Here is a 72,089-nt window from a genome sequence, read left to right on the forward strand (position 1 = left end):
AAAATGGCGGATTTCGTCCGTTGCCGCTGAGATTTACCGAAATTGACCGCTTTTCCGAAAATTTCACAATTTCCCACCCTCCTGAGGAAAGAGTGAGGAAAATGTATGTGTGTATTTGGGATTCGGCAAGCAATTTTTGATGAAAATCAAAACCTTAAATTCATAACAGCGAGTCAACTGTGGTTGTCAGTTATCGGCTCCTACGAGGATGCATTTATAACTATCGACGAAAGAGCTATATGTCGGCTACACATGTATGAATGCAGATGTGCGTCGTTTTCTACCAGCGTCAAACTTGTTTGATCGATTAAACTCTTTAGTCTATACAAAAGTATATCATAGTTCATCTCCACGGTTCACGAGAGAGAAGTTAGCTTATTTGTTATCATTGCTATTTTGCTTCTTTTCATGCAATGGGCAATGGCTTTTTTTCACAATTGTAGGATTTTTACTTGTTTCAAAAAGTAAATATTAAATCTTGGATATTTACGGATTTTCTGTAATTGAGTTTCATATTAAATTTCAAAAGACCAAGTCTCATAGGTTTGGTAAATGAAAACAAACAATATTGTATAGAAATTACTTTAAGTAACCTTTTGTGATGTTCTGAAGTGCAACTGCATCAAATACTTGTAAAGTTGTAGCACATTTTGATTTTGTTGTATTGATATATGAATTGGGCAAAATGCAAATAATCATCAAAACACTTATGCTTCCAATGGTGTTTATAATTCATTTGTAGTTTTAATACTTACCCTTCTTTTTCACTTTGTTTTGTTTTTCCTATATTTGCAATATAAGTGCACAATTTGAATGATTAACACAGTTTTCACCTCAATAATAAATTTCATAAGCAGTTGGTAGTGCATTTTGTTCTCTGAGTATCCACATCTGGTGTTTTGTTCATACAAGAATGATGAAGTGTGTAGATATGTCATAGCAAGGCAATATAACCAAATGAATAATACCTATAGTGTACTTTTATGCTAGAAGCTTAAAAGCTTTTAGAAATTATAAAGTTATTGGATTATATTACCTATATATCATCAATCTCATGAAAAGAAATAAGCAAAAAATTTGTAAAAAGCTTTGAAAAGTGAAAACTTTTCTTTAAAAAGCAGCAATAATGCATATGATAAATCTCCATTCTGTACTCTAATAGGTAAATAAGCTCAAACTGTTTCTAAAGAAAACTGTGATAATGAAGAAATATACAGTACAGTAACTTTAAAGGTTTCATCACTGAATCTTTAATGCTCCAGTATAGTGCATTAGATATTAGTAACATTGATACAACACTCAACTAAAATATTTTGATAAAGATATGACATGATTTAAACATTAAGTTATATAAAACCCAATGGCTTATACAGTTTGATGCTTCACATCTGCATCAAGTCATCATCAATCTCAGTACAAATGTTTACATAGACACATACTTTATGGCCTTCCCATTTTATATGTTTGTGAATTGACATTTCATTAAGCATTAAAACACACACAACCTTCTTGCCATCTTTCTTTGGTTCATGAACTTTAACTTCAAAGCATTCAAGGCATCCATAGTGAATCCATTGTCTCCATCCATAGAATTTGACCATGATCAAATTAAATAACTCTGGATTGGTCAGACAATAAATCAATTATCTTTACAGCATTATCATTTTTAAGACTCTGCCTGGTCAATAACATCTTCAGTCATCTTTACTCCTTGATCTTCCTGCATGTTGTCAGCAATAGAACATAACAAGCTCTGCTCCAAATCATGGGTACTGTTGGGCTGATCATTTCGATATTTACTACAGAGCAAAATGTGTGCAGGGTCTGCTTTAGGGAAACTATTTTGCAAATAGATGGGTAAATTTACGATTTCATGCATTAACAAATGACAGAAAAGTATGCAGAATTTTATAAACAAACAGGGAAACATCAGTATATTTATGTTCAAGTCAATTAAAAATACGATCTTTAATATGTATTTTATGGTTTTCAAGTGCATGTATAATTGCTTTTCAATCGTTGACGGACTAACAAAACAAGCAACTATCTCACCTGTAAGAAGCGATATGTCCTTTTGTGGAAACTACGACATCCAACATTGAATGATTGAAGTGTTGGCATTATAAAAGAAATGCCAAAAGATATCGTCACAGAATATGGAACAAACGATATCCATTCCTGTGATATCGTGTTTGTTTTGAAAAATTCTTTATAATTTACTATAGACACCAGGGGGAGGTCGAGAATATTATTTTTCTGCAAAGCGATCATTTCAGCGGAAATACGTCCGTTGGCCGCCATTTTTTTGGCGACCTCGCCCCAGTAAAGATAGCCGCTCCAGTTATTATAGAACTCAATGATTTTGGTGGTCAAAACTTCCACTTTAAAAGTTTTTTTCAATATTCACTCCCTCCTGATTTCCAATACTGTTTATATGAACGATAACAAGTGGAAAAAAAACAATTAGATACCGACAGCATCATGTGAAAATGCTTCAGCATTGCGTGAAAACACAGTACACACACATCAAAATAAAGAAAATCGACGGTAGAGAAACGCATATTTTGGCTGTAACATTTAAGTTATTTTATGACATTTTAACCTATTAAAAGTGAAAATCAAACGGCATTAGTAGATTCCTGTAATCTCTGTCAACTTATACATTATTTCATGCTTCTGTGTGTTTGACTGTTTGTAAACAGTTTGCAACTATTTTTCTTGCTCAAATGGATAAATCTGGTAAAATGCTTCTAAGGAAGCGATGTTTGCTTCAGTCCTACGATATAAGTCAACTGAAAATTTACCATGGATAAATATCATGTGTATTGTCATTAATTGATAAATCTACAGAAAACTCATAAAGAAAATATGTTGAACATGAAGATACACAAAAGAAAAAACAATTGAAAAACACCATGATACTGTTGCTTGGTAATTTGTATTTTGTAAACAGCTTGAGAATCTTGATCTATTACTGAACAGAACTACATTAATTTTCCATTGAAATTACAAACTTAACTAAAGTGCATTGGTTTCTCTGACAAAAATACTTGTCTATTGCTGTATGAAGGCAAAAATAGTTATTTGACAGTGCAGGTGAAGAAATTTATCAAGTTCTATAGATATTATTGTGCATTACTTGGTTTTTTGAATTGGTATATATGTCCATGCTACTCAATAGAGCAGATATGTCAAGAACAAGATATACTCAAATGCTAACCCTTCAAAATACCTTTATTTTGCTTAAACAACTTACAGCCACCAATACTAATTATTTATTTACAAACAAACATTTGGGAATCGATGATAAAACAACTTGTTACCTTTTACACAAGCCTTGAATTAGTTCCTTTTATCTCTTGGTAAAAATACATGAAAGATTCTATAAAATCAAGTTTCTTCGAAAATAGATTTGTATAAAGAAACCAAACATAATTGAAAGGTCACATGTTGAAGACAGACTTTGCTTCTTTGACTAGGTTGCTTGACCATGAGCAAATTTAAATTCGTTTACAATTTGTTTAAAGAATTCTTTTTATTGATTTCTACTAATTCTTCATAAGACAAAAAGAATTTCTTTGCCATCTATTTTTGCTTCTTCTACATCCAACTTCATTGTAACCAATGCATCCTGATGAATTTGGATCACCTGGAATCATAGTATGGATTTGATGAGATGAGACAATAATATGTTTATTTTTCATGCATATTAATGATGTAATCATATGTAAATAAATCTTAGCACATTGCTCAACACACTACTTTTATCTTGGTTTTGAAGTAGTAACCGGTTTACTATAAACAATAAATACTTCATTTACAGAAACTAAGTAGTACTTTAAAACTGTTTGCATAAATCCAACTTTCCAAACCCATTATAATTGTCACACTATACAGTCAGTCAAATTGAGCAGGCAAACAGTTTAATAGTTATTTTTATTATACAACATATACCATAGTTCTCATTAATTTTGCATGGCACTGCATTCAATTTCAACACAACTCTGTTGTAAACTTTCCCTTCATCTTTTCAAAAAAAACATGAACAAATTATGCCCCATTTTTGGGAGGTAAACTCAATTCAAATCAGGAGTTTAGCTTGATGCCTTGAACATGATACAAGATGGATGCAAAACTCAATGGGAAAGACGCGGGCTCATAAAATAAAATTTTTTTCGCCCACCCGGATTTGACAACCACAATTGCGATTATATAAAATATCAATGCCAAGCACAAAAACTTTTAGAAATTTTATCTTTAAAACATGCTGCAAACTTGTTTGGTATACGGATGCTGAAGTAGTGTCAGAAAAGGAAACATTTCATGACAATGGTAAGCAACGTACGATTGTTTACTATTTAAAGTGTTCAGTGTTTTGTTTTAAGTCAATACTTGAAGTGTGATGGTATATATTTTGTGAATGTTTTTACTCCTAAGTTATAATTTAAGTTATGTTTATCAAGTCTTATTTGTTCTTTACTTAATCGCTTGCTAGACGAGGCAAAGCAACCAATTCTTATCGAGATATGCATATCTTAAAACTCCTTGTTTCAACTGAGTTTACCTTCAAGAAATGGAGGGTTTCTTCATGATATTTTTCTGAAAATATGAAGCAAATATTATGAACAGAGCTGTATTAAAATCAAAGGCAGTGCAGGATTAATTAATGAACTCTTTGGTACATGTCATACAATAAAAAATACCTGTCTTAAACAGCTATCCTGACAATTTGATTATGGACAATCATGATGATGGTGTGTAAAGGTTTGCTTTATGCTAAAAGTTTTATAAATGCCATCTGGTGTTTCTGTAAATGAATTGTTTGTTACACAGTGTAGTAAACAGGTTAGTACATCAAAACCAAGATAAAAACTACTTTGTTCAATAATGTGCCAAATTATGCTCCTACCTTGAAATATTTGCTCAAGAAAAGCTTATGATGATATGCATGAAACATTAAATATAGTACTGCATCATCTGACAAAATCCATGTGTTTTTCAATTCCAGGTGATTAAAAATTCACATAAGATGCATTGGTTGCAATAAAGTTGAAATGTGGAAGAAGCAAAAATTGATGGCAAAGAACTTTTTATGTCTTTTGAAGAATTACGATATCATTTAAAAGAATAAGAGTAGCAATCTAGTAAAAGAAGTGACATCTGTCTTCAACATGAGACTTTTCCAATTATGTATAGTTTCTTTGCACAAAATACTATTTTAGATAAACTTGATTTTTAAGTCATTCACTGATATTTTTACCAAAAGATGAAAAGAAAAATTCAAAGGCATAATGTAAAATTCAAAAGTTTGTCAAGTTGTTTGAACCTAGAAAAAATTAGTATAGGTAATAGTAATTTGTAAGGACACAAGAGAAAAGTAGTGCAAGAAGGTTAGCATTTTTGAGAATTAATAAGTTCTTCTTGACAAACATTACACAAGGCCATAATATTATAAATAATGGCTGTACAATAACAATTATACAACATGCTAAATATCTTCACCTACATTTTAATTATTTAAACAGATTTGCCTTCATGCAGCAATAAGAAAAGTGTTAGGTCAGAGAAACCAATGCACTTTAATTTAAGAAATAGTATTTTCAATGGGAAATTAATGTAGTTCTGTTCAGTAGTAGATCCATGGCTGTCAATGACAATCCAGTTTCTAATATCTTGGCTCAAAACAGAACCAGCAACATGATTATAGAATTTCTGAATTTCGTTCCTTTGCTCTCCTAGTTCAAGATGTTTTATTTATAAGTTCTCAGCAGATTTATCAGAATATCATAATACCTTATAAGACACCCAGAATCAATCCTACAAAAAAAACTCAAAAAAATACATACCTACTTATAATATATTTCCAGTCGACTTAAGTCGTAGGGGTAAGCTAACTTTTCCAACTCCTTTTGGAGATTTAAACTAAGATTTACCCATCTATTTAAGAAAGACAGTTGCACCAAGCTGTTAACAAACAGTCAAAAACACAAGTAATTTATGGGATTATGCATTAAAACTTAACAACACATTGACAGTGTAAAGAATGCCGTTTCATATTTATTTCTAATATAGCTAAAGCATTACTTGACAAAATATATGTTATTTTACAGTAGATTTACCTCATTTAAATGTGTGTGTCTATTTCACAAAAGCCTGAAGCATTATTTTCAATATTTTATGCTTAAGGTATCGTGGTTGTTTTGCTGGTTGTCATTAATATAAGCAGTAAAGAGATCCGATTCGGGATGGAGCGAATGTTAAAAATTTTTCTCAAAGAGGAAGTTTTGACAACCAAAATCCGCCATTACCGCCATGTTTTGACCACGGGGTCCAGGCCCCTTTTCCTCCAGGTCTTATAGAACTCAATGATTCGTATCCGTGTTTTATCCCAACCTTCCACATGCATGAAAATGATATGATCACACTCAATAATGAAGTGTGTTCGTCTAATAAAAATGTTCAAATTGTTCTAGACCAGATATGACCAAATTGAACATTTTTCAAATGACAGTACAATTTGACAATGACAGAAAATACATGCATGATCGATCGATTCAACGAATTTCGTGTCTTATTACAATATCTAAAAACAACTAAGACAATCAATTAACTTACCTTTAAAATTTTTGAAATGTAATCATTAATCAGCACATTTGCAGATAAAAATTAACTCATACACTATGGAATGGGGTGAAAATCCCAATAAGCTCCAAAAACAGTGTATTGTATTATTTGTATGCGTGTCCTTCGTGCTCGTGCTTCCTATAGACCCATTGCACTGACGTCACATTTTTTCTACGTCACCGCCGGAAGTTATGTTCTGGGGTCAATGGCATTGTAATGTATTCTATTCTGATTCCAATGATTTATTCAATCAATACTGTGTTCAATTGAGTATGCCTCTCATATTCTATGTATTCATGTATATCAAAAATTTCATTGATACTTCTATGATACCAAAAACGACTGGGAAGATTGTGTGGAATTATGGCCGAATGTTTCTTACATAAACGTGGGCATGTATTTATTGTTTTCTGTAAGCTCATACACACAGGACGAGCTTATGAACTACAAAGTCTTTCGTGCTACCAGAACTTCGCAAATGAAGTTTTGGTAAAAGAATTGATAATCGGCTGATGATTGCGAATGTATGTGTGTTCATTAATTATCTTCACTTTTATTAAGCGATATCTGCTTCTATTTCTAATAGATAAATGTGAAACGCTAAATTTATTACATTTAAAAATTAGCAATGATTTGTTCAAACACCCTCCATATTTCCAGGGGCGTAACTGTTGGTGTGGGGTGTGACACCCCAATTGCTAAAAAAAGTGTTTTTGCAGGTCATATTGCCGTAAAGTGGCAGGGCAGTGTTCAGGAAGTAGAAAAATTACCATACCATTGAAAACAACTAAATGATTACTAAGTGGAAATAACAAACCTTCATTTTTGACAATTTTGGCTTAATTCTATAGAGCAATGTGTCTGTGAGATGTGTAAGATGTGACACATTCCGCTGGATACAATGATGAACCATTGCAAAATGGTGATAGCAGGGAGGGCACATTGTATATACACTTTGTGTATACACACTTGTTTATAAATGATTTATAAAACATGTGGATACAGAAGAAAACAAACAAACTACAATGACAACAACTCATTAACCAGAACCAAAGCAACCTCGCTCCGTAAGAAAATGGTCAAATTTAAGTTTGTTTTTGCAGTTATGTTTACAAGTTTATTATGAGAAAGACCAAGATCCTGACAGTACAGATGCAGAAGCCAGAGCTCAATATCCTTGATGGTCTTCAACTGATTGATGAAACTGTTAGATCACTGGAAAGAATACGGAACACTGAATCCTAATTAAATGATCAAATGGATGTGAGTGTTAAGTTTCCGAAGACTCTAGGCTCCAATCCCGAGGAAGAGTTTGCTAGAAAAGTAACAAAAGATCAAGCAGACGTTTGGATGACAACCCTGAGACTTTGGCAATTATGTTACTAAAAACTAACTATCGAAAATGCATGATTGAGGTCCTCAATTCCCAATGCAGAGAATATAGAGATAACATAAAAAGTTGTTTGCAAAAGATAAAACCCTTAGCTGTTATCCTTCAGCCTCCACTGACTAAACCAAATTTTGAACAAGTTGAAAAGGTCACCGAACTTTTCCTCCATCAATTAGCGTAGATTGTATGTCACTGTATGCAGAACTTAAGATTTTTGTTAACTTTGTAAATGAGACAGAAGAAGAATGTAAACAGTCCACGACGCCAGAGACACTGCTTTCAAAAATAAAGAAATTTTCCCAAACGTTTATAAATGCTACAAACTTCTGTTTACTGCTCCAGTAAGTGTGGCTGATATTGAAAGATCATTCAGCAAAATGAAAATTGTCAAGAACTACTTGCGCTCAACAATGAAAGGTGAAAGGCTGGAAGAACTCATTGTCTTCTCAACCGAGAAGGATTTAACAGATAAAATTCATCTGGATGTAGTACTAAAATCTTGGGCAGCCAGAAAAAAACCGTAAATTCAGAATAAAATTTAAGTAAAAAGCAACACCTCAAGAGTACGATGAGATGATTCTCTTTTAAGACTTTTGATATGAGAACAAATATACATTGCTTTACTGTTATGTCCGAAACGGTTAAGGTTTATATTTCAAAAACAGTTTTTGTAATAATGTATGTGTTAGAAACCTAGTCTTCAATAAGGTATACTAATAAACCACGCATGCAACAATAGAAATGATTATAATTTGCCAGCCATAATGATTTAAGGGGTTTTTGTGGGCAACGCCCTTTTGCAGGGCAAATTTTCTCCACACCCCCCCATTACTTCAAGTCTAGTTACGCCCCTGGTCATCACTGGTTTTCTCAAGTTAGTGACAAGAAAGTTTTGAAGCGAGGGAAAGATGTTTTCTGTTATCACTCGACGACAGAAATTTTGAGGCACTAAGGCTTGTATAACGCAAGTTTGTCGATTTTGAACAATATGGCGAAAGATTTACTCGTCCCTGAATCTGAAGAATTAACGATGTGACAACAGTCGAGCAAGAGGACATTCGACTTGATAAACTTGCCCTCGAAGTAATGTGGTTTTAAAGGACTTTCCAAAGACATCATGCTATTAGCTTTTTTATTCAGCACCATTGAAAATGATTCAGCCCTGGCAAAGTGAAGATGCAAGCTTAAAAAATTTCTACACGAGGAAAATTAAATGTGATAACAAGGCATATTGTTTAATCATTGATGGAGGATATTTAGTCTAACTATCCCAATGAACATATTGATGAGGGAAATACGTCTGTAAACGTCCTGTGATAGGAGAAGATCCCAATGTAACCATGTGATTATCTAACTAAAAGAGAATAGTGTCGTTATTTTGTTTTTATAATTGTTTCAAACTGTTGTTTCCAATTTGCCTATAACATTTTGCTCAGCTTTAATTGATAAATTATAAAACTTTGTTTTACAATCCTTTACATTCGCAGTCAAAGCCGTAGCTCTTTGCTAAAGCTGCAGAATTTGGAGGAATTCACAAACTTGTTTTCAATTCAACCATGAAAGCGCGTCATATATGCAGTTTGGCAAAATTTAATCACTCATGACGGCGAACTTCCCACTGCATTCACTGAGGAAGAAAGCCCTACTTAACTCGTGTTTGCTTGCCTACAAGACTGCTGATGTTAAAGTTTAACACACCCAACCCACCATACAACAAGTTTACTAAAAGCCCTAACTATATAGAAAAAAGTCTTTTTTACTTCAAATTAATTATATCTATGTTGCAGCATTATCGAAGGATTTCATCCAAACATAACTGAACTAAATTCTTGTGTAACAAGAAGCTTTACAAAAGTACTTATCTACAATCTGCAATATGCAGTTAGCAAATTGGATGATGTGAAAATTAGCACTGATTTTAAGCAGAATGCTTCACAGCTGCTTCGTCATCATGCACGACAATCGTTTGTTTATAGGGGTCACAAATATGACACCTTAATATAGCGTATGACAGTTTTCGAAAAATGCAAATGAAGCTTGATTAGTTTCAAAATTTAGTAGGAACTAAATAGTCAATACGGTTTTTATAATACATCTTTCAGTATAAGTTTATATTGCCGTCTATTACTTCCATCAAAATTCAATTAAAAGAATTCATTGGCACGAAGTTTTATCAACGTACATTTTTCTACGAAAACAATCTAGACTAGCTTTAGTTCCTGCATTAAGATTTTCTCAGCTGCAACGTTCTATGCAACTTTCTTAATCTGTTATGATGTAAACATAGTTACATCAGGTGTACTTGTCATGATCAATGTTGACTTTGTGTGTTTTCAAAGTATGGATAGGAGTAAAATCTCCAACTTTGTTGAATATTCTTCGTACATAGTTCTAAAATCAGCTTCTTTCCAAACTGTTGCAAGCAAAGGTTGTGACCAGATAATCTAATAAACTCATCCTAAAGAGAATATAAAAAAGTCATTTTCCAAAAATCGGCTCCTATTTATATTTTGTTTTACTCTGCCGTGGAAGATAAAGTCGGAAGGCTCATGCAGTGAGAATGTCACTTTTCTAATTCGTAAATGTCTTATGATTCTACCGTAAATGCTTTGAATTTTTTTTGTTTCAAACAATTTATACAATAAAATAGCAAATGTATCCAATTTTATTGAGCATATTTAGCATCACAGCAAAAATATTTATTTATTTTAAAAATATATTAATATGAATACGAATTTTTTTGGTAGAGTTATAAGAAAAAAGAAAATTCTTATGGGAGAGTAATAAGTAAACTTTCTTACAAACTTTCGTAATGAATACTCTGAAAATGCGAAACTAGTTAGTTAGGACACAAGAAGCGAAAGTCCAATAAGCATTGAGAAAATTTTACTTTTAGTTTGTTGTACTCTCTTGTACAAAGCAAATGTTTTAATCTTTAAACTCACATACATTTTTAAGAAAAATATTAGTGGGATAAAAATTATTTGGATAGCATTTTCTCCCATTTTCAGTGAATTCTTCACTCACTTGACTGTAAGAAAACTTTTTCCTGGTTCTCATAGCTATGTTTTCTGTTTAAAATGTTTACAACCCTCATTCTGTTGCCATGTTTTGGTGGCAAATTATTTCACGTCATATGCTTCCATTTGTTTTTTTGATAACGCTAGAAACGTTTTTTAAAAATTAAAGCTATGATGAATTCACATGGACACCAGGTTGATAGCCAAGTAACGACTACCAAAAAAGCTCCTTTCATATTTGGATGCTATAATGTTGCTGCCTCTCCACCATTTAGTTCTCGTATAAATTATAAGATTTCTCTACATTTCACTGTTTCATTTTTCTTGTTAGAGCTACACATCAATACATTCAACATACCCTGGTATGCTCCCACTTTATGTGTCCATGAATTGTTTTACAATGCTGCATTTTAACGTCAACTCCTTCCAACCGCTGAAACACCCATGCAATGACCGTTTTTCCAAATTTCCATTTCTTTGTGTAAATAAAGAACTATATAATGCAAAAAGCAGAAAAATTGTTAACCGTCCACCCTTAGGAGTTTTCGAATCCAATATTAATTAGCCTCTTGATTGTGACACATTTGTCATCCTGGGAACAAAAATTTTATCACGACCAGCAAAGTATTCCAGCAGGTAGACAAAAGTGAAAAGAACAAACAATGAAAATACTATTTTGGCTCTGTTACCTGATTGCCTCCCAGTCCATGACATGGATACATGCCAAGTTGATGTCCAGCATTTTGTTTCCGAATGTGTCAATGCACATTCCGCTGTAGGCGTTTATCACCTGAATATTGGATAAAAGAAAAAACGAAAGTTCTCTTTAAAGTCACTGTCTTTAGAACTATACTTTTTGTGAAAATCCCTTTACAATGTTCAAATAAACAAAAATGTTCCATGATAAATTCTTTGTTCAATTAGAATTATCAACTTTGGAAGTCATTTAACATTCATACAAAATTGACTGCAAACTTATAAGAAATAACGTATCCTCTCAACTAAAAAAAGTGTACCTTACCTCCTGGGCCTTTCTTAACTATATAAGTGGGGGCGTTCGCCCCACCCCAACTCTCATTCCGCCCTCCTCACTTATGGATTTTGCCCCCATCGAGGGGCAATTCCACTATGCCTTCAATTTGTGCTTCATAACGTAGTAATGATGTTTTAACATGTCGGCAGTGCAAAAATATCTTGTATGTTGTTCCCGACACCATTTTGTTTAGCATTTTGATAATCTATAAATTTTGTGCAAAATGGCGTCGAAAAATGAAGAGCTCGTGTATAAAAAACACCACTGCAATATCAAAAATACAAATACTAATTGTTATCCTTTGCTTTTGAGAAGGAATAAAACAAATACAAAATTACAACAAACGTCATAAAACTCTTTTATTTATTAAATCTTATTTTGAGTTTGCGGCGAAGGAACGTCACCAGGTGAGCAATGGCCGACGAACCTTGTGCAATACCGCCAACACAGGGGGGGCGCTACAAGCGAAGCAGATCGGCATAGGTTGTGAACCTCTTCCCCAAGGAAACGATGGACGTGATGAGATCGTCAGAAGCGGTTGTAAAAAAATTGTTAAACACAAAGAACCATTTAAGACAGAATCTTCATAATTTTGTAACTCATCGAGCAGATTGGCGTGATGTCGGCTAAGGTTTTCTAAGAGTTGCTTTGTTGGAGAGGAAAGGAATTTTTCTAACTCACCTGAGTTGACTCATCTTTCATAAAGCTCATTCGTCTGCTCTGTTTGGTCGTTTTTCGAATTTTTAAAACTATCAATCACGAGTCTTTTGAAAGCGTCGTACAGGTATTTTAGGAATCGCATTGCGTTGTTATAATGCTTTCTTTTAAGCATTTGGTCAACGGAAGATTCACCAAGAAGATTTGCTTCGATTACGATGTCGCGAAGACCAGCATCAGCAAACCTCTTTCCGATAACAGCAAGGAATATACACATTGTATGAAACCCTCCAAGCCCCAAAACGACGAACTGCTTAAGATCTATGTATCTTGGATTCATCATAACTTCCACAACCTTAGCGTTTATCGCAATATCAAGCACCACATCTGTTTCGATTAAACCAAGTTTTTCTGCCTTCACCTTTAATTGACTGAGGAGTTCCAGAACAGTATCATGGGACGTTGGAGATTTGTTAGTCGACGGCAGGTATCCAATTTCATGGTAGCTGTTGTTGTCGTTGTCGCACAACAAATAATTAAAGCCTGTCCAACTAGGTATCTGCTGCTCGAAATTTGTCTTATTGACTTGAGCTCTGGCGATGATCCAAAGCGTATCAAAAATGTATGAGAGTTTTACTTCGTCTGTGTGCATGCGTAGCTGAATGCTAGTCGTGGCTTCTGTGTTTTTGCGCTTCACCTGAACGTACGAAGGTATCTCTGTTAAAAGAGGTTCAAACTTTTTCGTTTTTTGTTTCATACATGAATGTGGAGACACTAAGGCGTCTACAGAAGATGGCTGGGGTTCATTTATTACAACATATGATGGCTCGATGACAATGCCATTCGTACAGTGCAAACTAGGCCCTTTGAGACTTTCAGGATTGATGTTGTTGTTATCCCAAACAAAAGTGACGAATTTAGATGGCTGAATAATAGCTCGAGAAAAGGACCTGTGAACTTGGTCTTTTAAATGTTGAATTGCCAGAGTAGTTTCAAGAATAAACACATCATCATAAGACATCCCGTGGCCGAACTTTTGTATCCAGTTGATAACTATTTTGGAGCCCGTCTTTCTTTTGATGCAAAAAGGAAAGGTTGTATGCTTTGAAGTTTTTTTCCGACCATTGTTGGCGTGGTAGATCAGATCTGGTCCAATTAAGGACGCTAAACGCATCACCTTTGCGGATTTCGTTGATTTATGAATGAGGACTCCTTCCAAAAAACAGGTTTGTTAGTATTGGAATTTCTTTTTCTTCGGACAGAAGCTCTGGTGGTGGCGAACTTCTAAAAGTACTGGCAGTTTCCAATAATTCTTTACGTATTTCATGGCTAACTGCCCCTTTTCAACATTGTTATTACTCACTGCCGTACTTTGGACACCAAAACCCAACTTTTGAACCAAAAGATTTCTGAATCTTATCTTTAAGCTTTTGTACTTTAAGTGAGCTAAACTGATGTTCAGCACCAAATAAACGTTCTGCAATTTCTAAGTATTTCTTAGTTAAATCAACCATCCGCCAAACTTCACACCCAAGGATTACCTTCTCTTCGATGACTGCAGATAGCTCCTGAAAAACGGTTTCACCATTGCTTGAAGCCACTGGTTTTGTCTTGCGCTTTTTGCAGATTTCCATATAACACGATCTGTGATAAAAATACTCCTTTGCTAAAGTTGTCTGCCATTCTGAGTTCCAAACCTCTGTTTACAAATGTGGAAAATCGAATGATAGAGCAGCATCGTGCGAAGATCGTGCACCATTCTCAGTCTTGCATTTTTCCAATTGCTCATAACCACTTCCACCTTCTGCTGTTTTTCCTTCCACACACACAACACTCGTGATCTGCCAATAACGTACCTACATATATTTACATAAGTAACTTAATCAACTGTAAGTTTTAATTATAATTAGGGTCTTACTGATAAAGAGACATCAGCGAATTATACCTCTTCGATCTGTTTTTCTTGTTGAATCTCGCTGTCGCTCACGTATAGGCTTTTTGACTTTTAACTTGCCGTGAGTATATTTTTTATAACATTTTCGATGATACCCGTACTCTGGCGAGGGAAGATCTTTCCCAAAAGAATCGATTATTGCAATAACTTTCTTATCCTCACGTTTCTTTGCAGCTTTGTAGATAGATTTTTTGGACGTGTCACTGAATCTAATCATCGATTCACACGGACTCTTTTCGCTGCACTGAAGAATGCACCCGATAAATGTTTTATTTGATGTAGAGTTTTTTTGTGCTTTTGACAGTGAAATACTCACATCAACTTCAAACGGTATATTTTTTCGTTTTCCAGACATAATTTGTCAGACATTACATGCAACCAATACAACATGCCAGGCGAACATATAATTTTTATGTAGTTTATATGAAGTATGGCAATGCCGCTGATCAAAGTAGCCAAGTCTCACTTCTACCTGCAAAATTATTCAAAAATCATGGCGCTCCTCAAAACAAACCAAACGCTGTCAATAAAAGTTAATCGTCGGCCTTCTAAAGAACATTTTTTCTCGCCGACTTATTCAGATGGTTTTTAAAGGTGTTTAACTACAATTCTAGCATAAAATGAAATTGCCCCTAGGTATGGTAAGTTTTTACTCAATTTTCTTCACATATCTGCCTGACTATCAGAGGTAGCAAGCCTCCAGTTACAGAATTCTAGTCAGCTTTTTGTGTCCTATTGCATCACAACATGATTGTTGAAAGGTCTGTCTCAACATACAACATGCTGTTTTCTAACCTACGAACAGCCACTTCAGAGATGACATTAGTTGACTGATTATTAATTCACTGGAACGGTGTTACGAGCGCTCATTACGATCCACGGCTTGCTGTTTAGAAATTCATGCTCGATAAAGACAGAAGAATGAATTTTCCAACTGTCAGCACGTAAATGGAAAGGGATTTTATCAAGAAGTTTTTCAAGCAACCCTCACAACAATAAAACTTTTATTGTAAAATATTGTAAACTCGTTAGGTCTATAGAGCTTTTACAATCAAGGTTGCTTGTTTGTTTGTCTTATATGGAACAAGACAACCATGGGAATATTTAATATATTCAAAATGTTTAGTATGAATATTTCTATACATCTTATATTACTTGTATTACACTAGACCCTTTTGTCACCCAACCCCCACTGAGAAATTCTGAGAAAGGCCCTGCTTACCTCTCCTCTTCCCAATGGATTCAGATCAGGAATTTGCATTTCTGGCATGAGCATTTCAAGATACCAAGAGAAAGTCTTGCATTGTAATCTTTTTCTCAATTTTTGTCTTTCTGATAAATCGCCAGCATCCAGTTTCGCAAATGAAGGATGCTTCATGGTATATACAAATGGCTTAAATTCGTCTAGCCAGACATCTACAAAGCGCTTTATATTCTTGTCTGTTGAGTGCATGTCAGTTTTGTAAGGCATTCTATCACGAAAGACATGGCCAACTTTTGAGCAAGGTAAAATTTCTATTGTTCCACCACACATCCAAATCTATCAAAGAATTGTAATTAGCATTTATACGTTTTATGTCCTCAAAATGTGTAAACCGACTCATTACAGTTTTTTAAAGAAGTACTGTCACAAAGCAAGCCCTTTTAAAACGATACGTTTTAGCATGACAAAGAATGACTATAGCACTATACAAGAATACAACGATGACTTGTATTCTTTTAATTATAGAGAACTAGTTTGATTTCATTTTTTTGCAATTTTTCGTGCTGCAGAGTTTCAAATACTGATCAATAAAGGGAATAAAACACTTTGGATCGAATATCAATACTGGTGTTAATGATAACAGCCAATGGGATGAATTTATTTCATACTAGCCTACCCTAAACGACATCTCGAGGTTTTCACCACCCCAGTAAGTCATATTGGTGTCATATGCTCCAAGACGATAAAAGAATTTTTTTGATATTGCAAACAAGCCACCAGCCATTGTCGGAGATCTAAATGAAAGTCATGCAATTTAATTATGAGAAGTTTGGCCTTATTGTTTCAATGAGTGCATATGCGATTATAGTCCAGCGGATAGGCGTTTCATCAATATGTCATTGACTTACATAATACACACATTTTAGAGAAGGAAAGCGTTATTTCTTGCAAAGTATCACAATTTCTTCATCATTGAATCAACTCAAACTCAAGCTTACGCATTGTATATAATCTATATTTGGAGAATTTGTAGCTTTTTTATCAAACAATGAAACATAGTTAACAAAAGAAACCTCAATGGTAGTCCCCTGATCTCCCTTGATTTCTCTTCTGCATTCATCTTTCGCCATTTGAAACGCATTTCCCAATTAAATATTCCAATACTAGGTTCGTGTCTCTGTGCGTAGTGAAATGTTTTATGATCAATAACTTCAATGTCAGGTGTAACAACGTGTGTTTGATCCTCGCTAATTCTTGCTAAAAGTGGCTCAAGCCAACCTTTGTTTGCTTCGCAATGCGAATCAAGAAAAACTAAAACTTCTCCCATGGCTTGACTTGCTCCGAGCATTCTAGCTCCCACAATTCCATGGCGCTTTGGCATTCTCAACAAGCTTACTTTTTCAACAATCTTAACTTTTCATGAAGTTTTGATCCCAAATGTTCTAGTATATGAAAAATTCCATAATATTATTGGCTATTGCTTTAATAGCAAAAAATAGCTCATCTTTGGGCCCATTCACACTTAATTCGTTAGCTCATCGAATTATTTGATTCGAAATCGATTCGTTTTAAAATGAAAAAACACGGGTGTTCACAATTAAAGTTTTATCCGTATTATTTTTCGCTTGATAACATAGTATCATAAGAAACTCAAAAAGATAGATATAGAGAAGCAGGTCTTTTAGTCTACGTCTAGGGTATTGTGGGTACATACCTTAGAATGTATACTTTATGTAAAATGTATGTTTACATTTACTTCACGTGATTGACATTAAATTTTGGCGTCTTTTCTAAACCTTCATTGAATCTTTGAGAATAAAAATATTTAATAATAACGAATACAAATGGCGGAGATTACTGGAATGGGCATACTTTTGCGGGAATACCAAAAGAACGGAAAAAAGCCACAAGATCGAAGGTAATGCGAAAAAAATACTGCAATACTTCTCCGATTCGAGACGACCATTTCAAGTGGCCCGAGTTAGTTCGGATTGAATTCTTTTTTGCATCACTTACAAGTGTTCACATTAGCCCTCATACAGACTCGAATCGATTTCGAATCGATTTAAAGCGTTAGTGTGAATGGGCACTTAAATTAAATGTTCGTAAATGTAGATCGTCCAGGTTGGTATAGTCCTGAGGACTGTTCTTGTTGTTGACTGACGTTTCGACAACCTTAGCGGTAGTCATCTTCATAGTCAAATGCAAAACAGTCCTTCTCAGGACTATACCAACCTGGACGATCTACATTTACAAACATGTAAAGATACTCCCGGGTTCAAACCATTTACTTTAGCACTTAAATTAAGTTATTTAAAATTACTAAAGTTACATTAAACAATGACATTGTGATGGTAGTGTCTACAAAAAACTTTAATACTACTCTAAACAACGTTTTGATATAAAAAAGAACTGTTTTAAGTAAAAATTGAGACAAATTATATCAAATTATAGTAGTTACACGATGCATTTTGGCAGACTTCTATTGAGTGCGCGCTTCTTAGTAATGACCACCAAAAATTTACTGACATTTGTAAGAATACGAAAAATTACGTCGCATTCTAAAACAATGGTAATTTTAAACCAACGTGGTTTATGAATTTTCTTGTGGTGGATGTATTTCCAGTTACATTGGGGAGACCACCCGCCACCTTTCCACACGGATTAAAGAACACACAACCACGGATGAAAACTCACACATATTCAGACACTTACTCTCCTCACCACACTGCAAAAACAGTTACACACAATCCTGTTTCCGTATCTTGGACACCGCTCACATGCCTTTCGCCCTTAAACTCAAAGCCCTTTATATCAAGAAGCGTAAACCTAACCTCAACAAACAAATACAACATCTTAACACTATCTTTGACCTCATTCCAAAGCCATCATCAGAGAATACATATAATATATTAATCCTAACACGGTTTTTTAATATGCACATGAAAAACATGTGACTTGGACGAATTTGTCGCACTTTCGGGATACTAGTCCGCCGCTCTTTGTTGACCCACAGGATTGGAGACGAGTCAAATCTCTTAAAACTGCGTATGGACGAGAGAATCTCGCCACTATAGTAGTTTACTGAAGTGACGAGAATCTCTCGTCCATACGCAGTTTTAACAGATTTGACTAGTCTCCAATCCCTGTGGGCTTGGTAGCTCAAAAGGTAGAGCGGCGGGCTAGTATCCCGAAGGTGCGAGTACAAATCTCGTCGAAGTCACACGTTTTTCAAGTGCATATTAAAAAACCGTGTTAGGATTAATATAACTATCTTTGACCTGTTAATAGCAAATACTACTTTATCAAGTATTCATTTTCTTTGCAATTTTTTCTTTTCTTTGATAAAACCTAACACGATAATTATTCATAACTATTCGATACTTTCGCTTTATCACTATATACATATTATCATGTAAACTTCCTATATTTATTCACTTCGCACTGAAGATGGCATAAAGTATGCCGAAACATGTTTGCTATAAAGAAATTTGTCGTCTATTTTAAATGTTCAGTGTATATATTAAGAAATTTCAGCTTTTTACCCAACATTATATATGCGATCGACAAAGAAACTAAAAAAGTTATTGATGTTCAATAAGCATGTGATTTGCCAAGAAATGTAACTGCTATGAAGTTTGAGATTATTTCCTGATGAAACAAAATGAGAATGTCTCTTGCTAACTTTACTATAACATTTTTGTGTTAATCTAGTTATTACTGGCCTGTTTAATTTTGAGCACAAATAATTTTAAGGTAGGTGACCCTTGCCGACCAGACTGTAAGTTTAAAGAGAGTTAGTTAAAAAGTTTGTACAAATGTGTGTCATTTCGATTCAACTCTTCTGATTCTTAAAATCTTAAAAACTTGAAAAAAAGCTAGCAGCAATGAATACACATTAGCACGTTCAAAATTTCTAAAATGGTAAGAGAATGAATCGTTTAACTTACCGAAGCCATTAAATATTTCAGATCCATCATCAATTAGGATGATTTCTAGTAGAAGCTCATGAGGTGAGCGAGAGAGAACGCTGTATATTGTTCGAAGCAATGTCGACCATGCTTCGTTATGAAAGATAATTATCACACTCGCTAAAGGTAAAATTACTGGGTATTTTATGGTAAAACATCTGTAAAAATATAAAGTAAAAAACGATATTTTTGAGAGTCAATTAAAGTAAATACTCATAACATTTTACGCACAAGACTCCCTTACATAAATGTTGGTTGTATTGTATGTATTTTTGTCAGATTGGGGACAGATTAAAGGAAATAAACGCAGATTGAGTATAATATAGAACAAGAGAAATATGAAAGCTGTGAAAAATATGAAATTCTTACTTACTTATGTAATCTATTGTCTGGTATATTTCTGAGAAGTCCAATTTTCTCACTTTCCAACTCATTGAAACTGTATTTACTAAAAATTCTCTTCTGAACTGATGATAAGTTTTTTTCTGTAGACATTGCATTTAATAGATCATCCTTTGCTGTTACTGGCGCATAATCAACGTAACGACTTTCAAATGCTTGAATATTCTGATGAATTGCTTCATTTCTATGAGCATGGTGCTTTAACGATCCTGTGATAATTTGATCGTCTACGCTATTTGAAAAGATCTTTAGCAACAATGTTAATTCACCAATGTATATGGTTGATGCGATAATAACAGCTATTGTCAAATAAAAAGCCTTTCTTCTTTTGAGCAGCATAGCTCGCGTGTTGACTATTTTTTATTTTGCATTCTCAGTTGCTTAATACTTTACAATCTTGTTTAAAAGGAAAATTTCATCATTCATTACCTTTCAGCAAAGTAAGATTCTATTGATGTGTAAGTTGTAATAAAAGGACAAAATAAGAATATAAATAAAAAACGAAAAGGATATTATTCACCGCCACACGTTGAGACCACAGGTACCATTGTCAATAATTGACAATATTGATAATAGAATTGCTTCTCGTAAGTCATTGCCGTGACAAACATGATTGCTACTGATACATTATGTTTGACGGTCTTGTAATTTTTATAGATATAGTCATATAATTTAGTTCGTTTAACCTGTTTTTATCTTATTTGAACTCAGTTCTCTAAAGACAACCAGTTTAAGTTCTCCTGCAATTAAGGGAGATTCTTTCACGTTGGTCGGTGAAAAAGGCTAAAATTTTATCTTCCCAGATAATGGTTGTCACTTAATTTGAAGAATTTTACCAGGACGCATTAAATTTGTTCTTTAAGAGGGTTGCCACAAGAATGCATGCACTTCTTTAAACTTACGAGTTCAACAATAATAGTGTAAACTTTTGTAACGTTTGATAAATTTTTAGTTCATCGCGTGACCGAGGTGTGATGATCAAAAAGGCAAAAACATGACAAGATTTAACATGAATTCGCTGTTTTTTGCTGAGGTAGTGATAGTAAAAACATATACTTTATACATAGTTCATTTACACTATATGGCTTTAATAATTTAAGAGACTTTGCACATTATAATACGTTATAATGTGCAAAGTCTCTTAAATTATTAAAGCCATTTTTGCCAACTATATTCAGACAACATGTTAGTTTTACAATCTTTATTGCATACATCTTCAGCTGGTATTCTACTTCTTTCATGCTAGAGAATCTTTCATTTTCTGAACATTGTTGGTTCTCCGTAAGTTTTTGTAGTAGCCATGAGCCTTCTGGTTTTTGTCATGTTCTGCCAATTTCAGAGTATTATCATTATTCATTTCTCTAGGATCGATTGGTTACTGGTTAGAATACGATACGATAGAACGGAAAAACTTTACCTGTACTTTAACTATAAGAATTTAGTTAACAATAAGATTAGATGGTAACAACAAAATACACTTACAAATACATATGCACAACGCTGAAATTTTGCTATGGCTTGAAATCAGTTTATGTTATTACTCCATTAATATGTTATAATTTCCACATTCTGGCCATCACACAACTAAAATTCCAAAACAAATCTTTTCACAAATTTGTACATGAACGATTATACGAAGGGAGCCCATCTCAACTTGGTGCACTTGTGAACTCCACGCGAGACATTACACGCGAGAGAAGGGAAATATGAAGAATTAGCAAAAAAGTACCCCCAAATGTGTTTTGTCTCTTGTGTGTTTGATTACTGCCCAAAGTTTGGTAAGTTGTTTTATAATATTTTATCATAGTACTTTTCATGGCTCGTTACATTTATAAAATTCATCTTGCTTTCAAGATATTTCAACGGAATAATTAACGGTTTGGACTTAGTCATGTTGCCAAAATGCTCCCTTTGTGGTAAAGTTGTATACCCGGTAGAACAATTGAAATGTCTTGATCAGGTTCGTATGGGATACTTTCATGTTCGCTGTTACATCTGCTGCAAAATTAATCTATTTACGACGTATCTCTTTCGAGGTTATTTTTTCATTGCAAATTTAACGGTTAGGTCTGGCACAAGAAATGCTTTAAATGTGTCGTGTGTGGAATGACTTTGACAATGAAAAACTATAAAGGATATAATAAGAAGCCATACTGTGGAGCGTAAGTATAATATTTAATTACTTTACATTTAAATCAGTTTATGACATATTTTCAGTCAAGAATGTCTTTCCAATTCAAAGCATTGTTTGTCATTGATTTAAACTAATGATATCAACAAGTTGGAGCTGTGCTTATGTGTCCTATAAAATTTTGTTTTATGTCTGTCTGTTGTCTTGTCATTTTTGATTTGCAAATGATTTCATGGAATCGATCGAACAATAAAATTTAGCCGCGCAGGCTCTGGAGTCAACAATAGCAATAATGAAATATGCTTTTGTATCAGACTTCCTTCATGGCTGACATAAAAATCGACAATAGGTAACCATGGTCGATTTAAAAGTTACCTATCAATAACTGGAAATTACTACGATAAAAAAATTATTATCTATGGTATCATTTAAAGTAGTTTAGCATTCCTTATCCCTTGGTTTCAAGGGAAAAACCAAATTGTAGTTGACAAAGAAACTATGTTTGTGAACTGCGAAGTATAATATTTGCTCATACTTACGTCTGTTGTAATATCAAATTACTTTTAATTTATCGCGTGACTCTTACTGATATGACAAACAAGCTCGCTGATGAATAACTAATGAGGAAATATTTATATAGTAAAGTTAGGTTTTGAGTTTGTATTCATCATTTGCATCTTCTCCTTTTTAAATGCCATTTTTCAGAACCATTGTCAATTATTCATACTTGGATTAATTTAAGCTCAAGTATATGCATAATTGATAAGGATTATAACAAGATGACATTTAATCAAACGCGAAAAGTTCAAAATAATTCGCACTTTGAAAGCTTAGTGCTCGCGTACCCATAGGCCAAATTTCCTAAAACTTTGTTAGCCTGAGCAATATGTACCATATTTTATTCCAATGTGTTTAATTACTTTTTAGCTGTATCATTATTGTGCGCAAGCTATTTCAAAAGTGCTATTTAGCAACACAATTCTCACTCTAAAAATGGTTATTATTTTCGAAACTTTTAATGTTAGATGAGCCGTTGGAAGTCTTACTGCCTGTTTCCACAAAAGGTTCTTGCAGATCTTGCGCACTTATGACTTTTGCAATGATTTCCTAGTTGTTCAGGTTTTTTTTTGATACACCCCGTAGATAAATTATGTGCAAAACGAATGAAATGAAATAAAACGAGCATTATTGAAGAATGGTGAACGCTTGCAGCTTGTCTGCCAATATACTAAACTTTTTTTCCATGTTGGCATGTGTTTGTTACGTACACTTTTTTCAAAATTTATTGCTTAGTGAAGCCATGGAGCTTTCTGCCTCTCTAATTCTCCCCAACTCCTCGGTACTTTGAACAATAGAACAGTCGAAAGACTAGAAACTTGAAAGTACTGTGGCAGTTATTTGCATGCAGCTTTGCGCCCAAACGAGTCGAGAGTCACGAGACCTCAGAGTTTGTATGTAATACAAAGTATGCAGAAATCACTAACGAAAATCCAAAGGAAATCTAAACGATTGCAAATTGGTATTTCGCCAGACATGTTGGGACTTGGTGTTAGTGAACAATAACATTTGAATAGACTGCTCTCTCTCTCCTCTATATATATTGTAGAAAAGTGAAAGTATCTCCGGATTTTTTAAAAATTATTTTATTGAGCTTTCGACTCGGTGCTTCGAGCCTTCTTCAGAATAATATTGGAAGTTATTAACAATTGTTTTTAATTTGCAGACGTTTAGAACGTCTAATTGTATTAATTCATGGATTGAGATGATTGAATGATTTGGAATGCGTTGTTATGGGAATTTATATTCGCAACTTGGTTCAGTAAAGCCAACGACAAAACAGACATATTGACATACCCATCATATATTTACAACTAAAGAAAAGGGACAGAAGAACTACAAACAACACCAAGACTACAAAAACACACTAATAATACCAACACCAATCCTAATCATAATACACCCGAACCAAAACAACGCATTCCACACTATCCAATCATCTTAATCCTTCCCTTAATCTAATTAGACGCTCTAAACGTGTACAAATGAAAAGCAATTGTAAATAGATGATAACTTCCTATATTCTGAAGAGGGCTCGAAAAACAGAATCGAAAGCTTAATAAATCATTTATAAACAGTCCTGAGAAACTCTTATTATTGATCATAGATATGCCTGGATTACATATCTCCAAGCTTATATATTATATATACATATATATTGCAAATAATGCAAAATGTTCAAGTATAAGTATTTGTTTTTGTACAGACATTATCCTTCTACGAAGTTCACAGTTGTTTCTGATACACCCGAAAACTTACGTTTGGCTAAACAGTCAAAGCATCAAAGTCAAGTACGTACGCGTTGAAAAAATTAGCTACAAATAGCTGTATGGTCATTTTACTCAACTAACAATTCACCCACTTGGTTATTCTCATTTTCTACAACATTCCATCCAACATTTATGGCACCGAACAAAGATGATTATTACTAACATAGAGAGAACGTATATCATTAAAAGCTCTGTTTCTTTCAGTGCTTTCCTAAGTTCATTTTTTGCGGAAAGGGACCAGATGCAAGAATAAGTTTGCAGAAAATGATAAAAGAAGTGAAGTGATTGATCATGTTATGCCCTTAACGTGTCATGTATGTTAAAACAAAGGCAATGTCAGACTCCATTGACTTCAAAAACGGGAAATGGACGTTTATATTTTAACTTTTGTTGATTCAAAAAATATAATCAAAATATGAATAAGTACCTTAATTGTGCCACACTTTAAAAGTTATTGATTCTACATGTATCTAGTGTAATCACTATCAAATTGTTAGGTTGAGTATCACAAGAAGTTTACAGAAGAAAAAGGACATCACACAGCAGTTGCCGATGATCCTGAAACAGAGAGATTAAAGAAGGTTACAAAACAGGCCAGCCAGGTTCAATATACGGCAGAAACAAGGCAAACCGCAAAGGCAAAGCACATTGAAGAAGAAGGTTTGTTGTTTTGAGATTTTGAACCAAGTGTTTTGAAGAATGGATTGGATGTTGTGCAACGTGCCATGTAAACTGTCGCGAATTTTAGCATAGTGCGGCTGAAAAGTTATTTACAAAATTTAAACTCATTTTATGGTTCCAGTATTTTCCAACATGTAAGTCTTACCTAACACATATTCAAATGGTTTACTTTTAACAATGTTTATCTTCACCATTTACTTTGAGAGGATGAAATATTGAGACAAAAGAAGAGAAGAATTCTTTTCAAATGGCTAAGACCTTGAATATTTTATTTTGATTGCAGATTTCCAATCAACCACTCTGTTTTTAAGAAAGACGACTTATATTTGACATTATGTTCTTTATTGTTAGAACCATACCGAACCGAGATTTTACAAGGGAACCACTTCACATCCGATGATAATTTTGCACCAGTTAATGTTATAATACCAGTTTCGGTAGAATCCATTCCTCTACCCAAACAGGTGAGTTGTCATTTTTTTCGTAGAAGCACTATCGCTAATGCACATTTAATGTAGAACACAAATTTTTATAAAAATAGACATGTTTGGACATCTCATGATGCCATCCTCAGTTTGAGTAAATAATTACATAAATAATAATAAAAAACATTAACAAAACTAACCCTGACCTCAATGTTCAAGTTTTTAAATTCAACACAATATTTAGTTTGTAACACGCTCCCCATTTATTTGTCTCAATTCCTTATTATTGTTACAATTTTCCGTATTTATATATTTATGTTACTGTATCATATTATACTTTTATATAAACTTTGTATTATTTATGTAACTATCACTAATACTGAAGATGGCATTATGAGATGTCGAAACATGTCTATTTTTAAGAAATTTGTGGTCTACATTAAATAAGTTGTCATTATAATATTCCTAATAATAACGTTGATATCACGTGATTTACGTTTGTTTTTATTTTCTTAACTGAAGTTCATCTGTTATAAGCTGGTTTCTTGGAAATTTCTGGAACGTTTTTACCAGTTATTATATTATATTCAACATATTTATATATTATATTCGACATATCAAATCTGTGAAAACAATAAAGATCATAACAAAAATGAAAAAAAATCCATTTTTTTAAAAGTACATAATACATAAAATCATTCAGGTGAGAGTATCTGCAATCAAGATTTATAGACTAGTTTTGGTGTAGCAAATTTTTATAATGTATTTTTGAAAATATTCGGTGTTCATAAACTTTCTGCATTCTTCTTAAAGGAAATAAGATACATGGCAATTTACGACTATGATAAAGCCGAAGACGATGAGATAACTCTGTGTGAAGGTGACATGATCACAAATGGAGAAATTGTTGCGGAAGGATGGATGCTTGGTACAAACATGCGAACAGGCGAATATGGGATGTTGCCTTCAAACTACGTCGAACAAATATAACATAAAAGATGAAACAAATGATTTTATGTAGAAGTAGTTTAATAAATGGATATGCAGCTTCAATTAATTATTCAAAACAGTCTTTTTATTGTCATGGTTAATAATTTTAATCGACAGTAAATTCGTTAGACAATAAAACTCCCCGTCAAAGCAATCAATTGCCCCAATGGGATTCATGCTTGTGAAAACTATTATTAAAACATTTAAATATTTGATTTCTATCAGTTTGTTTTTTTTTTGTGCACACGAAGATAATTGCTTCTTTAACATATCACTGATGTAACAAACAAATGTCATAACCCGGGTTACGCAAATCACGTGAACCGTGTTTTGGTATCCGCGTGATATTTTCCGCCGACCACCCGTTTCTTTTTTAGATGGTCACATGACTTATATGAAAAGTTCGTATTCATTTTATATAGATCGTTATGCAAGGCATCTCCAACAACTTTTAAAATTCGGTAAAAATGAGGTTAGAAAGCGGAAAAAAGAGTGTATCTCTTTTTCGATCAGAAGAAATGACATTAGCACAGTTATTTCTACAATCTGAGGCGGCATACGCGTGTGTTAGCGCTTTGGGAGAGCTAGTAAGTCTTGGACATTGTGTTTATCTTGTGTTTCCCGGTATATAAGAATTTGTTATTTCTATCTTACTTTTAACCACTTTGTTGTATTTCCCAAATAGGGTTTGGTTCAATTTAAGGATGTAAGTAAGAAAGATGTAATTTTCTTTAGCTTTGCTTTAAATTAATATGAGTAACATTGTCAGATTTGAATACAAATGCTTAAATGTGAGTGTTATTCTATTTCAAGTATTTCTACATCTATGATCTATCTGTGTTAAACAGAATATTTGTGTTCTTAGGAAAAAACGGTTTGCCATTTCTTAAATTTTTGATTATTCTTTTGCCATTCCTGGCAATATGTAGTCCATCTATTAGAAAATATTTGCATTGACAAATTGGAAATTGAGAACAAGTATATTTATTATTCAAGTTGAATCCTGATGTGAATGCTTTTCAAAGGAAGTTTGTCAATGAAGTGCGAAGATGTGATGAAATGGAACGTAAACTAAGTCAGTGTAGCTATTATTTTGTTTATTTTGCTCAAAGAGTTACATGTTTACTGTATTTTTATTTGTACTGTATCAGTAGTTGGAAATCTTTACACTGAGCAGAGACTTTATTGACATCAGTATGTTTTTGTCACTATTAAACTTAGCTTTAAGCCCCTTACAGGCAATTAAATTTTTATGTGGAAAATTTTTTTGTTCCTCCCACATCACCTTGATACATTTGTTTGACTTCTCATGTTATCTTAAACCATACTGATAAAAAATTAGTCTTGTGGTAAATATTTCTAGGACAGTTGCATTTGCTCAGAAGCTGACATGCTAGCTTTTGAACAAATGCATTCGTTGTAAAGTTTGCCCAAGTTTCTCATACAGACGAGCAAAAAACATTAGTTACATAAAAATTAGTCATAGAAAAATTATGTTGTCTGTAAGGGGCGTTAGTTGTGGCATATTTCCCACAAATTATGCATATAAGTCTGATACACTGAACATTGGAAGTTAGTTGATGTTTATTTTGAATATAAGTGATGTCGAATGCAATCCTATTTAGTTATTTTCATATATTTCTCATAAAACTATAAAATGGCTTGTTAATTACATTTGTTGTTAATATGGACAACATGTTGTTAAGATGGAAAACATTTTCATGTTTTTAATTTTGATCAAGAATTGGATGATTTTGTTTCCATCTTTATAGGATTTCTGCAAAAGGAAATACTTAAGGCTGGCATTGACATTGGAACATCTCATGGAAGTCCTTCTGCCCCTCATCCTCGGGAAATGATTGACCTTGAGGTATTTAAATTACTACCGTACTGAGGATAAGGTTTCAAAATTTTTATTTTCAACCAGTGGTGGATCTGGGCATGTTTTAAATTTGATATATGTCACAATTGGAATCCTGTAGCATATTTTTTAGCAAAATTTTGCATGTAGAAATGATTGTGAAGTCTTTCAAATTTCAAAATTATCCATTGAAGTGTATTCTGACTTCAAAATCATTTAAAATTCTGTGTAAATTTGTAACTGTTGAGATGTCTTGATTGTTCTGTGTTTTTGTTTTTATATGACATGATTTGCTACCCAATCTTGCTCTTAGTTATTTTGTCAAAATGGCCTCCTTAACTGATTTGAAAAATTAAAACCAGTTACAGTCTTAATTATTTTTTAAGAAAGTGAAGATGTTTACAAAGGTTTTCCTCTGATAACTATGATACATTAATCATCTTTCTTTGGGAAATTCTTTTTTTTACTAATTCATCTTTTTCCTTTTTCCATTTTTATTAATGTTGTGTTTGTATCTTTAATTGAAGGCACAATTTGAACAGCTTGAAAATGAAATGAAAGATAGCAATGTGAATTTTGAAGCTATGAAGAAAGGCTTATTGGAACTTACTGAGCTCAAACATATTTTAAAAAAGACGCAAGTGTTCTTTGAAGAGGTCAGTTCATCAAGGGTATCTTTAAGATGGTCTTTCATAGTTTGCGCTTGTTGTCAAGTTATTTACACAATTTAAAACAAATCACACGTTTCAATGGATGTCTTGTATGGAGAAGAAGACACCATTTTTACATATCTCTGAGGGTTTTTGTAAATTTCTCGTGGGCAATTAGTGATTGATTACATATTCTATTGTGTGTGTGCCGCCATGTTGGCATGTAGGCTGAGCATCATCTCTATGAACCACAGCATGAAGGAAGAACTGATGACTTAGCCAACTTGCTGGATGAACATCAAGAACAGCCTGGATCTCAACTTGGGTTGGTATTGACATGTTAACCTGTCTTTATAGGGTTTAATTATGGTACATGTTGTTTAAGCCACACATACGTAGCAAGGTTTTAAGAAATTTTGATGATGCGTAAGTAAACGCTTAGCTTTCAAAATATGGATTTTGAATTTTTGTTTTTAGTGCTATCTTGGTATAATCTTGATCAATTACGTATGCGTAAATTTGAGCTTAAATTAATCCAAAGTGGATTATTGATAAACTTGTTAAGAAAATGGCAATGAAAAAAGGAAATACGCAAAATAATCCCCAATTTGGTTGCCTAGCGTTCGTGCACGGTTTGGACACGTTCAATTTCCCTGAAGTTTGTACGCTTGACAACATGTACCATATTTTAGCCGTATGTATGTTCAAATTGCTTTATACGTAGCATTGTCATTTTCGTCCGCAATCTACTTCAAAAGTGCTTCTTGTTAACACAATTCTCACTCAAAAAGAGGTTATTATTTGCAAAAATTACACTGTCAAAGGTTTTTGTAGATTTTGCGCGCTGATAATTTTAACGACGTTTTATACACCCAGGACGTATGTATAGCTATGTAGCTAATTCAACAACATACGTTACGTAAGTAAATTGCAGATACGTGTGGTGAATTTAAAATCGTAATGTTATGGCTCCTAAGCAATCGGTTTGCTAAATTTTGCTGCATACGTACGTATTTAACAAGCTTTGAGCATCAAACTTTTGCGTGTTCCCTGTCACAAACAATTCATACTAAAATGACATGAATTTCGTCCATTGTGCGTGTTTTTACGGTGCAAATTTTTTTTGGAAAATTTAGGTACTGCTTAGTATGTTTACATCGTTTCTGCTAGATACGGCTCATAACAAAAAAAGTCAGATTAAATGAAGACATTTACTGCGATAGGAGTATAATGTCACTGGTTTCAAAAGGGTTTCTAAAAGCCTAGAATTCTCATTTGAACATTTTTTTGATAAGTCATGATCAACGATAATACATACAATAACCTAAACGAACATATACACTAAATCATTGTTATAACTGTCGTTTGACACCTCAAACATTCGTTATTTTAGGAATTCATATTTATTTGTGTTAAGCTCTTTTTTCATTTTAGCTTTGTGTGTGGCGTAATTGATCGGGAACGAGTGCCTGCATTTGAACGACTGTTGTGGAGAGCCTGTCGTGGAAACGTCTTCTTTAAACAAGCTGAAATGGAGGATCCAATGGAGGATCCCGTCACTGGTTTTTTCATCCATAAATGTGTATTCATCGTTTTTTTCCAAGGAGAACAGCTAAAAAGTAGAGTGAAAAAGATCTGCGATGGGTAATAGCAATTTACGTAGTTATTAAAACCTTTGCAGTCAAAGCTACATATACATACGTAGATATATTGCTACCAAAAGTTTACTACCATGCAAGCATTACTAGTTTCTTATAAAGCTCTAAAAGATCACATCATCTCCAAAAATACCTACGTAAACACCAAAAACGTCATACTTACAACAAGTTCTTGATATGTATGAAGTGGAATATATGAAGTAATTATGAAAATACGCAGTATACTGCTAAATTTGTTGCAAAATCGAACTGCGATTTTCGGAAAAATAATTGTAGGAACCAACTATTTTCAATTAGCTAACTAATAATTTAAGAGCTAACACTATACGTTAAAACCTCTTTAACGATAATTTCAAAAGACTAAATATTTGTGAAGCTCAGATGCTAGTACGTATCAACCATTACTAACTACTGCGCTTTGTAGGGATTTTTCAGATGAGAAAAAAGGATCATTTTGACAAAATGCGCGAGCGATGAAGCATTTGTCTATTACGTTTTTCGTCTGTTAGGGAAAAATGTGTATCTTTTTTGTGGTCAAAATACATTAACACCTACATTCGTCTATCTGTTGTGTAGGTTTCGTGCAACAATGTACCCATGTCCTGATACAACTCAAGAGAGACGTGAGATGGCGCTGGGAGTAATAACGAGAATTGAGGATCTTCAAACGGTAGTTGGTGTTTTTTAGTATGATTGCGTACTTAAGATGTTGGTAATGTTCGATTTGTTATTCGACAATAGTCTTTCATCTTTTCTATATGTAAATCATGATATACATACTTATATAGCAATTAGTCAAAATGAATTTATGTCTTTAACTTTTTGTTACAGGTTCTGAATGAGACTGAAGAGCATCGTTGTCGGTTGCTCAGTACTGTTGCAAAAAGCATTAATAACTGGTTTATTAAAGTAAGTACGTGCTGACTGACCATTGATGTGTCGTTAATAACAACGCCACGCCAGCAATACCGGAAACAGAGGCAACCTTGCCCTTGCATGTATTTGAATAGGTGACCAAGTTTCTTAGAAAATCTGCTTTCAAAAATCAATGTAGATACCTTTATGTATGTCAGTAATCGGTGCTAATCATGTTCATAAATTCAGTTATATCTTCCCAGATTTCTTTACATTGGCTGATTACTTGTCATGCTGGATTAATATACTCACTGATTAAGGGAACTCACACTACACTGTTTCAACCACTTGGTTCCTACTAAAAGAAATTAACAAAACAATATGTTGTATTTTATACTTTAATTTTGAATTTACTTTCCAATGCAGTTAATTGAAATCTTATTTTATACACACAATACATACATACATACATACATACATACATACACATAGACATGTATTTGAAATGTTTTTGATTATTGACAGGTGCGCAAGATTAAAGCCATTTACCACACAATGAATATGTTTAATCTTGATGTCACTCACAAGTGTCTTATTGCTGAATGCTGGTGTCCAGTATCGGACCTCGATCAAATACAAGATGCTCTCAGACGTGGAACGGTTTGTATAGCTAACGCTTTTATATCTGTGCCATGTTGTTTTTACAATACTAAATGGTACGTTTGTAATTGTGATTAGATAAATTCTTGCTAATACGTACATCTGTTTGATGTAGATAGTCGGACTTACTTCACTAAGTTACATCATTTGATCTTAATATATTCTGATATAAATATGAAATAATTATATCTTTAGGAAGAAAGTGGTGCTTCCGTTCCTTCGATTCTTAACCGTATGACAACGAAAGAAGATCCCCCAACTTTTAATCGTAACAACAAGTTTACTGAAGGCTTTCAAAATTTGGTCGATGCTTACGGTATTGCCAACTACCAGGAAGTAAACCCAGGTATATGATGTTTGATGATTATTTATTGAAATAAAGATACCCACATTCATTGCTATGTGATGGTAGAAAATTTTACAAAGATTTTTACATCGTCATTGTCTCATTGCTGTAAATTACTTTGTCACCATGGATTTTTCCTTAGTGATTTGAACTTATGTAAAAGTACACTATTTTCTCCTCAGTGACTTGAACTTTTGTAAAAGTACACTATTTTCTCCTCAGTGATTTGCACTTATGTAAAAGTACACTATTTTCTCCTCAGTGATTTGCACTTATGTAAAAGTACACTATTTTCTCCTCAGTGATTTGCACTTATGTAAAAGTACACTATTTTCTCCTCAGTGATTTGAACTTATGTAAAAGTACACTATTTTCCAACAAAAGCACGTAGATTTTTCTATGCATCAATGAGGCTTTCTTCTTTCGAATCAAACCGGACGAATTTCACATGAACAAACTCATTCACGTCTGTTGCAACACATTTGAATGAACAAAAAGTTCGTCGAGAACGAAGAAACAACAAAAAAATCCAAGTTAGACACGTTGCGCGGTGAACTCAATGTTTATGAATTCTTCTAAAGTTTTACCACTACGCACAACAAAGTTCAAACGTTCATCTCTTTGAATTATTTTAGATTTTGAACCCATTATTGACTTTGCTCAAGCGGTCAAAAATGAGATTTTTACAATCTGGTCTCTCACGTTTCGAGATTAATTTTTCTGATTATTTTTATGTTACATGAACAAGACTATGCCAACATTCTTATACATGAAAACATTTTGGAGGAATTTTAATAAAATGAAGTTTTCCGATCATTTTAAAACTATCTAACTTTTTTGATACGTCTTTTATATTTATGTACAATGTGAATTGTGTTGTCAACGGTGGAAATAAACATTAGACGATAATTTTCGTCTCATGTTCTATTTCATTTGTTCATCCATGAAGAGATTAACGTCCTAGCTTTAGCACATATAGATATAGCCCCCAGGCCTTTTCTATTCCCCTTTGCTTATTTACATTAACTGCTAGCGGTGATGTCTTTGATTTTACAGCTCTTTTTACCATCATCACATTTCCATTTCTCTTCGCTGTCATGTTTGGTGACTGTGGTCATGGCCTGATATTATTTGTCTTCGCTTTATGGATGGTATTGAATGAAAAGAAGCTGGCTATCACTAAACCTGGCGGTGAGGTATGTAGCTATTTAGTATGTCATACATAATGTACGTATGTACCTTTTCATTAGAATTGAATACATCTAGCATTGATTCTGAATATGACTGTAGTTACGTAGGGGTGTGAGATGCATATGTCATAAGATATTGGCGTTCGAATATGTCTTACGTATCAATGACAGGAGTGTGTGTGTAGTTGGGTTGTGTATGTATGTCACGTGTGTGTGCTATTTTTCGGTGGTGAGGTATGTCTTACGTATGTATGTCACGTGTGTGTATTGCTACGTAGGTGATGAGTTATTTCTCACTTATGCATGTCCCGTGTGTGTTGTTGGAGCGTGAGGTATGTCTTACTTATGCATGTCACGTGTGTATGTTGTTGGGTGGTGAGCTATGAACTCTATTAAAGGACTGAAACGATAACCCCAATACAAAAGCCATATCATAAAATAAAGCCATTGTGGCGGCTTTAGAGTGATTTTCTGTCGGTATAAAAAACGCGTGTTATATGCGTGGATTGTCACGAATATAGAAAGCACATCCTACATGTTTTCAATGTTGTATGAGTTTTACATTTTAAAAACTTTGAATATGTCGTGTTTTTAAGCATTACGATTATTATATAAAGGAATTTTAATGATACTGCTTAAAAATAAGCCGTGACAAATGGTATACAGCAATGAGCAGTCAGTTGAAGTTGTTGACGATTATTGCTTTTAGTTGATAAAATGTTCACATGACTCGAGAACTTTAGTTTTTTGTCAAAAGGCATATATTTTCTGACATATAACATACTAAATAGATCAAAATTATTCTACAAGTCAGATATACGTAAAAAGGACATTTCATTGTTTGTTTTTTCATCAAGTTCGTCGTGGACAATGAGAAAAACAATGATTTGAAAATATTTTTCTACGGCTTTGCTTTTTCTCCGAATTTGTCTTGTTTGATTCGGAACTTTCCCATTCATCAAACAATGTCAAAAAATTACATGTTCTTAAAAAGCTGTCAGCAATATTTTCCTTCTGTTGAAACGAACAAAAGAACATAAGTTCTGTTAAAATGTTTCATTGTTTTTCATACGAAAAATTAACCAGGCCGAGCGTTTGTGTTGTATCCAGGAGCCTGGATCATACCCACAAAATCGCGTAAAGGCCTGGATCATACCTACCCAGTGAAGTATAATATCAACTGGAACGATAACTTCGCCAGCATGATGGCAGCTTCCATTAGTCAAATTTGCAGAATGTCAAAAAAATCGGCCAAAACTTATAGTATTTCTGAAAAACGTTCCAGCCAAGACAAAAATTACGAAAAGTCTGCGCGTTTTTTGTTGCTTTTTCTGCGTTTTTGAAAGTTTCAGGCATATCTAAACGCTCAAAGCACCAAAATATTGTAGTTCCATGTCAAATACACAATCCTGCCAAGTTTCGTAAAAATGGAGTAATTTAATTTGCCAAATAGAAAAATGTGTTTTTGACAGTTTTTCTCATGCCACGAAAATACACACCTGCATATATATATAGAGCTCAGTATCATAAAGAAAAGTGAAAGACCCTCGCAAAAAGATTTCAAAAAAACAACATTTTATCCATTTAAATGTGTAAAAATCAAGTTTAATATTCAAACACCTAACACCCTATTCTTGTGCTGTCCGTGTAAAGCATTTAAAGAAAGTAAAGAAATTACACACATTGCATATAACAACCGATAAGCTTGGCATAGTGTAAAATAATTGTCCACGATTCTTGCCGATCTCTCGAAATATCTTCTTGAGTCGTATTAACAAATATTTTTTCACTATTTTCGACCGCCAACAAGCTAAAACAACCGTCGGTCGCCAAGAAAACATGCATTATTATAAGGTGGCTTCAAACAATCATGGGAAAAACTATAGGATTTATCGTTCCAGTTGTTATTACAATTCACTGTACCTACAAAACCGCGTAAGGGCCTGGATCATACAGTACCGCTCGCGTATTTGTTAACATAATTTTGCGTATGATACGCGTATCATACGCGTATCGTTCTCGTATCATACGCGTATCTTTCTCGTATCATACGCGTATCATTCTCGTATCATACGCGTATCATTCTCGTATCTTACGCGTATCCTTCTCGTATCATACGCGTATCCTTCTCGTATCATACGCGTATCATTCTCGTATCATACGCGTATCGTTCTCGTATCATACGCATGTCTTTCTCGTGTCATACCCGTATTACTTTCTTAATATTCTCGTATATGGTTTTAATATAGTTTGATTTCATCTATGTACACAAATATAAGTATAAAGTTTTCGAAAACTTTGCATATCTACTTAATTATGAATGCAATGCTATGTTGTTTATGTCTTTTCGTTTGATGTTCATATCTATAACGCGGACTCCCGCTATGATGAAGAAAAACTTCAGCATCTAAAGGATTAAGTTTAGGACATGAAAGCAACAACACTATCACAAATCGAGAGACAAGTTTATATTATAGAAGAATTTATTGAAAACTTATTGGTGTGGAAAAGACCCAATTACAAAAATTATAAGTGCATTATACTAAAATAGTTTACTTACAATATTTTTTATTGAAATGTTTGTTTCTAATATAAGAATCAATCGTTTGAACACACCGAGCCCAAATTTTCGTTACTTTAACCTGAGTATCAGGATAATATTTAAATACACACTCTTTTGAGATTCATTCGAAGTTGCGTGTGCTAGAAACATAACAAACGACACACTAACAATTGCTTTGTAGCGCAAGATGACATAAAAAAGTGTCAGTATACACTTAAGATATTTTATTCACGAAATAGTTTAAAAGCACGATATAGCAAAAGAATTTTTTAATAGATGATCTTATATATACATGTATATGTAATGCATTAATAAATTTTGAGTTGCTTTTGCAACGAGCTGCGATTGTCTCACGTCGTATCTAAGTATACATATGACTCATCAATGACATAGCTGAAAGTTTGTGACACATTCTTATATAAAAACGGAAACTCATTTTGATAACTTCATCATTTTTTGACATCTCTTCATCTATGAAAGTATAATGCTCCATGGTAAGGACTCTTTTATTTCCTCCACACCGTCGGGGCGAGAAAACGTTTCTTCGTTTTTTCGAATCTCTGACAACGGCTGAAATAGTCTGTCTGCTTACAGGACAACTGCTCGATGCTAATTCGCGGCTAATTTCAGTGTATTTCTGTGTATTTCAGTGCACATCCATATAAGCATGTTATTAATAAACGTATATTCTATTCGTTTGAATCGAATCGTATTTTAATAGAAGGCACGTTTCGTCGTGATATAATAAACGCCTTAAATAAAACATTAAAGTCGATAGGAAAATATTACACAGATTTCTGAAAGTACATAAAACATTAGCTTTAAATGTTGACCAAAATTTATCCTGAAAAAATAGTGAAATAACATAGAATTCCATACCAGGTATACTACGTACGCAATATCAAAAAAAACCCAACGAAATCGTTAACAATTTGAAAGCAAAATTGCTGCTCATTACGATGAGCAAAGTTCTATCAAGTATCACAGCGTTTCATCCTCGTATCATACGTACGCTTATCGTTCACGCATTATACTCTCATCATACGCGTATCCTTCTCGTATCATACGCGTATCGTTCTCGTATCATACGCGTATCGTTCTCGTATCATACGCGTATCCTTTTCGTATCATACGCGTATCGTTCTCGTATCATACGCGTATCCTTTTCGTATGATACGCGTATCGTTCTCGTATGATACGCGTATGTTTTTCGTATGATACGCGTATCATACGCGTAGCGTATGTTAACAAATACGCGAGCGGTAGGGTACCTAAAAAGGCATCAGTGTTTGCTTCCAATATGGCGGCGAAGTTAGCCTTCCAGTTACTTATGGAGTTCACTGGTTAAGGGGTATGTCTTTATCTATGTCACATGTGAGTGTTGGTGGGTTGTGAGTTATGTCTTGCGTATGTATATCACGTGTGTGTTGGTGGGTTGTGAGTTATGTCTTGCGTATGTATATCACGTGTGTGTTGGTGGGTTGTGAGGTATGTCTTACCTATGCATATCACGTGTGTGTTGTTGGGTGGTGAGATATGTCTTACCTATGCATATCACGTGTGTGTTGTTGGGTGGTGAGGTATGCCTTGCGTATACATATCACGTGTGTGTGTTGGGTGGCGACTGGTGAGATTTGTCTTATGCATGTCATGCACTATTCTCACGTTCTTGGATCGAGCCATCCAAACACGGGAACCATTTAGTAATTGTTTATTCATGTTGTGCTCTTAGCGGGTGGCATTCGTACTCCATTGGTATTATCTCATTGTGCTCATTGTATTGTCAATTACTTTAATACGTTTATATTTTAGATATTTGAAACCGTGTTCTCTGGTCGCTATATTTTGCTGTTGATGGGTGCATTTGCCATTTATACGGGATTAATTTACAACGATTGTTTCTCCAAATCCTTCGACATTTTTGGCAGCGCGTGGCATATTGACAAATCACACGTGTAAGCATATGCCCATTTGCTGCGCAGTATGTTTGTTCGTACTTTATCAGTTGATAAATTTTATTTTACAACAACACCTTGAGAGCGCGCAAATGACTCGTAAATGATCATATTCCACGGGTTTTATCTCCTATATATCCATGACTAAACATTGTTTAAAAGATCCATTGTGTAAAAGAACAGAAAAATTTTATTTCTGTCCATTAACATAGTATGGAAAACCTGCAAACTAAAACGACGTCGATAATCATTGTAAGGGCCGTATAAAGATTGATATTTGGGGAGGGGGGTGGGTTGGCGAGGTTGCATTTAATGTTTGTTTGAAAGATAAAGCATAAACTTGTACATGTCCTGATTTTAATTACAAGCTAACTATTTCTTTTTCTAGTTTCAATCCAACATATCCCATGCTGCCCCCCAATTACACCGACTATTACCGTGGAGTCCCATATTACTTTGGAATTGACCCGGTATGTCTTTAATTTCTACTACGATTTGGCGTCCCTTGCCGTATTGGCTTTTTTGAAGTGGGTAAATGTGTTTTGCTGAGGTTTGCCTTGATCCAACTTTCCTAGGCATATAGATTTATTGTTAGTTGTTTATTGACGTATCTGCACCTGCTTCTGTAAATAGCAGGCATTGAACTTGTTCATTTGACTTAACACTACTTTACTTTGAACCTTCCACATGTTTGCTTCCAATAATTGTGTTATTGTAAGATTGTGTCTCACAAGGTAAATTAGTTAATTATTGGATTTTTGTTACCTGTTTTACTTTATCTTAAGATATGGCAAGTTGCTGAAAACAAAATAAGTTTTACGAACTCGTTGAAGATGAAGATGTCCGTAATTCTAGGCGTCTCACACATGTTGTTTGGAATCTGTCTTAGTTGTGCCAACTACAAGTATGTGGATTAGTGGAATAGGCTGCACTTCTTACTAATGAAAATTAATTTGCACGTCAGTTGTACGTAGTATTCAAGGAACTGTCTTCTGTTGTTACTTTAGTGGGAATTTGTGCAAGTAAAATTTTATTGTTTTGTTTTGAAAAATATTTGCTCGGCCCACTTAATTTAATGGCATTTTTGCATCTCGCTCTTTTAAAATTGACTCTAATATCGAATATGAACAAGAATTCTCAGTGAGGCCAACTGTACATACGTATACTATTATTATACACGATGTTAAAGGCTGGTGTTCATATTTTCTACAGGCATTTTCAGCAAAGAATCAATGTTTACGCTCTCTTCATTCCTCAGGTAAGCATGTCTCTATGACTGCCATTACAAAGATAAATTTACGTGATTATATTTGTTTCCTATAGGAAGTATTCTTTTAAAATACATTTCCCTTCATTACTTAGCTGTATATGATATCTGTTCTCATTTTGTACCAGGTTCTTTTCCTGCTCAGCGTATTTGGTTATCTGATATTTCTTATATTTTACAAGTGGATATTTTTCAACTCTGGATCTAAGAATGTGAGTACGTCTTTTGAATGAAATTCGATTGGTAAATTTCACCCCATTACTATAATCCTGGTAATGATTGCGGTATATTGTCAATATGTACCATTTTAATTTGTCGCTCATAAGACCACACATGACCTGACAAATATCAGGAGAAGCATTTTGGTTGCACGGAAGATGAACACCTTAATTAAGTTTCATTTGTTCGGAGGGAGGACACTTAATTTTGTTGTTCAATATTTAGTTTATTTCGATCTTGTTTTTTGTTCTCTTTCTTTTGATATTGTAAAACTTTCTAGGGTTCGTGCAATATATCGCAGTCGTTAGTTATAATTAACTCTTCCATTCTTCACAACACATGGTACATGTATTGTTGACTTCAAAAATGCTTCTATACATTCTTTAGGCCCCTAGTTTACTGATAATTTTAATCAACATGTTCCTAAAAATAAGCAGTCCAACTGCACCTGAAGATCGGCTGTTTGCTGCCCAGGTATGTTGATGGATTATATATTGTTAACTCATTAAGGTCAGCATACGCGTTTAAAGTTATTGTCCTTTTCCAGTACTTAATCAGTAGTTAAAATAATTTACCTGTTTTTACGTAAACATTTTGTCTACAGACCGTTGCTTTATTACATAGTGTGTTATAGCACTTTGTTACATAGTGTGTATTATCAATTTGTTATTGCTTTAGTTACACAGTATGTTACACCACTTTGTTACATCATCATCATCATCATCATCATCAGCCGTTCACGCCACTGCTGGCAGATGGCCTCCACAACTTCTTCCACTCGATTCGGTCTTTAGCTCTCCTCATCCAGGTCTTTCCAGTTTCCTCTTCTTTCCAGTTTCCTATTATAAATTGCTTATTGCTATAGTTACACAGTATGTTACACCACTTTGTTACATAGTGTGTAAATTATCAATTGCTTATTGCTTTAGTTACACAGTATGTTACACCACTTTGTTACATAGTGTGTAAATTATCAATTGATTATTGCTTTAGTTACACAGTATGTTACACCACTTTGTTACATAGTGTGTAAATTATCAATTGATTGTTGCTTTAACTTATGAATTTCTAGAATTTATTCTTTTATTATTTGCTCATTTTTACAGCCAGTAGTCGAAAAATTGTGCGCAATCATTGCTATTTTGTGTATTCCTTGGATGTTGTTGTCAAAGCCACTTTACCTGTGGTTCACACGTCACAATATTCGTCGTCAGGTATTTAAGTCGCACATTTGTTTATTACTTATGTTTTGCCGCGAGCTCATATTTAAAGTTGTAGTTTTTTTCAAGATTTCCTTTTAACCTTGTTTCTGATATTTTGTCTGTTTGTATTTATCCACAAGTAAGCGATAAAAATCGAGCCAAGTTTAAAAATAGAATTAATTTCTTTATAACTCAAAAGGTAAATTAAACATATAAGAGTTTTTGTAAATGTTGCTATTAATTCAATCACAAATTTAATCTTTTTAAAGAGTTATGTTCACAATTATTCAGAGAGATCCATATCTTTTCAATTATTAAATATATTCATTCCAAAATATAATTCAATATAGTCATGTCGATGCATATATTAGGAATATGAAGAACTTACCGTAATTCTTTTCATTTGCTAATTTAATGTTATTCTTAACTTAAATAATATGTAAAAGCTAAATTCAAAATAGTTGCATGTCTTATGAATTTGAGACGACTTTATTAGAGTTTAATGTATAGACCTTTTCAAGGTTATCGCAGCCATATTGCAGGGGGTGCAAAAACATTGGGCCGAGCACGCGGTCACCCATGGCGTCCATATAAATTACTAATAAATACGCAAAATTACCCTTATACATATTGGCCATTTCTTTCAAAAATATTTCTCAAACTTGTCGATTATAATAGCCGAATTATTATTTGCGATTTTTTATACATTTGAGTCCAATTTTCTAGTAATAGAAAAGCAGAAAGTTAAAGAAAACATTAGTTTTCTTTGAACAACTTGACCGTCGTTTGAGCGATGTTCTTGAGTTCGCAAATGTACGGAACTCATAAGCCAAGTCAACTTCTTCTGGCTGTTTAGTCGCCATACATTATAATAAACATACCAATGTTACTTTAGAAATAAATGGAAATACTAATAAGAGTTTACCGTAGAATAGTTCCTCGTGATACTTGTTGTAAACATGTGCGTGTGTCGCTCGGCCCAATGTTATTGCACCCCCTGCAATATGGCTGCGATAACCTTGAAAAGGTCTATACATGAAACGTTATTGTGGTGAAATTTTGACATGTGCACTAAAGATGCATGAATTAAATTATTGATAACATCATATGATCGCAGTACGAATTAAAAATTAAAATAGTTTTTGTTATGAAAATTTTAACACGCCATGATTTTTTTGAGAATGTCAAACACCAATTTTGGCATTAGAACGTCATCTTTCTCTAAGTATTATTGAAATCAAGGTATCATTGCTAAGCAGTTTCAAGATATACGCATCTTCTGAGGAAATTTACAAATTTGATATTTTTGACATCTGGTTACGCATGCGCTGTGCGTCATCGTTAAGCAAGCCTACGTGTTAAAGAATAATTTGCAAATTAAAAGCAGTAGCTTTTTCCTCCGTGTGTATCTCGTCGATCCGCCATAACTGTTTAAAAAAGGCAGATTTTAAACTCTGCATTTTGGTGTCTTGGTTTCTACATGAATATTTACGTAGGTATTTTTGAAAAGTGAAAACCGTCAGCAACTCTCTCCAGTTGATTTACATGACGGCACATATCTTTATAATTCCCATGATGGATTATCTTTCTGCGTGTATTTGAAATTCACAAGTAGTTATCTTACATCATTCTGATTCCCGGAACAAATGTATCAGATTTGTCTGAGATTGATCACAACATGATTAGCAAATCTCATTATCATTTACACACTAAACTTCACAAGTCCGTGTAGACGTGCAAGTAATATTAAAAGCCATCCATCAAGATAATGAAATTGATTGGAAAAAGGCGAGTATAAAATATATATCAACAGTTGAATTCTACCTTCTTGCTGTGTTTGATTTAACATAACCTTAGTTTAACAGAGTTTACGATTATCACATTTAGCAATGCGTCAGTTGACGCCAACAACTAGGTGCAAACATTTCGTTTTATGTCAAAAATATTTACTTTTGTGATAATTTTCACTAATGAGTAGCTAATTTTTTTGTTACGTAGTTGAGTTTTCGAATACGACTCACTCTTATAACAACCGAGCAACTCAAGTTTATATATTAATAAATAATTTACTTGTATTCAATTGTTAATTTATACTTGTTCAAATATGATTTACTGTTTGTTGTTTACGATATATAATATTAATGTGACATAAGTCACATCATTTTTTTTGTGAGGAGGTTACATGTTTGCTGATCTTCTGAAAAGTAGCGTTCTTTAAACCTGAATATGATACGACTGTACCATGACTATACCCAATAGATACCTATCTTATACTTCGTGCATATAGATAACTTAGAGAGTTTTAGTTTGGCGTTTAAGGCAAACAGCCAACCGCAAAAAGTCACGTGATCTTAGCTTTGCCGTTTGTGTTCGCAGTTCAGGTTTTAACGGCAAGAGGCCCTTCTTGCGGTAGGTGATGTTTATAATGCTTAGGCAAGCTTATACTTTTAATACAACCAAGTGACGTTTTTGGCGAAATTTTATATTTTTATGTGAGTATACAACATGCCTTTTTCATCATCAAACGTTTTACAAAACATGAAGTTTAGCTTAGGACAATGCAAATTGTAAAATACAACTGCAAAACGCCAAACTTTGATTCAATTTTTTTCCAAACGGCAAACCTTAACGGCAAGAGGGTTTTCGAAGTTTGCCGTTTTCTTTAAACGCCAAACTGGAACTCTTTTTTTCCATTGAATAACTACGAATTAACCATGCATACATCTTCACGTAGTGAAATAGTTTTAGTTGCTCTTACTGCAAGAAGGTCGAATTCTGTTCACATACTTTCACGGTTCAGTTTTTCTCTTACACATGTAGGGTTTTGTACAGGTTCCTCAAAATGACGAATCAGAAAGCGACGAGAACCAATTGGTGCAAGGTGACAGCCGTGGTGTTGCAATTAGTCACGATTCATTTCATAATGATGGAGATGGACATGTTGTTGAACATGAAGATGAAGAGGTAGCTACAATTGTCTTAACCACATCAGTCGGTTGCCATGCACACTATTGTAGACCTCCTCCTTGTCGGCTAGCTACTGCGATGCACAAATTTCTGTTGTTGAAAAATTGGACGAATTTATTTCGGTGTAATTTTTTCCATGTTATATGAGAGTTTTCGTGCAGAGAATTTTTCATCATAAGAACTTGGTTAATATGTTGCTAAATTTTAGCGCAAATTAAGAAGTTCATCCCCTCAAATACAACTCTTAAATTTTTGTCTTTTTATAGTTTGAGTTCGGCGAAATTTTCATTCACCAAGTGATCGAGACAATTGAATTTTGCCTCGGGTGTATTTCAAACACTGCTTCATATCTTCGTCTGTGGGCGTTGAGTCTTGCTCATGCAGGTATGTAGCGATATAATATTCGGGATTACCAGTTTTTTTCGAATCAAATAAGCATGATTAATTGCAACTGAAAGTCTGATTTTGTCGTAATGCCATTTGATTGTTAGTGCGTATTATTTGTCTTATTTGACCTGGAACGAAGCTTTCTTTTTTTTTCCTTCTGCTGTTTTCTAAAGGTTGGCTTTCATTCCTCTAATTTTCGGCAATGAAAAATAAGTCGTTTGAAATTTGTCGTCTGAATAATGAAACTCACTTTTCTTTCTACTCATTTTCGTACATCGTTTTTCGTTTCGTTTTTTATTGGTTTTCAAAACTTTTGCTGCTTGCTTAACGAAATTTGTTATAAAAAATGTTTCTGAGCCAATTAAAGCACGCTATTTTACCAAGTGATGCTTGCCATTTGTTAATTGTCTTTAACGGTGTAATCGGTCCAGTATTGTCGGTTTTTCTACTTTGCAGGTTGTAAATTTCATTTTTCATTGTAGAATTATCTGAGGTATTGTGGAACATGGTGTTGAGAGTTGCTTTGAAGTTCAGTGAAGTTTATGGTTTTATTATCATATTTGCTGTTTTTGCAATGTGGGCAGGTCAGTCGTAACATTTGGAATGATTTTTAAAAAGTTTAAATAGTTGGAGCAAAGTCCGTTTTTCAAGAAAGTTAAGACTCGTTTCGTATCACCGAGTTTAAAAACGCGTCATTTTGCTCTACATTCGTCAGATTGCACAAATAACGCTTGAGTGTCTCTAATGGAACGTAAATTGTAACATGATTATCATAATGTATTGCCACATGTGAGATTGTATTGTCGTGAATTTCGTTGTTCTATATTCGGTAACTATTATAATATGCAAACATAACCAAACACTTTTCTTGAGTAAAACGAGTGAACGTCTTCTATGCATCTTGTTTTACTATTGACATTTGCAATCAATACTATTAAATTCTCTCTGTAGCTATTTGAGAAGTTATAGTGGGCGCTTATTTTTGTTTTGTCTTTTTTAGCACTCACGATTGCAATTCTCCTTGTAATGGAGGGATTATCTGCCTTTCTGCATGCTCTACGTCTGCATTGGTATATTGACTATTCACGTTATGCATAGAGCAGGAAAAGTTATTTTTAGAGTAGTAGTAGTTAGTCATGAAGTATGACCTTAAATGAATGTCAATTCTTTGACCTTTTACAGCACAACGTAGCATTAAAGCGAACCAACAACAGATAATTGTAGCGGAGCTTGTTTTGCAATTTTGTTTTTCTTAGCAGTATACCAACATAACAAACAGTTTAATTTATTAGCTATAACAACTACGTACGTCGCTGTTATAGACGATTATTTGTCCGAAAAGAAAACGCGGTCTAGTTGATCACTGATTTAAGAAATAGTTTCAAACCTATAAACCGCTGTTTCAAAAAAAGAACGCATATTTTGTAATGATTACACAGTCGAACATATTATAGCAGAGACCGCTCACAGGAGGTGTCTGTAACATGAGATTTGACTGTAAATTTCGTACAAAATCTGATCTTTTTATATCAGTGGAAAATGAGCTTCAATGAATGTCGCATGAAGTTAATTTTTCATTTGTTTCAACTTTTCCCTTTTTTACTTAAAGTCATTGATGTAATGAGAGAGGAGGTCGTTTCGAATATTTTGTTGATAGAAAAAAAGGGGGGTACGATCACTACGATGATTACCAACTTTAGGCTATATTGCTATGAAACAAAGCTAATGATTATTTTCTATTATTTCAGGGTGGAATTTATGAATAAGTTTTACGATGGAAAGGGTTATCTGTTCGTTCCTTTTTCTTTCAAGTCTATCGAAATGATGGAGGATGACGAAGTGCATTAATCAGTATTTATCACATTATAATAAAATGATGTAACGATTCAGTTGAGATTTCATTCTTATTATAGTACAAAAATATACATTAAATTTTTTTTCCAATTATCGTTATTTCTAATTAAACTCAATAGGCACCACATGTTGAGTGTTTATTGTGTATTGCCATTATCGAATGATTGGTAAATTTTGTCGTAAATGTCATGCCAATGAACAAACGGCTAGTACGAAACTTGAAAAAAATGGTCTCACATTTTGCTCTGACTTTCATTTGAGAATAAAAAACTTAGTTGTGTTGAATACAACTATCAACATGTTGAGTTTTTAATATGTGACCACCTTAAAATGAACATTTGAGCCCAGTTTATTGCAAGAATATGAATTGCCATTAAAGCTAAATTATTGCAATTGCCGTTGAAATTAAATTATTATTTTCAACAAAAGCAATTCATATTCTTGCAATAAGCTGGGCTCTAATGTTCGTTATAAGGTTACGTTTCCCGCCTTGAAAATCTATCGCCACTGTCGCAAATGTGAGTATCAATTTAGCGTTATGTAAACCATATAAAATAATGACGAAATTTATGTAAAAAATTAAACTGGTCTGATTTCCATTGCAGTGGATTTCAGAGAGTAATAAAAGCCTGACCAATGGTACCAAATGATGCAATCAGTGTAAGATGAATGTCCTTCAAGTTTGTAGATCCCATTTAAGTTGGAAAAATGACCATGTTGAAATGCAACGGCACAATTACTCAGATTCTCATCATTATCTGAGTCTTTCGTTGTGCGAGGTCCAAGAGAATCATCAGCATTCCTTATATACATATGCATAAATATACAAAGTGTGTATACAATGTGCCCTCCCGGCTATCACCATGGTAAAATGGTGACTCCTGCACTTGGGACACAGGACGTACGGTTATATATACACATAAATATATATACATAAACTTATCATTTTTCGTTCGTTTTGGGTTTTTTTTTGCTTTATAAAATCTGTTACAAAACAAGTGGCGGCTCATCTCTGCGTTAATAGACTGTACTATGATTGATATTATGTCATTTGATATTTTCATTTGACATGATAACATCAACATAGGAACTAGGAACGTTTTGAATAAAGAAAGTGCAAAAACCATGGGTAATATTTGGATATTGAGATGCTCGATTAATGGTTGGAAATAGGCAGTTTGTTGGCCTTATCTTTTTTTGTGGCCTTCCTCACCTATACGGTACGTATCGTGTATCAAGGTATGATTTTTGCCGTGCAAAGAACTGTTTGGTGATAACAAACATTTCGGGCATTTATCTGTGACTTTATTTCAGTATTGTAACACTTGCTGAGTTGTTGACCGTTTTTACTCAAGAAACGACCGAGATAACTAAACAACCTTCTACTGGACGTCCTTAAATTCTTGTGTAAAAATAAAAGGTAACGATTTTAGCTAATGCATGTCGTCTGAAAAACGTCTTTATAATGTTCATCATATGTTTTGGTAATAAAGTATGAAATAGTGTATCAGAAGCTCTTTGTCATGTTATTATACACTAATGAAACTAATTGTGAAAGATTGGTGTGTAGCTAGAAAAGTATTGCATACCTCAAAAAAAGGCATCGCAAAAAACAGAATAGATCTGGTTAAAATCCATTTTTGTGATAGCAGTATAAGGGCGTTTCGTTTTCATACAGAATTGTAAAGAATAGACGTCTTTGCCGTCTTCTAATGCAAAAAAGACTTCGTCTTCATGCTCGTCTTCTTCGTCTTCGTCTTCTTCGTCTTCGTCTTCTTCGTCTTCTAATGCAAATTGACTCCAAAAACGTTTGAAAAGAACTGGTCCCTCTAAGATCAATATTGTTAGAGGCATGGCCTCCGACGCGCTATAGTTAGTTCGAATGGCTCATATTAATAAGTAACAACACATGAAAAGGATTTTCAACTTCATTGTTTACACATTCTTAGAGATCAATTATTCCTAAATCATGCAACTTCTAGACTTCGGCTTAGTTTAAAGATGAGCAGTTCTTGAGATACCACAATTTCCGATGTTTCCCAACGTGAAAGGACTTGAATTTAGTTCATACATAAATTAGAAATTTAGGTGGAACAAGTTTCTACTTTGAGTGATTTTGGCTGAAATGAATAGACCTAGTAATTAAAAGCAGTGCTTTTTCTTTTTATTTCATCTTTACATTTTGTTCTTTTATACTTAAGTATCTGAAGCAGATTAATGCATCATCAAACTAAGACTACTTTTTCAGCATAAGAATACGTTTTCTTAGAATTATTATGAAGGAACTATTTATCGTTAAAGTAATATAACAAACATTAAATTATAATTCCAGCAGGTGTCATTTCTATTGTTGTGGATTTCATAAAATAAGAATGACCTTTCCAATGATACCAATTAATACCATCAGCGTATGAAGTATGCTGCCCAAGTTTGTAGAGCCATTTAAATTGGAAAAATGACATTTTTTATACCACCATATTCCCTTGAAAGCTTGTGCACAATGAAACGAAGCTTTATCGTTATCAGTGTCTTTTGTCGAAAATTCCATTCAATTGTGATGTTCAAGAGAATCTCTACCAGGCCCTGTGAATGTTTTGTAAATTTAATATTGCTATTCATAAGTTTATTTTATGGGTTTGTCAAGTATGATACATAGCCAGAGACAGTCCAAAGGTGTATAAAAATGAAGATATATATTCAAACATTTAAGTTACCGTGAAAACAAAGTAATTAAGAATATTTTCTGCTTGAATATTTTCTAAGTTTACCCCTTTTAAATAACCCTAGATTGCCTGCGTCATGTCCATTGCTGCATTGTTGCACTATAAGTCAGGAAATATTAACATATGTTATATATATAAGGATTGTTCATATTGTCACAATGAAGGAAACTCTGTCCTTGTGAAGTAAAGCATCGGCAAATATACCTAATAATTTTAGTTCTCCTTATGAAATGTGACGTCACAAGTTAGATAAATGGTTACAAACAAGAAACTCAATATCTCAATAATTAAAAGTGATTTGCTTAAACTGGTTGAGAATGTTAATTGTCGTTTTAAAATATCTCTTCAATAAAAGTATTATTCAGATAGTAAAATTTTCGTTTCATAGGCACTTTAATGATTCTTCATACGCTCGGGATGTTAGATTTTGCACAAATGAAAGAGATTCTTGGCTAAATATCTGCAAAAAGGTGAAAACTATTGTAATTTGGATAACTAAATTACGTCCTCCAATGAGTTAGGTCTTTACCTTTATGTATATAGATTACCTTTATGTATATAGATAGCAACTTATCAGCTGAATTGTTTTTATGCATCTGAACTTTGGGGATAGGGCGTTTTTCGCATTATTTTATTCAGACTTTCCTGCAAAATAATGAATATTTTGAGTTTTGGATAATGAGGAATGTTGATGAAGGCTGTATAATGCTTCTATTTGCAAAATCATAGTGTTTTTGTAAAATCAAAACATAAAAATAATAGAGGCATGTTGTGTGGTAACCTTATTAGGTTCGTAAATAAATTAACACACATTTATCAAAGCTTATATATTGAACATTACAAATTACAAAAGCCCGTACTTATAAAGTCAGCGTTAACTCTGACTATAGAAGACTTATTTGAAAAACAAACCTTCACCTGGATATATAAATAAAATTTTCCTGGGCAGTTCCAAAGCAGACTAACTCTATGCTTGGACAAAATTTAGACCGAAGCAAAACCAAACCTAAAGTCAAGTCTTGAGTCTCAAAATATACCACTTTAGAGAGTTAATATTAGTTTATTTCAAAATTTTTACTATTGTATTTATAAAAAACAGGTATTTTAATAACTTTATTCTGGTACTGACACTATGTAAAGCTAATTACAATTACAATGACTGTAATTTATACTTTATAGTATATGCCTTGATTATATAGTTTGTTACTCTAAATTTATTGTGAATCATGAATACATGTACTCATGTGTCTATTGAGATTTATTAGGCATAATATAGATTTTTATAAATGTTCATTAAACGTGCACTCTTTTTCAGTTGTGACCAACGATTAGTGATTTCTTCAAAATCAGTCATGTCTGAAAGACTGGGTTTTCAAGCAAAAATTAAGAGCTCGCTAAGGCGATCTTGGTTTATTGCTAAACGCATAAGAGTTTTCTCTAATTTGATGCTCATGTTAGATGCCCATGTTACGGGATTGTAAACAATAAAGAAAAAATCGACAGGCAATGAAAAAATTTTCTATACAGTTTGTATTCATATAAGCAAAAGCATCGTTGACCACAAATGATCAAATTTGTGATCTCTTACTAGGTGACAAAAAAAATTTCACTGTTCTGTCTCCAATACATCAATATCTTGTCACATATGGAACCAGAAACATATTGCTGAACTGTTCCAATTTAATATTTACTGGGTTAATTAATTTTGTTCAGTTAAAACAAGGTCACAGCGGAAAATAGCTCGTTTCAAATGTTTTTACGACGTCCATATTGCCATTTAATAAGCTTTTTTGTGCATCAAGCCTGCTATAAATTCCTTTCTCTTAAAGATCACCAGACTCATATAAGCCGCAGTTTCTGAGTGATCGTCATTTTCATTTACGGCAAGTTCTTCCATTCCTAGAAATGCTGCTTGCACTCTTCATGGGGTTCAAGTTCAAATCAACGAGTTTCTGAAAGATTTCGATTTCATCAATGTCGAGACCTGCTTTATTTTCCCGCTGTGTGTAGGACATCCCTTATAGAGAGCAAAACTAGAACGCTAATAGGGGAGGGGATGAATATTCATATACTCAGCTCTGTTCGACTGATTTTGTTTGTAAACGATTTTAATGTCAAAAGAGATCAACAGTGCAGAGCTGAATATATGAATACTCACTCCCTCACTTCCCTCGCAATTAGCCTTCTAGTTTCGCACCTGGTTTCTGAACTATAACAGCACAACCTCTTAATTACGCTCCTTTTCCTTTACAACAATGACAAGCAGACTCTTAAGTTATTAGAATAGTTCGTATCAATGTATAATAAGAGATTTGATATGAAATATAGTCTGTTTTTTTCGTATAATGTTTACCATAGGTATATGTGGATTATGCTAACTAAACTTCATTTTTTTCAACAAATTCTGATACATCAACCAGATTGATTCTTTGAATCTTTTCTATTTCTGGAGTTCTTCGAGATTTCTTTACAGCAAAATCATTAATTAGGGATAACATGTCAATGTTACAAAGAATAAAATTTTTGATTTTCGGCAAAGCAATGCCATTAGCCAGTTGTTCCTGTTTCTTGTTTATTCAAATATGCCTTCATTTATAATTATTATATAGCAACATCACTTCCAAAAAATAACGCTCTTTTATTGGCTCAGAAACATTTTTGCCGGTCTATTATTTTTCCGTAATCGACCACAGTCCAAAACCGTGAGAGAGAGAGAGAGAGAGAGAGAGAGAGAGAGAGAGAGAGAGAGAGAGAGAGAGAGAGAGAGAGAGAGAGAGAGAGAGAGAGAGAGAGAGAGAGAGAGAGAGAGAGAGAGAGAGAGAGAGAGAGAGAGTAAGGGAATCGTGTCAGTTGTTAAACTTAGCTATATATGTGATCGAGAGAGAGTAAATTTGTACAGTGCTGTTACGAACGACGTATAAATTGTTATTTTTGTGAAATTTGATTGTCCATATATTTTATTTTCCTGTGATTTTGCTGGGCTTACTTTGATCTATTGCGACTTTGGAGGCATATAATTCTCGACAAAGAAAAACTTCTTGCAATAGAGTGTAATTTGTACATAAAATTGTCAGTAGACAGTGATACACAGCTAAATGTAAGCTCTAATTTAGCAATAGTGAGTTAAAGTTTTATGGCCACGTAATTGACAGACAATGTCATGTAATATCTGCAACTTTAATTATTAATTTACACAAATTGTGTACACGTCTCTGGCATCGGTATTTAAATTTTGTATGTACTATGCCATAACCCAACAGATATATTTTGTATCACATATATTAATGGTACCTTAAAACATGTTTCACAGTTTCAGTAATACTGGTGGTGTTGGGGGTTCTCTTTTTTTGGTTTGACGCACTTTTGTCAACCGTCATTTTTTTTACCGTTTCATTGTTTTTTTTGTTAAAAAATTAAGCACGGGACCTGTTGCTAATGCCATTTCTGCCATTTTGTCGATCCAGTCCTGAGTTGTGGATTGTGCATCATGCATGATATCATTCATCCCCTTTACGCTTTATATGGTTCCTAAAAATTGTAAAGAGGCTTTGTCGGTAAAAATTAAATGAGTTGGAAAATTAATTGTAAACGGATCCCTAATATATGGATGTTCTTGTTAAGCCTCTAGCTAATATTGATGTTGCAGGTGCATTAACACTTGTATGTAGTTTTTTAAAACAAAAAAAATATCCACTAAAGCTTGAACCGTAAAGCAGGTACCACTTTCAGATTTTTCTTAAACGCTTACATCTCAAACTAGAAATAAGTGATTAACATATAAGTGATTCTTTTAAAAAAAGATTAAGTTGACATATCAATGACATTGCTTCTAAAATGCATGGAATAAATTGTGCATTGCTACTTTATGTAGTTAGCAACTTATTGGTACACAGCGTGTGCAATAATGTCACCAATAAAAGAGCGCTCGCCGCAGTAGACAACTACGTAAATCTTGGTGCTGTTGGTACATTTACAGTTGGTTTTACTCAAACAATTACCGCATTTTTGCTTGAAGAGTATATGAGCCAGACCAGTTACACCCTAACAATCAAGATCTTCAACAATATGAAAGGACGTTCAATGGTCAATCCTGTGATGTATCTAGCAAACGGAAAGACAGTTAAACCTCCAATGTTATTTATTCATCATAAAGAAACTGAAGAAGGCGATGTAGAAAATACAGAAATTGCAAAAATAGTTGGAGATAAAAATGAGATCAAAGGATTCCTATGCTATCAAATCAATGCAAGTAGGACAGCTGTAGAAAGGAAAAGCATGTGTATTGGTTTTGATGTTACAAAAAGCGACAACAAGTTCCTTGCCTTTACTACAGCGATTTCAAATACTATAGAAATGATTTACGAAAACCTGAGGCTCGAAAGGACAATGGCATCTGCTAGGCAAAAAGGAAAAAGCATTTTACAAAGCAGCAACACATTGAAAATAGCAGTATCAATCCAGATGACGACCAGTAAAAATGCACTGATTTATGCTAGAATGGATAATTCAAACGATATCGATATCTTTCAGAGTGCTCTTGCCAAACGCGAGCTAGTGATACTTGGATCAGTTGTTTTGGGAGCTGTTACTGGCATAACAGGAACCTTGGCACAAGCGGCTTATAGATATCTTAAAACTGACGATGGCACTGTTCTTGATATCGATAATTTATCTAAGGACTCGGATCCATTTGTTCTATACGATCCGGAATGGTAAGATTAGAAAATTAAAAGGAAAGAATTTGCATCTAATTGTCAAAACCGATGATAAAGTTAACTATACTTCATAGCGTCTTAAATGCAGCTATCTAATTTACATTTCCATGAATGATATCAAACTATGTCGCGGAAACTTTGACAAATATGAATATGGTTTCAATTATCGGAGTACGTGATATGGCGATTATATTCATTGATTATTTTACCTCTGTTTAAATGAGTCCTTAATTGGCATAGAAACTTTTTTTGACGGTCTATTTCTTTACCTTTAAGGACTCTCGTATTATCAACGCAATTTTACAAAAATATTCATCAAATTTTCTGATGAAACATTATAACGTAAGGTAAAATTATGTGTGAATCCGAGTAGGATAAAAAACTCAGTAAAGTTTGCTAGTTCTACTATTCAGAAAACACTTAATCTTTTACGGACACATTCCAGAGGAGTGAGAGTCGATCAGTTGAAATTACTATTATAGTAGGTGAAAAAATCTTGAGACTTAATACTAGCTAGCAGTGAGCAACTGCAAAGCACTTTTACCTGCTGAACCCTAAAAGGATTGTTTCCGAAGCTGCATTGCGATCATCATTGAGAAAATGACGTCATTAAAATAAAGATGATGTCAATAAAATAACGACAGCATAGAAATACATATATTTTTTAACGAAAAACATCGAATTTGGATCCACTAACTATCACTGGCCATTATTTCTTGCCCTTTCCCCTAAAGTTAGAACATTGCGGTGAGGTCAATGGGTGCGGTAGACACCTTTTACGTTAACAGTAGCCTGTACTTAAAAATCACTTTTCAATTTTCAATTTTGAATGCCATACATGCATGTTGGTTCAAAATATTTACCATATAGTTATGCATGACATATTGGCTAGATAGAAATCAGACGATCGATCAATTTGCGTATTGTGCAACACAAAATTTAGTATACCAAATAGAAAAAACATGATGAAGCATTTAATTTTATATACCATTAAAAATTTTCAATAAACTTATTAAACAGTGTCAAAATAGTGAAAAAACTTGACCTACGAAACAATTTTGGATTAAACAATGAACAATGATGTATTTCATCATACAAAATTTAGTTGCCGAAAATAGTTTCAGCCAATACATAAGTTTTCATATAGTACTTCATAGCATTCATTGAATTGTAAATGCAGTTACAAAATATTTCTTGAAAACATACAATCTTATAACTCAATCAGTTTATTAGAACCACTCGTGGTTGGCAATAACTGTTACAGACATAAACTATTGTTACTTGTTACTGACAGTAAACAAAAACAATGTAAACCATTAGCCTATGATTGTATTTTCGTTGAAATTTCTGTTAAATTTATGTCGATATTATATTTAACCTGATGGCGTAAGGTCAGACTTAAAAAGGAAAACAAATTTTATTCTTTTCTATGACTAAAGAATATAAATTTCTTTTCTCGTTACTAATTGTTCTAGGTACGCTGATGAAGACATTAATGTTGAGACCATTATTCCATCACAAGTGAAACAAGGCCAATCTTTGCAAATTACTTTAACTTCCTCAAAAACAATTGTGGCTACATCTGTCTTTGTGATATCTTTCAAAGTAAAACGTGAATATTGGCAGAAAGCTAAACGTTTGGTTCTTGCATTCTGGTGGCTCCCTGTTACGATGAGAACACAGCAAAAACGGTAAGCAATCATGCTGCATTAGTAAGCACTACCCACGCTAATTTACTACTAATATGCAATCCTTTTATGCACAGGCGTAAGGGTCTCATCTCAATTTGGGGGGAGGAACAGGGCTGAGAGAAATTAATTTAACAGGTACAAGGCACCAGATCAAATTTTACACAATCCCAGTTTAGTCTTTTCCTTCACCTATCTTCACTCCAGAAACCCCACGTATTACCATGCAGATTGGTCATTATCTTATAAATCCATAAAGTATATATATATGTTTGTGTTCTTTATATGTTGGGTTGTTTGACGTAAATATATGAATTTTGACGAGATTTTACTGCACATCCATAGCTTTAGCCAAAAAATGAAAATGATTTGACAATTAGCCTGGATATCCAAACATATGATAATAATGATATAAGCAACTTATGCATGAAAACATGAGTATATTTATAATTTGTAAAAATAGCTTAAAGCCTAGGCCACACTATCGTCAATACTCACGAAAACGAAACGAAAACTCGTGCACGAAACACGTGCCAGACACGACGAAAAATTGCAAGCATGTTTGCCAAGCCAAAACTTTTTTGGTCAATAGGTAACCGGCATTTTTGACGGATTGGCAAAAATGGCGATCTCTAAAAGAAAAAGATTACAAGAAAGAGTTGCTGCTTTTAAAGTTGAAAACAAGCAAGAACAAACGCCGATACTTCACCCACCCAATTAATAAACGACCAGATTGACTTGAGTTATTTATTAATTTAATAAAAGAGTTACGAAAGCCAAACAATGAAAATAGACACAAACTTGCGAATGACGACGACAAATTTTAACTACATTTTGGATTCAATCAGACCTCAGATAACTAAAGTTGACACCCATATCAGAAACTCTATTAGCCCTGATTTATTTCTTCCCTTATAATCAGGTTGACTTGTATCATATAAAATCGGTCTTTCTTTAATCAGATTTATCAAAACCTCTTGCCACTGCGCCATGTTTGTGTACAAAGTCTTAGATTATTAGCCAATAGTATGCGTTTCCGTTAAACAAAAAGGTCAAAAGTTCAACTCTTCTAATGTGCACGAAAACGAAATTTCCGTCGTGTTTTCGTTTAAAATTATAGTTGCAGCAGTTTTCGTTGTAATTTTCGTTAATATAGAGTCTATATTATAGACGATAGTGTGGCCTGGGCTTAATGCTTAAAAAAGTTGTTGCTCCATTCAAATATGAAGCATCAAGTTTCTTTGCTATTTGAATGGATTATCCAGTAGCGTAACCAGATATGAACTTTTGGATTGTATGCTTTTGAACGTCGAAGGGCAAGTTTTCTAGGGGGTCAAATGTGATGCTTCTACGAAATTTCAAATCTAGAGTCCCTCAATAGCGATATCTAGTGTTTCTGGCGTATGATTTGTGCGTGAATGTTATTTACTACAAGAAAAACATGTGTTCTAATGTTTACTTAAAGATAGCTACTGCTAAAATGCTTGAATTCTATTTCAAAAATTTTTTTGTGAGAAATGTTAACTTACTTTAATGAGGAAGACTTTCAAAGTAATAAAATAATTATACCACAATATAGGGACAGGTCAACATAATGCTCAACCGGTTTTCGATGTGTATAACCCTTCCATTATTTCACATTTGACTGACTGAAACAAGACTTTGTAGCTATTCTTGGTTCATAAGCGAGTGTAGTACTTTTTTCAATGAGAATATTTTCATTGACACTCGAAACCACGTTTACCCTTTCTGTGGCAGTGTAGCAAGTCTGCAACAAATTCGGCACCTAAAGTGTTAGTTTGATACAACACGATGTTGTACGTGTTATGTACGTGTAAAAATCCTTGTCAAACTAATGCACTTCAACGCACAACAAGTGCGACATGAGATACATAACAAAATTCTCTGGTGAGGGTTGCAGTCCACAGCAGCTATAGACGAGTTTTGGTTAATTGACCCCTTCTGTGGCAGTGTCGTAGATCTACAACAATTACTAAAGGAAATTAATGGCAAGCAAATTTTAAAAAAATTCACCAACTTAAGTGTTAATAGGCAAAGAAATGTAACGCTTCTCGCCATAAAATTAAAAAACCTCTGTGTTTAATACATATTAATCAAAAGCAGCGACACATTTTATTTATAACAACAGAATGTTTTCTACGAATATGTTCAACCTCGTTTGTTTTAAAAAACTGAAATATTGCATAGTGACAATTGTCTGCTCAGTGATAAAATGATAAAAATATTGCACATCTATATAATATCTTGTTCTTGAAAAAGAAATGAACTTTTACCGAATGTTTTGTGAAGTTCTGCTAATTGTGTGCCTGTTTTATATTTCCACTTTGTGGTTGGATAAACATTGCCACAAACTGATTGGATGAATGTTTTTAAATTCATTGAAGTCAATTATACATACTAATCATTTGTATAAATTAACTGTGTAGTGTTTTTCAAAAGGTATTCTGTTTCAATGATGGCATCCCGTAATGCTGAAGAAAGTGTTATGCAATTGTTAGAACAATATGCAGAGGTTATCAAAAAATTTCCAAAAGATATGGAGGGAGCAAATATGAATAATCCCAGGGCGAAAGATTATTTACATTTTGGTGATCCGAGATATAAGAGATCCATTCGCTATGTGACTGTTGGAAAGCACCAGACTTATAAGTTTTGGAAACTTCCTATAGATTGTAGAGGTGAATACAGAGGAGGTAAGAGCCTAAATATGAAAAAATAGTTGAAATTTACCTGTGTCTTCATTTGGTTGAAACAACAATATTGAGCTGGCTTCAAGCGTGACTTTGTTTACTCTTCATAAACATAATCTCTGCTATATTTCTTCAGCCAATGTTTTCTTTCATACACCAATGAGTGTCACTGGTTATTGGAGTTTATTCTGCTTTTTCTTGTCTTTATATACAGGAAGCATCGTCAATTACTGTTTTTTTTCATTTTAACTCATTCCATTAATCATTTTATATTATCCTCGTTGAATGCAAACATTCTTCATTCCATTTTCATGAAAATCAATCAATATTTCCAACACTTCCTGAGTATTTTATTTTGACCTAATCAGTTTTAGCTGTCATTTCTTCTTTTGTACATCGTCTTTTCCATGTTTTTACCATGCACGCGGACATTTGGAATTCCCCCCCAAAAAAATGCTTTTGCTTACTATTGCTTCTCCAGGTAAGAGAGCCAGTGAGGTTTTTTTACTGCAATTTAATTTTTATGCGTTAGTTAGTACATGCCCCATGAAATAGAAGTAGGTATCTAAACCATAACCAGCACCAGTGTATTCATAATAATGGTCTTTAAACCACAGCCTCATATACACAATTCCTATAGTTGGTTTGATATGGTCATTGGCAGTGACTAAGCATTCACATACCAATTTCTTCTATAGCCATCACCTTTCTTTTAAAACTATTACAAGAGTCTGTTCCAAAGTCTTTTCCACAAAGGCAATAAATTAAGGTAAGGTTAAGTGCTAGCTCAATGGCCGAAATTTGATAATGGGGCTTATTTTGCCTTTAGACTATATTGCTTTGTAAACACACTAAGATTCTGGAATTACTCATCTGATCGGGAATAGCCGAATAGGACATTGTGTCAGTCAGAAATTGTTTCTATAAAATCAATATATATAGAATACTCATACCTAAAAAAAGAGTGTTGTAAAAATAGAGCAAATGTGGTGAACGTCTGGGACACACAATTAGAGTGTTCTCGAACTGCGCACGTGAATGAACGTAATATATACCGTGCAAAACAATGTGTCGTCCAGGCATCATTATTGTCGAACGATGTTTCTTGCACTTGTTACACAGGATGTGTACTTATATACATATTTAGTATACAATGATGGCGCAATTTTGATTGTGATTTATAGGACATTGAAAATTATCGGTAGGTGACAACTGAAAACACAAAAAATATAATCTCTGAATCTTTCTTGATGTTTCCATGCGTTTCATAAACTTATCTAGTCCATCCCATTTTTAAAATAGATTTGCACCTTAGACAGTCAGTGAGGAGAGTTTTCATCAAGTATTTGCGAGAAAAAGACTAAAGCAAACCGCATAATTATTTTATTTTGAAGCACGGAAAACTTTATGGTTTCTGTAAAAATTAGTTTGAAAGCTTCTGAATTTGTCATTGATAATAAAAAAATTATTATTTCGTGTCTTGCATAAAATCAATAATTTTTCTTGGACTTTAGATTTGCAACACCCAAATAACACGGACACTAATCTAAATGATTCTTGACTTTATTTTCAACTTCATTCAATAATTGTTAAATATACATGCAAACATTTTAATTTAATATATTCCTGCATCCACAGAAGAAAAAGTGGATATAATAAAGAAAAACAATCACAGAAGATTTATTGCAGAATAACTTCGGTCAGCAAATTCAAAAAATAAGTATTTTTAAGTTCACAGTTTCTTAAAATCATTGGGAAAGTGCTTTCAAGGCTAAGGTGACTCGAAACTTCCAAGTCCTTGTCTGTACTTTCCAGATTGTACATTTTGTATACAAAATTGCATTCCAATCTCAAGTCCTCGATGTCTGTTTCGGAAAAGGCGTACTTTGTGATACTTTGCTTTAGCATCTTAGAGGTCACTGGCAACTTCCTTTTCACGGGACATTGTCTCGAGCGTTTAATGCCTTGGACTAAATTTCGACACAATGAGCTATAAACTTGAGATTAGTACCGTAACTTGGCTTACAAGAATGTACCCACTCAATGCGCAGGGTGCATGTGCCATTACCAAGCTAGGACAGTTCGACTTGAGGAAACAGTTGTGAAGATATATTACCACTGTAGGAATACTCAAAGGAAATTGTGTCACCACGTCTTGCCCACCATTTCTGAAATTGAACAATCTATGCTGAGTACTTCTTCGTGGTTGAGTCGGATCGGGAACAGATTAGTAACTTTGACAAGTTAAATTTTTCTGACATACAACTAGCCGTTTTTGGGAAGTTTCTCCGTGGCTTTCCCCGTGGCTTCGCACCCTTGGCATTTATTTAGGCCTGTGGCCCTCTTAAACATGCTGGACCCGTGCCAAATTTAATCTATTTGGGCCAGTGCTCTGTATTCTCAGGTATATCCATTTGACTAAATAAATGGAAGGCTACGTCGTCGATACTTTGAAGCCAGTAGAGCCGAGTCTTTCCACCTATTTGTAAGCACACGGCCGATAGACAGAAGCGTTAAGTTACTTGTACAAGCTATGAAGCTTCAGAAAGAAAACACAAATTCTTTTCTGTCTTGATCTGGCAAACAAAACTCACAAACGATACTTAATACCAAGTATACACAACATTTTGACAATTACGTTTTGAAAAGGAAACCATAACCAAGCATAACTAGAAGGAATTTTGCTGTTGTTGTTTGTTTTGGTATGTCTGCGAATGTGCCAAAAACTAAAGCGTTTTTGTTTCAAAGTAGCATGAAAATCCTCATAAGATTCTAAGCAAGCATCAGTTTTGTACATGAATTTTTACCCAAAACAATTACTATTAATGTTTTTCCTTGAACGTACAAATTTACAGAAAAACATAATTTTTAGTCAAACTTACACGAGATTTAGTTGTAAATATGTACAAATATTTCATGGAGAAGCATGTATGTTATTGAATACATCAAGTTGAATCCTTTCAAAATAAACAAGTAGTTGCTGAAATGTTTCCGATTTGTCTAAAATGAACGATCAACGATGACTTTGTTTTTCACAGTTTCCCCACTTTGATATTTTCTATTTCGAAATAGGTATTCAATAGGAAGCATCATAATTGGCTGAATAAAGATTAGGCCCATCTTCATTGCCACAATACTTTTCTGCGCTTATTATTTGAATGAAATCAGAAAAAGGCTTGGGTAAAAACATGTTTTTTTAACAAATCTCGCGGAACATGTTTGTAAATGTAGATCGTCCAGGTTGGTATAGTCCTGAGAAGGACTGTTTTTGTTGTTGTTGACTGACGTTTCGACAATCTTAGCGGTAGTCATCTTCACAGTCAAAAAATGTTTTTTTTTACTATAGAGTTGCTTGATCCAGCCAAATTTAGAGATCAGTGTTTGCTACAGAACTAATTTATCAGGGAAAAATAAATGGTATATTTACGCGTGGAACAACAAAGAAATATGAGTGTGATTAGATTCAAGGAATCCACGCATATCTCGAAAAAGTTGACTACCTTCTAAAGCTTTGAAACGCTCTGCGTCAATAATGCAAGACTTTGAAGATTTTCGTTTGTTCTAGGCTGCTTTTTTGGCTTTCTTGAGACGCTTCTTGTCTGATGAATCTGTTACTAGATCATCTGACTCATATTCATCAACCACGGCCCAGACTTCATTATTCTGATCTGCAATACCAATCAATTTCTACCTCTTCTTCATCACGCGTTTGCCTTCCTTGGCTATCTTAATAACTCGATAAGGGCTTGACGATGTCGGTGATTTTTCGAATGTATCTTCGACTCGAGAGATGAAGTCGATTTGTTTTTAATTACTTTTGTATTTCAGACTTGTAGCTTCTTTGTTAGGAAGTAAAATACATCTTGTAGCTTTAATTTGAAGTAAAATATCCTTTGAAGAATATAAATATTGGTTGAAAAGGTCGGTATTGTGCACTTTGAGTTATAATGCTGTGGGAATAACCAAGGAGGGGATCTGGCTGTTGCAGCTTTGGATTCATTGGTGTTTAAGTTGTGGTACCATGTAGCGTTGTATAGATAATCTTGGCGTGCAAGCTGTGACATAGCAGCCATTTTGGATGATTTTAATAAAGGATTTTCATTATTTACAATGCAAATGTCATCCAGAACGGCTGAAATTCCATTGCTATCTCATTCCCAGTGGAGGTGCTGCACACCATCTATAGCGAGAGAGGACACTACGCAAGCGCAGTGTATAAGGGTGTTTACATGAACGCGGCAAACCGGGATTCAGTGACGCGTGATGTGATTTTGAGGCATTGAAAGGAGGCAAAACGTAACAATTACAACTGTTTGTTAAGCGCCACAAATCGTTCCTGTTGAAATTAATAAATTAGGCCAAATTGGTAATGGGAATTTCAAATGTTTTGCGTAGTTATTAAATCAGAAGATTGGGAAATTGCTCGGGAAGATTTATTTGATGACGAGTACTGAATCATTTTCATTCGCCAAAATCATTTAGCACTTGGCTGAATCCTGGCTACCCGAGCTCATGTGTTTAGCCCCTTATTTTTTAGAGCTAACACGGACAACTAAGTCCCTCAGGGACTATCTGCATTGCATACTGTAATGACACCTTTCTGAGGCCCTGTTTACATTATACCGGATTGCTATCGTAGCAAGTTGAATATTCTTTGTATTAAAAGGCAATGAAATTTTTTAACGTCAGAAACACAATCAAATAGACCAAAACTATTAGCTTAATAAGCTTTTACTTCGAACAGTTAACCCTTTAAAGCAAATGAAGATGTTGTGATGAGCGAATCCGGTATAGTGTAAACGCAGCCTGAATTAACTAGTTTAGCAATGGAAGGAAAATACATCTGTTCAATGTTTTCTCATTGTAGAAAGTAAACAAGACAATTCATATCAACATTTGTACTATTATTACGATTCTTGGCTTTTTTTGTAGGAGGTCCAGTCAAAGTCAGAAACCTTAAACTATTGACAGCAATTGGAACAGGAAATAAGAATATGATGATCATGAAAGTATTTGGATCTTCGCGGACAGCAGCTGCATATGGTCCAAACGATTGCTTAATGCCTGAACCAGTTGATTACCAATTTACTCCTGACCAGACACCTCTTCAATAAACAATTGGTTGTGCAAAATTGTTCCCGAGAGGATTGACAAATTTTCCCACCATTACTATTATTAGGAAAAATTATTTAGCCGGTGATCGTTAAGAGCTGATTTGAATCAAAAATGCTGTTTTGGAAGTCTACATATTTTTTAATGTTTTAATTTCACATGAATTTTTAGCCCTTTTACGTGGTATAGCGTTAAGTACGTGGTATAGCGTTAAGCATTCACTTTGAATATTTCTATCATCAGGTTTGCTGCCTGTACTATAACAATATCAGATTTTAGTATTGCCAACATCTTCTTTAAGCACCTACAACGGCACAATTTTTCAAAGTTACTTTATTGACCTAATTGCAATTTTTCTAGACAAGTATGATTGATGTACTTTTTAGATTAAATTTTTAATCTATAAGTTTGACATTTGAAATGTTGCTAGAAATCCTTGTGCAAACAATATATCAGAGAATAACTACCATGACTCGACCTATCAGCTTTCAGCATTTGCCAGTTCTATATGTTATTGTGTCGGAAATTCATCTAGAATGAGGGCTTTAAAGCGTAAAGGAAATGCAGGGTTAACAAAATAATAATGAAAGGAGGCATAGAAACCACATGGTTTTTTCTTCTACGCTTCTTTGTCAGCCTCTTCTTCATTGCTTATTGGTGATGCTGCGGTCGCAAGGAATCTATCAATATGATACCTTCTACAAAATTACGTTGCTTGCACATTTTTAACATCCAAACAGCCATGCATCCGTGTCTCGTCATCGTTATTGTTGTTTGCCTCTCAAACAAACCACTTTTGTACAATTGAGTGGCACATGTTACTTTTCCCGATGATTATATGTCATGTTTATTCGACGTCATCTTTTATTTTGCTTAAGTATCCCATCTTCTTTCCTCATACTTTATAGCAATTTGCTCACTTTGTCAGGGGTGCATGGCATACTTCAAATCAAGTGTAACATGGATACTTTCCTTTACAACTTCAGTATCACAATTGCAATAATTTATTGCTACTCTGTGTAACCATCGACAGGACAAAACCAGATGGCGGCCAATGGACCTATTTCCGCTGAAATGACAGCTTTGCAGAAAAAATATTCTCGTCCTCCCCCTAGTGTCTACAGTCATGTAGAATTTATTACAAACAAATACGATAATTTTTGGCATTTCTTTTATAATGCCAATACTTCAATTGTTCAATTGTTGGATGTCGTAGTTTCCACAAAAAAGAGCATCTCACTTCTCACAGGTGAGATATTTGCTTGCTTTGTTTGCTCATCAAAGATTGAAAAGCAGTTATACACATGAAAAGCCATAAAATCAGTAAGGTCGTATTTTTTAAGGCTGACGTGAACGTCAAATATACTGATGTTTTCCTGTTTTTTTACAACACTCAGTATACTTTTCTGTTATTTGTTAATGTATGAAATCTTAAATTTACCAATCTATTTGCGAAATAGTTTCCCTGACGCCAAAAAGACCCTGTACATTGACTCAGTGGGTAGGTAGCCAAAAGAAACGATCAACATAAATAGTACAAATGATTTGGAGCAGAGCTTGTTATGTTCTATTTGCTAACACCTTGCAGGAAGATCAGGTAGCAAAGATGACTGGAAGATGTTATTGACGAGGATGAGTCATACGGAAAAACGATAAGGCTGAAAAGACAAATAATTTATTGTCTTACCTATCCAGAATTATTCAATTTGATCTTGGTCAAATTCTATGGATGGAGACAATGGATTAAATGACGATGCTTTGAATGCTTTAAAATTAAAGTTCAAGAACCAAAGAAAGATGGCAAGAAGGTTGTGTGGGTTCTGATTCTTGATGAAAGGTTAATTCACAAACATGTAAAATGTGAACGTTTGTGTTTATGTGAATATTGTGTACTTAGATTGATGATGACTCACTATAGATGTATAACTTCAAACTATAAAATCCATTGAGTGCTATATTGCTTAAATTGTTAGTCATGTCATATCTTTATCATAAATCTTATAGTAGAGTATTGTTTGAATGTTACTAATAGTTAATGCATGCTACAATGAAGCATTAAAGTATCAGGGATGTAACCTTTAAAGTTACAGTGCTATTTATTTCTTCTAAATTTCCTTTTTTGCTTTACAAAAAATTATTGAGCTAATTTGCCTATTAGAGTACAAAAATGATATTTTCATTCGCATTATTTGCTGTTTATTGTAAACAAAACTTTCTTGACTTTTCAAAGTTTTTCTTCCTGATAACTTTATAATTTCTAGAAAGCTTTTGAGCTTCTAGCATAAAAGTACACAAAATGTGTTTCATTCATTTGGATTTATGGCCTTAGTGTAACACATCACATGCACTCAATTATGATTGTATGAACACAACACCAGATGTGGATACTCAGAGAGAAAAATCCACCAGCAACTTCTTTGCAGGCAGCACCATTGCAGGCAGAAGTGTTTTGATGATTATTTGCATTTTCCCTAATTCATAAATCAATACAACAAAATCAAAATGTGCTACAACTTTACAAGTATTCAATGCAGTTCCACTTCAGAACACCACAAATCTCAGCGGCAATGGAACAAATCCGCCATTTTTTCGACAGCCTCCGAAATCTAAAGCCGCGCTTGAGATAGCCGCTCCAGTTATTATGGAACTCAATGGACAAAACCAACTAGTAAAAAAGCTGTGCAATGCATATATTTAACATACAATAGGAACAATAGCTTTGGGAATAGTCATGCAATGTGTGATAACTAGTCAAAGTGCTATTTTTGTCTAGCAAATGCTCAAATTCAGAAGAGAAATTTTGTTAAACTTTATTTGTAGCTTAAGCTTTGTTTTACTTTAAGCAATAATTCAAAGTCTTTGTTGCTATAATCGTACAACTAAGCCTCTTAATATAACTTGAAACTTTTAAGAAAAAAATTTTGCTACAAAATCTCTTTGTTTGAATGTTTCAAGACATGGACTTGCACTCCGTCTTTCTTTCTTACTGAAAAATGATACAACGGCTTTCCTTGGGTCATATAAAGCAGTTGCGACACCATTCCAGGCAATAATATTCTATCATTTAACGTTTTCTGGTTGTTTGCTGTCCTCAGCTTTGAGTACAGAAAATTATATGTTGAAACACTTCTTTCAACTGTCATGCTATCAGGACACCCCTATTGCAGAGAGCAAATCTATAACCAAGCCAGTTCTATGTCTAAAAATACAAAATACAAAATACAAAAAGACAAATATTATATTTCTCAATTCTTAAAGTTACTTAGGTTTTTAGCAACACACATTAGCATATGTAATATTTTGACTGTGAAATCGTTTTCCGAAACGTATGAGGTTCAGATCGTCAAATATCTCGATAACAGTGTCAGTGAATTCTTTCATATCATCACCAACCATACCTACGCATCCCATTAGAGGGTCTTGAGCAACAACAAACTTATTTATTGACTTTGCACCACAGATTTCAACAATGTTTTTCATTACGCCTTCCTGCTTATTGTCCAACCTTTGCTCAAGAAAGTTGATTGCTGCATTAATAATTTCAGTTCGTATGGTAGCAAATGGGGTCGTTCCCGTTGATAGCCATGAATTAAGATTGGGGTTTTCTTTGCTTGCCTCGTCAGACTCGGTGTACGCGTGTGGTGAGCTGTCAGAACATGCGTAATTCCATATTTCATAATTATATTCAATCAATTTTCCCCCAAAATTGTATGAAGGCAAAGACATTTTTCATTTATCTAATGATGACATCACCAGAAATTAGATAAATAGTTTGCGACTGCGCTCGCACTCAGCGGTTTCTATTTTAAGTAACTAATATTCAATAAGCGTGGGAGTTTCACAGAGTTTTATAAGGCTCTTGAAAGTATTTTCTTCTTGTTAAATCAATCTTTGGAGGAACTTATAAAAACAAAAATAAACATAAAGAGCACGAACGTAGGTTTTGTCTTGGATAATTACGATGTTTGACATGCTTGAGAAAAAATATGAAAATGTTTGGAGTCTCATAGCAACACATTCAAAAGCTACATGTTTGTAAATGTAGATCGTCCAGGTTGGTATAGTCCTGAGAAGGACTGTTTTTGTTGTTGTTGACTGACGTTTCGACAACCTTAGCGGTAGTAATCTTCAGAGTCAAAGACTTGACTCTGAAGATGACTACCGCTAAGTTTGACTCTGAAGATGACTACCGCTAAGGTTGTCGAAACGTCAGTCAACGACAACAAAAACAGTCCTTTTCAGGACTATACCAACCTGGACGATCGACATTTACAAACATGTAATGATACTCCCGGGTTCAAACCATTTACTTTATTACATTCAAAAGCGACAACCTTATTCATTATTCTACCGAAGCAAATTTGTCGAAAGTTTAAAATATTTTGGAAGTATTCTATCGTGACTAAATCAACTATTTAACAAACAATTTCAGTAAAGGAAACATTGGAATTTAGTTTAAGAGTGTGGCTTTAGGGATATGAGGACTAGGTGATGCATTATTTGCTCGAGCTCGTCAACCATTTTTAGCACACTCATATAAACATTAGCTGCAAATCAACGTTCTCGTCACACATCGGGGGAAGTATGTACACTTCGTTTTCTTTCATCATTTTTAGGTAATTTATAAAGTTTGTCAGCTTTACCACATTTATCGAGTGTGGCACCTTGGTAATATGCTTTATTATCATGTGTAATTTTGAATTTAAAATTTCCACCACTCCTTTACTAATAAAAAACAGACGCCATTTTGAAAAAAATAGCTTTCTTATCCGCCATTATGTCCCACATTTCCTGTAATGAAGAGATATTGCTCTTCGCACTTTTACTACGAAGAAGACAAAGATGTTTAAATGATTGTTTAGACTACAGGTTGTTCAGAGCTAGAAGAACCACTAAAAATGTCTTTGCTTTCTTATCAGCAAAATGGTGAATTTTTTGCAGACCGATTAGAACTTTCTAAACAACAGTTGAAAGCATCATCAAGGCTTTTTTTCTTCACAAATAATAAAGGTTGACAGAGAGTGCAAACTACATTCCCCAAGAATTTCCAGATTTCAAAGACATTAGCGGCAACATTATTGATGGTGATTGGAGAAGTGTTGTTGAGACAGATGACAATGCCTTGCAAGGTATGGCGAAATGCAGGAGTAACAAGTGTACCCATAATGCAAAAAAGGTGTGATTACAACTATACCCATAAAAGGTCCTAGTAACAGCTATATCTAATTGAAGTAGATTAGTTTAAATCATAAGAAGGATAAGCTCCCTGGAAGCTAATGCATGTTCGTAGTTGTGGCACAAACAGCACACACTAGAAAAGAACAATGTAAATTTGAAAGACTTTTAGAACTGTTTTTGTTGCACATGTTACTTTTTCGATTAAAGAATTTCATTGGTTGGCAAACATTACTGATCTCTTTTTGTTGTTGTCACCTCCTTATCCCCTGTTCATACAATGTCTATCGAAATATGCCAATCCTTGTCATAAATTTAGCAATGTTAGTAAATTACAACTTGAAATAACTTGAAATTACAAATTGACCATAGAGCATATAATTTGAAGAAGAAGCCTGTTATTTTTTGGTGGGGTAGGGTACATATGTTTTTGTTCAACTCCACACTCTTCTTCGTAAAATATCATTTCAATGCTAAGTATTACCAGTAACTTGCATCGAATATTTAATGCTGTCATTCTAGAAGCTAGACTTAAGCAATAAAATTTCTCCTCATCTTTTTCACTGGTTCTGCAAAAGCTTTGTTGATTTCATCAATACTCTTTGACAGATTTGACAGACAATGTTGTCGTTAAAATACAATTCACACATCTGAACTGTTCTTATCCTCTTCAACAATAATTTGAGACTCTTCAGAGATTGGTTTTTCTGTGCAGCAGGACAAGTTTTTACTTTCTTCTCCACCATTGCTTCTTTTATCAGCAGGTAAATTCTTTTCTGCTATTACTGAGTCATTGATATTGAGATCTGTAACTGTCTCCATATTTTGATATAGGGTGGTAAGCCAGCGTAAATATTCAAAATCAGGTTTGATCAGGTTTGATCCCCGCCCCCCCCAAAAAAAGAGGGCTAGCTCCGCCCCTGTAAATCGCGTGCACTTTATAAGAGCGGCTAAAAAGTTCTATGGATAATTAGACTTTCAAGAAAAGGATTTTTAATTCCATACAACTCTTACTGATCACCGACTAAACACATTTTTAATTTAATAGTTGGAATATTTTTTGAACCATCACGGTAGCAATTTGCACAGCAATTGCTTATTAAGGAGGTAACTTGTGTTTTGTATATTCGTAATTTTCAGGGAAAGGCATAAAGCAATCATTTTTAGCTGCTTTCTGTGAAGATTTAAATACTTTCGCGACCATCATATTCTTTTGCCCATTTCCAATTGCTGTCAATAGTTTCAAGTTTCGTGTGATTTCAGTGACTGTGACTGGACCTTCTACAAAATAGTCAACCATGGTAGTATTAGAACATAGAAATGATCGACAACTATTAAACCAGGTTGAGCATGATATTAAAGTGATTTAGTAAACGTTCCATTTATATGTTGACGAATACAACGTGAAAACATACAATATATGATGACGTCTTATCGACGACGGCTGAAGCAAACTCAATTTTTGGGCAGAACTAAGGATATTTTATCTTTGATATTTGCATCTTAGAAGATTATAAAGGCCTACATATATTTGTTTAAGTAAAAGCAAATTTTTTGTTTCTTAAAGCGTAACAAAAAACAACTAAATAAACATCGTGGTGCCTACTCTGATTTCGGAGGTTTCCTCGGAGTGAAAGTAATTTTAGTCAAAAAGCTGTATGTCGAAGATTTCGCTTTTATTTATGTATTTTTATAAAATCTATGTACTGCAGTATACTTTTGATATCAAAAAATTAATTTAAAATGATTAAAAAAACCATACAGCAGGAAAATGCCGAAATGGATGAAGTCCGCCTTTGTTGACCAAAAAACCAACATGGCGGACTATTTTATCCTTAGATATAATTTCGTAAAAGCACTATTGCTATAATGTGCATTTAATAGAGATGAAGAGACACGCGCTGTGTGTGCCGAGCTATCGTTTTACGGTTCTGTCAATAAAGTGTATTCGGAAGAAGTTCCGTAAAAGAGTGGATCTGATGTTTTTTATGTCTCGTTGAAAGCCATTGCTCGTATGGTTAAGTTTGTATGCTCTGTCGATGAGTGTGCGTTAAGCCCGCCGCACACATGAGCTATTGGCTGAGCTAACAGCCACGCGTGAAATTTGCTTAGCTGTTTACTCGTGTGTGCGCATAGTTTTTCCAGCGTATTTTGACACGCGTGGCCAAGAGAAAAAAATTTGTCATGTTTGATAATTTTTAACATTCGTGCCAAGAAACGCAATGTTTGCGGCTGCTGTGAGTTAAGAGCTTAGCTGATAGCCAATGTAAGCCAATAAAATCACTTACTTTGTTCACGTGATTTTACAATTATGTATGTATGTACTTACAGCATGGAGGCAAATGAAATGATAGACGAGGTTGTTTCCAGATTATCCATGCCTCTATAATGTTCGTTCATCTGAATTTAAAGACAGAGTGATGAGGCAGAAGGCTCTGGACGAAATTGCGAAAGCAGTCAATAAAAACGGTATTTTATGCAATTTCTTGTAGACTTGTTTTGCTGTGAATTGTGAGATGTGATATTACATGAAAAACTTCTACACTCAATGCTCGACATTGCTTTGTTTAATTTTAACAGTGGAATGGGTAAAGAACAAACTGCGAACTTTAAGGAATTGCTATACGAAGGCAAAAAAGGCACCTCCTTCGGGAACTGCACGGCGGAACCTTTCTAAGAGAACTTCTTGGGTTTTGGATAAACTACAATTCCTTGAAGAGCATGTTGCCATCCGAGCAACAGCGTCTAACATGGATGATGTAAGTTTTTAGTCAATCATCAAAATAGTCATAGTTAACACATGTTCTCTTGCCATGGTACAGAACCTGCATCTGACACAAAATACTCAGTCAAATGCATACGTTGTTTCTTTGCACTATTTGCATTTCTTGATGTACTGGGTTGTAACCCTAATAGTTGATAGTTCTCTCTCCATTGGCCTTGTATAAGTACCTGGTTTTCAGTGTCTTCATGATCCCGAAAATTGACATTATCATTCTTGTTCTTCTCTATCCTAAAGTTATGCAAGCAGCAAGGTAATGTCAACAACTTTTTCTGGGTCAAGTTTGATAGTTGTCAGAAATACTCTAAACCTGTTGGCTAAAATGCCAAAGGCATTTTCAACTACACGTCTTGCTCGTGAGAGTCTGTAGTTAAAAATTTGTTTTGGTTTATCCAGATTTCGATGAGGATAAAGGCTGAAACACACTAGGCAGTCGCTTTAGTCGCGCGTCTAAAACTACCGCTTTGCGTGGTTACTAAGCTAGTAGCGTAGTCGCGTCAGCTAGTCGCTTTGAAAGTTCAACATGTTGAACTTTTGACTTTGGTCGCTTCAGTCGCTTTGCACTGATTGGCCAATAGATACGTTTTAACTTCCTAAATGCATATCATATTTCCTGTCATAAGCATCATACGAAATTTATAGATTATACCTTGGAAAACGAAGGCAATATATAGTGAATTCACACTGGAATCTCTCAGTTTTTTATATGACTTATCAAATAGGGACAATAGGAGCTACAA

The 72,089-nt window shown here is 34.0% G+C and overlaps 6 protein-coding genes and 1 long non-coding RNA gene across 12 annotated transcripts in view; 4 read left to right on the forward strand and 3 right to left on the reverse strand.

The window, feature by feature from the left end:
- Nucleotides 1-9,750: 9,750 nt before the first annotated feature.
- Nucleotides 9,751-11,447, reverse strand: LOC124440199. Its single transcript, XR_006946603.1, has 2 exons — nt 11,393-11,447; nt 9,751-10,472 (listed from the first exon to the last, which is right to left on the reverse strand). It is a non-coding gene; the product is annotated as an uncharacterized LOC124440199 (long non-coding RNA).
- Nucleotides 11,448-14,079: 2,632 nt separating this feature from the next.
- Nucleotides 14,080-20,869, reverse strand: LOC124439838 (polypeptide N-acetylgalactosaminyltransferase 13-like). Its single transcript, XM_046990098.1, has 8 exons — nt 20,227-20,869; nt 19,788-20,011; nt 16,956-17,295; nt 16,559-16,676; nt 15,901-16,218; nt 15,058-15,150; nt 14,670-14,922; nt 14,080-14,423 (listed from the first exon to the last, which is right to left on the reverse strand). Exons 1-8 carry the CDS (start codon nt 20,592-20,594, stop codon nt 14,080-14,082), a joined length of 2,058 nt encoding a protein of 685 aa, XP_046846054.1. The 5' UTR covers nt 20,595-20,869.
- A 141-nt stretch (nt 20,870-21,010) lies between these two features.
- LOC124440200 (LIM and SH3 domain protein 1-like) lies at nt 21,011-27,024 on the forward strand. The gene is made up of 8 exons (XM_046990530.1): nt 21,011-21,288; nt 21,621-22,033; nt 22,110-22,215; nt 22,323-22,417; nt 24,650-24,734; nt 25,211-25,373; nt 25,746-25,858; nt 26,633-27,024. The coding sequence occupies exons 3-8, from the start codon at nt 22,147-22,149 to the stop codon at nt 26,807-26,809; spliced, it is 702 nt and encodes a 233-aa protein (XP_046846486.1). The 5' UTR covers nt 21,011-21,288; nt 21,621-22,033; nt 22,110-22,146; the 3' UTR covers nt 26,810-27,024.
- A 182-nt stretch (nt 27,025-27,206) lies between these two features.
- Nucleotides 27,207-46,570, forward strand: LOC124439940 (V-type proton ATPase 116 kDa subunit a1-like). Of its 5 annotated transcripts, none has more exons than XM_046990238.1 (24): nt 27,207-27,396; nt 27,495-27,515; nt 27,806-27,884; nt 28,582-28,679; nt 29,198-29,326; nt 29,548-29,645; nt 30,755-30,964; nt 31,555-31,648; nt 31,810-31,887; nt 32,359-32,493; nt 32,689-32,839; nt 33,896-34,035; nt 38,405-38,547; nt 38,936-39,017; nt 39,333-39,451; nt 39,760-39,805; nt 39,943-40,026; nt 40,421-40,507; nt 41,140-41,247; nt 44,056-44,199; nt 44,469-44,586; nt 45,072-45,173; nt 45,590-45,659; nt 46,338-46,570. In XM_046990238.1, exons 1-24 carry the CDS (start codon nt 27,277-27,279, stop codon nt 46,435-46,437), a joined length of 2,556 nt encoding a protein of 851 aa, XP_046846194.1. In that variant the 5' UTR covers nt 27,207-27,276; the 3' UTR covers nt 46,438-46,570. The 5 variants fall into 5 exon arrangements, 4 of the variants coding, with proteins under 4 accessions (XP_046846194.1, XP_046846195.1, XP_046846196.1 ...); XM_046990239.1 differs by having other exon boundaries at nt 44,068-44,199; XM_046990240.1 differs by having other exon boundaries at nt 29,575-29,645.
- A 6,415-nt stretch (nt 46,571-52,985) lies between these two features.
- On the forward strand, nt 52,986-63,798 carry LOC124440037. Its single transcript, XM_046990364.1, has 4 exons — nt 52,986-53,878; nt 55,357-55,572; nt 58,030-58,283; nt 63,213-63,798. The coding sequence occupies exons 1-4, from the start codon at nt 53,001-53,003 to the stop codon at nt 63,392-63,394; spliced, it is 1,530 nt and encodes a 509-aa protein (XP_046846320.1). The 5' UTR covers nt 52,986-53,000; the 3' UTR covers nt 63,395-63,798.
- A 5,745-nt stretch (nt 63,799-69,543) lies between these two features.
- The window catches only part of LOC124440692, a 20,724-nt gene continuing 18,178 nt past the window's right edge, over nt 69,544-72,089 (reverse strand). Inside the window, exon 4 of the mRNA XM_046991112.1 lies at nt 69,544-69,848. Coding sequence (XP_046847068.1) covers nt 69,667-69,848 — 182 coding nt within the window. The 3' untranslated portion in view covers nt 69,544-69,666. The remainder of the gene's footprint in view (nt 69,849-72,089) is intronic.
- LOC124440693 overlaps nt 70,947-72,089 on the forward strand; it is a 2,769-nt gene continuing 1,626 nt past the window's right edge. Inside the window, exons 1-2 of one of the 2 annotated variants that reach the window (XM_046991114.1) lie at nt 70,947-71,036; nt 71,148-71,326. In XM_046991114.1, the coding sequence (XP_046847070.1) occupies nt 70,988-71,036; nt 71,148-71,326 (228 nt within the window). In that variant the 5' untranslated portion in view covers nt 70,947-70,987. Of the gene's footprint in view, nt 71,327-72,089 lie in introns of both variants that reach the window. The other variant, XM_046991113.1, reaches the window with a different exon arrangement.

Source organism: Xenia sp. Carnegie-2017, unplaced genomic scaffold (assembly GCF_021976095.1).
Source record: "Xenia sp. Carnegie-2017 unplaced genomic scaffold, XeniaSp_v1 HiC_scaffold_2, whole genome shotgun sequence".
NCBI lineage: Eukaryota > Metazoa > Cnidaria > Anthozoa > Malacalcyonacea > Xeniidae > Xenia > Xenia sp. Carnegie-2017.

Bases quoted from the DNA above. Each gene is read 5' to 3' on its own strand.
- LOC124439838 (XM_046990098.1), bottom strand. From the start codon at position 20,594: ATGCTGCTCAAAAGAAGAAAGGCTTTTTATTTGACAATAGCTGTTATT. The intron at 16,677-16,955 runs GTTTCTTTTGTT...ACTTTCATTTAG, and splicing joins ATCAGGGGACTACCATTGAG to ATCTCCGACAATGGCTGGTG. The intron at 15,151-15,900 runs GTAAGCAGGGCC...ATAATTTTGCAG, and splicing joins ATCCATTGGGAAGAGGAGAG to GTAGAAGTGAGACTTGGCTA.
- LOC124440200 (XM_046990530.1), top strand. From the start codon at position 22,147: ATGTTGCCAAAATGCTCCCTTTGTGGTAAAGTTGTATACCCGGTAGAA. The intron at 22,216-22,322 runs GTTCGTATGGGA...TTTAACGGTTAG, and splicing joins AATTGAAATGTCTTGATCAG to GTCTGGCACAAGAAATGCTT. The intron at 25,374-25,745 runs GTTTGTTGTTTT...CTTTATTGTTAG, and splicing joins AAAGCACATTGAAGAAGAAG to AACCATACCGAACCGAGATT.
- LOC124439940 (XM_046990238.1), top strand. From the start codon at position 27,277: ATGAGGTTAGAAAGCGGAAAAAAGAGTGTATCTCTTTTTCGATCAGAA. The intron at 27,397-27,494 runs GTAAGTCTTGGA...TTTCCCAAATAG, and splicing joins TTAGCGCTTTGGGAGAGCTA to GGTTTGGTTCAATTTAAGGA. The intron at 40,027-40,420 runs GTGAGTACGTCT...TACATTCTTTAG, and splicing joins TCAACTCTGGATCTAAGAAT to GCCCCTAGTTTACTGATAAT.
- LOC124440037 (XM_046990364.1), top strand. From the start codon at position 53,001: ATGCATGGAATAAATTGTGCATTGCTACTTTATGTAGTTAGCAACTTA. The intron at 55,573-58,029 runs GTAAGCAATCAT...GTTTTTCAAAAG, and splicing joins ATGAGAACACAGCAAAAACG to GTATTCTGTTTCAATGATGG. The intron at 58,284-63,212 runs GTAAGAGCCTAA...CTTTTTTTGTAG, and splicing joins TAGAGGTGAATACAGAGGAG to GAGGTCCAGTCAAAGTCAGA.